The 52881-nt window shown below is 43.2% G+C and overlaps 2 protein-coding genes across 5 annotated transcripts in view; one reads left to right on the plus strand and one right to left on the minus strand.

Moving 5' to 3' along the window:
- LOC146668998 (uncharacterized) overlaps nucleotides 1-605 on the minus strand; it is a 4818-nt gene extending 4213 nt beyond the window's left edge. The window contains exon 1 of the mRNA XM_085405412.1: nucleotides 369-605. The gene's annotated coding sequence lies outside the window, so the exon portion shown is untranslated. The remainder of the gene's footprint in view (nucleotides 1-368) is intronic.
- Nucleotides 606-8194: 7589 nt separating this feature from the next.
- LOC146668999 (NLR family CARD domain-containing protein 3-like) lies at nucleotides 8195-49770 on the plus strand. Of its 4 annotated transcripts, none has more exons than XM_085405396.1 (10): nucleotides 8195-8251; nucleotides 9752-9905; nucleotides 9978-10091; nucleotides 38783-38861; nucleotides 39018-39240; nucleotides 39403-41209; nucleotides 43011-43184; nucleotides 44088-44261; nucleotides 48074-48120; nucleotides 48269-49770. In XM_085405396.1, the coding sequence occupies exons 2-10, from the start codon at nucleotides 9784-9786 to the stop codon at nucleotides 48850-48852; spliced, it is 3324 nt and encodes a 1107-aa protein (XP_085261522.1). In that variant the 5' UTR covers nucleotides 8195-8251; nucleotides 9752-9783; the 3' UTR covers nucleotides 48853-49770. The 4 variants fall into 4 exon arrangements, with proteins under 4 accessions (XP_085261522.1, XP_085261525.1, XP_085261524.1 ...); XM_085405398.1 differs by lacking the exons at nucleotides 8195-8251; nucleotides 9752-9905; nucleotides 9978-10091 and adding exons at nucleotides 14957-18931; nucleotides 19600-19688; nucleotides 19886-20349; XM_085405399.1 differs by lacking the exon at nucleotides 8195-8251 and having other exon boundaries at nucleotides 9889-9905; nucleotides 30847-38861.
- The last annotated feature ends 3111 nt before the right edge of the window (nucleotides 49771-52881 follow it).

Genomic DNA, 52881 nt, shown 5'->3' on the forward strand with positions numbered 1-52881 from the left:
TGTCTTAGCTGCCAGCTAGGCTACCACAAATTCAAATTTTAACATTACATTTAACATATCCAGAGGATAGCTAACTCCTCCCTCGTTTCATTTAATAAGCATTGAACACTGGAAAGCATTTCTCTTATGACATTAGAACTAACTAGAATTGAGAATTATATTGAGCACGCATTTATTTTCGCTGCAATATTAACTTGTTATAGAGGATAGTTTAGCTACCTAAGCTAACGAATCCCATCTCTTACCGCAGATGAATACACTCCACATTAGGAAAATATTGCATGCTTCTGATAAATAATGTTATAGGCTAGTTAGTTACAATATTTAATAATGATAAAATAACATAGGTCTTGTTGTATAGTTCTTACCTGAACAACCTCCTCGATCTTGACAGCAAACTTCTGGCGGACTCCTCATGCCCATGAGCGCGAAAAACCCGGATGTGGAAATCAACTCCAAATGAGTGTTATAGTATTGACTCTTTGAAATAACTCCGGCTACAGAGCTTTTTCAGCACCGTTAGTGTTACTGTAACTCTCAAACCAACACTTTTCAACTCGAAATTTTTAACACCAGTAATTTTAACTCACATCAACACTTCGGATTTTGCTGTGCAGTCAGTGTCTGTGTCTGCCCTGGTCCCACGTCTCTGTTCCCTTTGTAGTGCCTGAATGTGAGTCTGTGTCTTTGTTCAGTCTGTGTTATGTGTTTCCTGTTTTACTTTGAAGGTCTCTGTCTTTTCTCAGTGTGTTCAGTTTACACTTCTTTGGTCTCGTCAGTTCTGATTTGTCCCAGCTGTGTTTCCCTCCTGTTACTCATTCCTTGATTGCTCCCTCTGTGTATTTAAGCCCTGTGTTTCTCTGTGTCCGTGTCGCGATCTACCGTTTATTTTGCTGTGTGTTTTTCCCATCCACCGGTGTTAGTTTATTTTGAGTTTTTTCCAGTTATGTCATGTTTGCGTTCAGCATTAAAGCTGTTTTGGTTTAAGTTTGTCTTTGGAGTCTGCATCTTGGGTCCTATCCCTGTCCGCACACAGCCGGCACCTAACACAGATCTCAAAATGGTGGAGCATTGATCAAACTCTTATAGCCTCTGGTGCCTCCACCTTATCATAAAAGCCTAAACATTCACATGCTTTCTCTCACACAGCGCCTAAGCTACGACCTTGGCTCCCTGTTTATCTGCTCCTGCTGAGATGGGGCAGAAAACTCCAGCATATTCTGTTCTCTTCTAATCAGACAAATAAGGCGATGACTTTCTGCAAACAGTATTTCTTATAACTCAGCAGTATAATGCATCATAAAACAATATCATTCATTCACCATAAATCAGCAGTCTAATGTAATGCAAACCAGTTTAACAAATGCAATAGTTATCAGCTTCTTCTAATTCAGGAGAATAATGCAAACTAAAACTACATAATAATTCACAATCTTTAATTAGGGGTCTAACATGGCAGAAAATAATATTATAATCCCACAACTGCTTAAAACAACACACATCTCTCTCTCTGTTTTGTGAACTCTCCTTTCTTAAAAACAGAAAGTGAGACTGTAGTTGTTCTTGGGTGAGAAACACAAAACCGTTTCCTTATTATTATTTTTCATCTACAATTTAAATTTTGTGTCTCTCTCTCTCTCTCTTCTTTATTTGTCCACTGCGATAGCTTGTGAGCTGCAGAATCACCGCTTTCACAGTTGGAGACAATTACTTTTACACAGCGCCAATGGTATGTGCCATGGTGATCCATAAGTATGATCACAAGTTTATTTAGTTATTTTTCAACCCAACACAACAAACAAGCAAAAACATGATGCTGATACTATGAACACTCTACACACATGAGTCAAGATGCAGGAAAACTGCTGCGCATCTGAGGTGTGAGGAAGAAACTGAACTCTCAGATAGCTGTATGCTCGAGTTATCATAGCTCTGTTTCCCTCCCTCTGATGCATTCTCAGCCAGCTCCTGCTCTGATAATGTGTAGCTTGCTCATCAGTTCAGAAGAAACCGCAACGCAACCTCACACAGTGGTTCCGTGCTTTGCCGCACACAGTGGAAAAGACTTGCACAATGGTCAAGATTTTCATATTCAATTCAGCTTCTCCATCATGTAATTTTCAACTGTTTCATACAGGGTTCAGCATATTAGTTGTTTTTATAGGTGTGCTCTATATGTCAACAATGGCTCATAATAGGATGACAGGTTTTCAAACAGGTCAAGTACCCCTATGCACTTCATTATTTTAAATATTTTCATTGTATTCTTCATCTCATATGTCATTGCACTGAATTTGAGCAACCCTAAACTTAATGCAGATTACTTTTAACAATTATCCACCTCAGTGAAATCTATGGTCTGGAGCACAGGCTGTTGTTGATCAGGTCAATCTAAAGAATAGTCTAAACATTTTGTTTCCTAATGAAATCAGCAATGGCGGGTGAAAGCCATTCACCAGAGCATATCTGAACTGCTGCTGATGTGGGCTGGCCTTCTCTGCATGCTCTCCAAGGCTGCTGTGTTTTCTGAAAACTTCTAACATCTGACATTTGAATCTGAAGTGTATCACATCACAGGGAAAAAAAGCACCGAAAATAAAGCAGTGTGCTGCTTTTCGGTCTGGTTACTACCGTTTATGTCAGAACCGGTGCCATTACCGGTACCCATCCCTACTCTTCACCCACAAACACTGGGTGGTGCAGTCGTCTTGCAGCTGTGAGCTGCCCTGTATGATGTGATCATTAAGTTTGTCCTCTGTGGTTCTCCCTGCAGGTTTTCCAGATGATCGTTAATGGTCACAGGAGGGAGGAGAAGAGGATGAAGGAGGTGGGCTGTCAGTGGGAGAGTCCTGAGGAGGACAGGAAGGAGGTGGGCTGTCAGAGCAAGGGAGTGCAGGTGGATGTGCTGAATCAGCAGTTCAGCTGGAGACACTCAGGTGAGACTCAGGGGGATGCGTGATCTATGACTGTTATACGTGAAACACAGAGCTTCAAACTCAGGTCCAGTGTGACATGGAATAGAATAGAATAGAATATCTCTTTATCTTTATTGTCACTGTCACAAGAACAATGAAACACAGTTAGCATCTCTCCATTGTGTGTAATACACAAGTATCTATGCAATAACACAGACATTTACTGACTGAGTGACCTCAGTCCTGCTTACAGTAAACACATCCACACACTGCCTGAGGCTCTTGTGGTTGGAGCTCACATCTGAGCTCAGCATTAATCTGTCCTCCCCTCTCTCTCTCAGGTCTTCCGGGTCCTGATCCGTTAAAGCCCGCTGCTGACTGCACGGCAGAGGAGATGCTGATGGCCTTTCGCTCTCAGTTTATCAACATAGTGTCCGAACCTGTCCTGAGGAGGCTGCTGGATGAACTCCTGGAGCGCCGCGTCATCATTGATGATGAAATGGATTTAGGCGGAGCGGATGGAAGGGTGAATAACGCCTGACGGGTGATCGACGTAGTGCGGAGAAAAGGATCCCAGGCTAGGCTCTGATCGCCGCTCTCTGCGAGGTGGATCTTTCACAGGAGCTGCAGCTTATGTGATGCACTGCCAGATGTTCTCCATCAGACTCACAGGTCAGCACTCACAGGAAAGCAAATTATGACTCACCCAGAAGAAGCTTACACCTTTCAATATTCAATTGTCCAATCCACTTACAGAGTGGAAACATGAGCGCTGGCTCATCTATTTGGTTTTGCGTTTTCACATCAAAGGTTTTCACAGAGACGATTTTCGATTTTATTTTATTGCTTTATACAAACAAAGATGTTCCAAACAGCAGAACATGGCAGAGTTTCAGCAGGTTTCAGGACTGAAGTGCTCCAGAAATTAGGTCTTGAGTCAAACCTGAACAGTGAGCTCTGTGAAAAAGTCCAACAGAAACCAACAGATTAATGGAAATTTTGGTTGCTTTCATGTTGTTGAAGTAAAACGTGTCAGAGAGCAGAGGATCGGACTGTTTTGTGTGTTTCTTTCTGTAACTCTGATCAACGTGAAAATAAAAGATGAGTTCAGTGTTGGGTAAGTTACTTTAAAATAGTAACTTAGTTACATTACTAGTTACTTCTCTCAAAAGTAACTCAGTTACTTCAAGTTACTCGTTACTTTCAAAGTAACTAGTTACTAGGGAAAGTAACTTTGGTTTTACTCAGAATTCTCTTGTTAATGTGTTGCTTCCATAACTTTGCCAGTCTTCTAGCTTGCTTACTTGCCACAGTGCACTGTGCCACCTACCAATAGAAAGGAAAAGATAATGTGCATATTTCCACGAGAGAAATCCCACACCTGGACCGTCATTGACTGCTGCCATGATTCTAGCCTACGTCACAGCGTCATGTGCGCCTTTTACATCCAACACAAAAACTGCAGTCGTGGTGCTTTCGATTGTACTCAGAACTCGGAAATTCTGCCTTCTGAATAGGAAGATGTAGGTAACACCAGACTGCAGGTGAGCTGCATACAGGGCTGGACTGGGACAGAAAATCGTCCCGGGCATTTTGACTAGAGACCGGCCCACCATTATAGGAAAAATCATAAAGCCTTTGAATGAAAACAAACGCTGTTGTGACAGTGATGTACACTGTTTTGATGGTATATATGCATTAATCTATCAATCGTTTGTTGTAAGATTCAGATAATTATTTTTTAAAAGCTAGACATTTTAAATGAGAATAAGAAAGAAAAGTATTTCTTTGTGCCCCCCTCTCCCTGTTAATGCCCTACATGCCCCCTGGCAACACTTTGCTAGACCCACCCCAGCACAGTTACCAGCTGTCAGCTACCTAAAAAAGGATCCTGGTGTTATTTGTCTCTCAGAAACAGTTCATAACTTCCCTTCAACTCATTCATGTCACCTAAAAGGTAAACCTGTTTCTCCATCACCTGTTCAGCTCTGATGATTCAGTAAGGACATCTCCTGGTTTCATCTTCATGTTTCCCTCTCACCACATATCCAAACCGACATCATGACCAGCAGCTTTTTTGCAGCTGTGGCTCCAGCAAACATCAGCTGATACTAGAAATTAATATTAAATTCTAACAACAGCTGATCAAGCTTAAACGTGCTGCTGTTGTTTAGCGCGACATCCGCTGGTTTCCTCTTTCGGCGCAAAGTGGGCGATAAACAAACAAGAGAGCCGATCAGCTGATCATTGATCAGTTTTCATGATTGAAGTAGAAACGGGAGAGGGAGGGGGGAGAATGAGAGAAGAAGAGGCAGCTGTGCAGCAAAGACACAGAATAACTCCAGCTTTGTGCCTTTTTCATTGTAGCTGAATTACGGGACAAACTGTTCCTTTTCACCTCAATAACAAACGCGTAATATTTTCTCTGAATACCAGACGGGACGGTTGGCAACTCTAATAACTTATGAACAAAATAAAGTTCAACATCATTAACTTCATAGCACCCACCCAGCTGTATAGAAACTCCGTCATGCTAGCTAGCACGCAGTACGGAAAAAGTCAGCACAACGAAAATAAACTCCACCTAAACTTGGTTCATATCTGACCCAGAGAGACTGCAGGTCATAACTTCTTACCTGAAGTTCAGTTCACACTTGGACCGGCGGCCGCCTCGGGTCTCTTTTCCTTCTGCGTCCCTTTTCCTTCATCGAGAACGTGTTGCTTTCTCTCATCCACCTGCTGGCCTCCACCACTTGCTAATGTTACTGAATCTGTGGAAGCTCCGCGATAGCCACCACACGAAGTAACGAGTAACGACCCTATCTAAATCCCAGTAACGAGTAACGCGTTCCTGATTTTGGCATAATAACTAGTTACCGTGCTCGTTACCACAATAATAACGTAGTTACTGTAACGCGTTACTTAATAACGCGTTAGTCCCAACACTGGATGAGTTTCCTGTCACTCTGTCTGGTTCAGTCTGGATTTGTAAAATAACCTTGAAAATATTTAGTAACTGATAATCATAAATATCAATCATTGTAGGTTTTCACAAATATTCAGAGATGTTGTGGTGAGTCAAGAAGCTAATAACCATCCACACCTGGACCCTAGTTTACTGTAACCTGCAGTGAGTGGGGGTGGTGGTGACGGGGAGTGATGGTGAGCAGGAGCTCTGACTTCATGATTTGAACAGGACTCTGTGATGGATTTGTTACAGGTAGGAAGCTCTAATCTGTCCATCTTCATCTTCTATGTCAGAGAATAAAGAGAAGCCAAAGATTCAGTTACGGATATCCTGACAGTAGCCCCAGTGAGAGGTTCAAATAAACTAAACCTCCTGAAGGAGGACCGTCAGGGTTGTTCAGATCTTCAGTTTGGGCCAATCCCATGGGCTGAGATCCAGCTACCGGGCACTTGACTTCTCTACCCTGGCTCCAGAGTGGGACCTCTGTAATGATTTATTTCCTTTTTAGGAATCGTCTGAATTGCTCTTTGTTTGGCCACCCTGGACCCATCTGCCTCGGGAGACCAGGAGCAGGGGATGACTTATGGTCAAGATTGACATCTCAATGCTAAATAAATGTTTAATCAAAGTTGGGTGCTAATCCAGCTGTGTGTGTTTGTGATGACAGTAAATAAATGTCAGACTTACAGCTCCTGTTTTACTGCATTAAAGAGATAAGATGAGTTCAGCATTTTGACATGGATGGAAGTGAAAGCAGGAAATGACAAATGTAGCAGCAGCGTTTAACACGTCTGAGCTGGAAACACAAACTCTGGTATGAACATCATTCTTAGAACAGCTTCCAGCTTCTTTTGCTCGGCTACAGTTTGGATGGATTTGCATTTAAAGACGCAAAGAGACTAAAATGATTAGGGTCAGGAGGTCAAAGGTCAGAGCTCCCGTGGATCTGAGGGCGGCCTCACGCTGGAGAAGGATGAAGGAGTCTGACCTGAGCCAGTGTTTGACATGAACACATCAGCACTGCTGTCAGTGAGCCTAACGACAGCCGTTAGCATCACTTCAGTGTTTTTTTTTTTTGTCCCGTTTGGATCTATAGCCATCAGAATTGTTGTCTTGAGGCCAAGAAAGATGCCAAGCGGATTTATTTTACCAAGTGGATCATCATGGCCTTGCCATATTGGTCCATTTGATTGACCTTTATTTATAATTATGAATTTATTTTATTTTCAGTTGCAAACGGGACAGACATAACTGTGGGATAGGACAGGGGGAAAGAATGAAAGAAAGAGAGGGAGAGAAAGAAAGAAAACCAAAGGGGAGAAGAGACGGTGAGAAGGGGGGGAAGAGAGAAAAAAACAAACAAACAAAAAAAACAAAACTCCTGGGTCACCTGTATGGAGAAAAAAAAACAGAGAAGACAGCAAACAACAAAGAGCAACATAATAAGAGAAAAAAAAAAAAAGCACCATCACAATAAACTAGCTAGCAGTAGATATCAATAGTTACTAAATAATAAACGATATTGTGCAGCACGCAAGATAGACAGCGCACAGTGTGCTTTGAGGCAGCAGCCAAGAAAGCTGTAGTCCGCGTCTGTGAATACCCGTGTGTACACCTGTGTGCATACCTGTGTGGATCAGCATGCTTGCATTCCAAAGGTTTCTCCATGTAATGATCTGCTAGGGAGTGTGGGGAGCCACGCCCTGTCCTCTATGGTATGAAGCAGGTATGGAGGAGATCAAAACTCCAGACATCCAGAGGCCCCCAGAACACAAGAGACCAAGGAAGACCCACAGAGGGGCAGCCGCGCCACTGTCCCAGTAAGAGCTGAGGAGAGTCCCAGATGAGGGCTCATTCAGCAGCCGCGGAGCAGAAGCCAGGGGGAGTTGCAGTGACGCGCCCGTGAGCTCCGCCGGCAGCCAGCTGTGCCTGAGTGACCGAGCCCCAGGCCGAGAGGCCGAGGGCACCCCACCTCCAAAGTGGCCCGAGCGAGCCCCAATAAGCGGCCGCCAAGGAGTGAGCCGGTGTGTACCCGGACGCCCACCCCCAGATACAAAGAACCACCAACGCACCGACACCTGAGGGAGTCCGCCACCGGCAGGGGAAGTGGTGGTGGGTGGAGATAGGCCTCCAAACCTTGGAGGGCCCGAGATCACTTCAGTGTTTCACAGAAACATGACACGAGTGATCTGAGCCAGTCTGTGCAGTCAGACAGCATATTTCTGGAGTAAACACATGAAGGTGTGGCCCTCTCACACTCTTCAGGTGGAGTCCCGCCTCCTTCCAGGAAGCAGCTCACCTGTGTGTCCGTGTTTAGTGGCTAGGTGTGGAGTGGAGCTTGTTGTTGGTGTGTGTGTTTGCAGAAACTAAGTTTTCTTTGTTTCCTCTTTTAACAGTTTGTCTTTAGGAACTTTACTGTTTAACTTATATTTGCTTTTTTCACACAACAAACTGTTGTGTTCTTATTTCCTAGAACAAAGCTGTCATCTTTCCACTAAATTTATACAGAGAAGTTTGCTGCTGTTTCTTATCCTTCCTTTCAAAATAAAATCACAGTCATGCTAGTTTAAAGTGTTTGATTGTAGTCAGGTGCTTAAGTTCATATTTCCTTTATGGACTATTGAAATCACTTTTGTTGCTGTTTGATTCTCATCAAAAGATGTTGCTAATGTATAGTGTTTGGATATCAGGTATTAGGTACTCATGGTTTCAGTGCTTTTTTTGACTGTCTGACTGCTTTACATGCTGCTAACTATATGAAGTAAATATAGATGAGTGGTTTTAGAGCTGCAGGAATCTGGAGGTAAACTTAATTACTGACAGTAAATGAATTCCAGTTAATCAAACCACTGATAATTAATCCAAATATTCACTGACAGTGTCTGATGGTTTTGTTTGTTTGTTTGTTTCATAAACTAAATATTCTCACAGTGCTCATTATGCATTCAGGAACTTCTGACTGATATGTGATGGAAATACGATTTTGAATATTTTTTACACACAAACTCAGCAGGAATAATTAGAGTGGAGCTTTTAACCCTACTGATCCTCTTTGAATCATGGATCAGCTGAAATGTTTGAAAATGTTGTTCAAACATTTTGAACTGACTGAATATTAATCGACTGAAGCTTCGTGTGTGCATCATTGCTCGATCTAGAGCAGTGTTTCCCAACCGCTGTGCTGCAGCACACAGGTGTGCCGTGAGAAATTATTAGGTGCGCCATGGAAGATTAACTGGTTATACCTGATTAGTACTCTAAGCGACCGGCTTAGGTAATGGGCAGAACGGTTACATCCTCTTACACTAAAGAGCAGTGCCTTCTCTAATTTAAGTGGTTGCCAACTGCCAGTAAAATAGAAGAAGACAAATAAGAAATTACATAATAATCATGCTATGTGATGACGCAGTGCGTAATAGCAATATTGGATATTTGAAAAGAAAAAGTAGTCAGTCTGTCCTGGGTCCTGGAGAAAATTCTGACCCAGATGAAGGCCCTAGCATGAGTAGAGATCAGAACAAAGTAAAACAAAGGTATACTAGGGAAAAACCGAACCAATTCCGCTATACCTGGTTTGTGGGGGAAAATGATCAACATGCTTTTTGTGACATTTTTGTTTGGTGGTGTGCCATGTGATTTTTCTAATGTGAAATGTGTGCTATGGCTCCAAAAGGTTGGGAAACACTGGTCTAGTGGACTGATAGCAGAGCAGCTGATGGCAGCTTCCTCTGCCTCACACTGCTGTCTGACTGCATCCAGCTGACACTGAGATGAAGCAGGAAAGAAGCAGCTGATATTTGGACAGCACACATGATGAAAGGAGGATTTCAGTTGATGTGCACATGAATGATTTGTGTTTCCTCTGCAGGTAGAAAGTGTGTGTGAGCTGAATTGAGCAGCATGGATCAGTGTGAGGACAGTGACAAACAACTGAGTCATGGATTCAGTGGTGTGTCCTCTAAGAGCAACGTGCTGATGGGTGTCATTTGTAGATTTGGACAAAAACAGTCCTTAAAAAACAAGTAAGATTACACGAATATAAAATTGTATTTAAGCACGTCTTGATGCTTTAATTAAAGAGCTTGAATTAACAGGATCCTTCAAAGAGTTGAACATGAGCCTGAACCCACCTGTGTGTCCTTAAAGAGTGACCAGTCCCACGAACACTACGTTCATTTTAAAGTCCGGCAGGCACCAGCTGCAGAGAGGTGAGTTAGTGCTATATTCAGTAATAGCTAATTTAACTGCTTGATGTTGTGGGATGTAAAAACAGCAATAAAAAACTTTGTTTGGTACAAAAGCTCATTACATCACAAAAATTAATATTAAATACATAAAATTCTTGTAAACACACACACCTTTAATCTGAACATTTTCACATGTATGTAAGCAACTGAGTTATTAATGTATAAATTAATGTATAATGTATAAATAGATAAATAGTAGACTAAAATTTAATAATTTAAGACTATAGTTAAAATACATTTAAAAATAATTGTTAGTAGAAAAAAAACTTTGATTCAGCTGTGGTTTTGAGGATCTTAAGAACTGATGGTCTGACTAATTGTTTAACAACCCACAATTAAAACAAGAGCTGTTGACCAAAGGGCTGTACAGGCTGTAAAACTATTAAAAATTGCTTAACAAAAAAAGGTTTAAAAACATCTCCCTTCAAAACTGACTAATAGCTAGTATAAGGTTGATAATATGAGTTATATGTGGTATTAAATTCGGTTCTTTGGATTCTTTACGGCCAAAAAAGACACGGCTCAAAGTGGTCTTTTTACTTTAAAAATGATCTTTATGTGTTCGTGTGTTCAGGTCTCCATGTCCCGGGATATGTAAAATTAAAGATCATCATCTCAGGTCTAAAGCACAAAAAGGAAGCCTAGTTATTTATATACTTCTTCTCCACGTCACACCACACTTTAAGTTTCAATCGAACACTCTGCTTAGTTTCACTTTCTGCCTGCAAAATCATGTAATTTCCTGTCAGTACTAAGAGTTGGGCCTCTCTTATATAAAGCAATATAATCAGTATATAAGCATTTAAGATTATAAATTTAAACCTCAACAGTGGTCTCTGTTGTAGGTGCCAATTGGTAACTGTGCTGCAGTCAGCTAAGCATTGAGGCAATGACAACTTAAAAAGACTATTGCATTAGTGAAGACAAAATTCAGGCATGAATAGCTCTCTCAAAGGCTGAAACAGAGGAATGTTCTCACTTCTGCAAGTAGCCAGACAAGAAAGAACCTAGTTTTAATGTCATTGACGCTAAAATGTCATTGACATTAATGCTGGAAAATGGAAAATTTAACAATAACCTGCAACACACCCAGTGAGCTTGATTCGAAGTGGTTTAATAAAAACATTGCAATGTGGAGACAAGCATCCGAGCAACACTAGGATCATAATAATAATAATAATAATAATAATAATAATAATAATAATAATAATAATAATAATAATAATAATAAGTGGCGGAGGGCTTTTGCTTTGGTGGCCTCAGAATATCATCTCTGATTTTTGCAGATGATGTGGTTCTGTTGGCTCCATCGGGTGAGGGCCTCCAGCTCGCACTGGAACGGTTTGCAGCCGAGTGTGAAGCAGCGGGAATGAGGATCAGCACCTCCAAATCTGAGGCCATGGTTCTCAGCCGGAAAAGGGTGGAGTGCCCACTCCGGGTCGGGGATGAGTTCCTGCCCCAAGTGGAGGAGTTCAAGTATCTCGGGGTCTTGTTCGCGAGTGATGGGAGAAGGGAGCCGGAGATCGACAGACGGATTGGGGCTGCAGCTGCAGTAATGCGGACGCTGCACCGGTCCGTCGTGGTGAAGAGGGAGCTGAGTGTAAAAGCGAAGCTCTCAATTTACCGGTCGATCTACATCCCTACCCTCACCTATGGCCACGAGCTGTGGGTAGTGACCGAAAGAACGAGATCGCGGATACAAGCGGCAGAAATGAGCTTCCTCTGAAGGGTGGCTGGCCTCTCCCTTAGAGATAGGGTGAGAAGTTCGGCCATCCGGGAGGGGCTCAGCTGAGGTGGTTCGGGCATCTGACAAGGATGCCCCCTGGGCGCCTCCTGGGTGAGGTGTTCCAGGCATGTCCCACCGGGAGGAGGCCCCGGGGCAGACCCAGGACACGCTGGAGAGATTATATCTCTCAGCTGGCCTGGGAACGCCTTGGTATTCCCCCGGATAAGCTGGAGGAGGTGGCTGGGGAGAGGGAGGTCTGGGCCTCTTTGCTTAGGTTGCTGCCCCCGCGTCCCGGCCTCGGATAAAGCGGATGAAGATGGATAATACTAATAATAATAATAATAATAATAATAATGGATTGCATTTATATAGCGCTTTTCTAGGCAGGCTTTTCTATACCTCCTCCCTCACAGAGAGAATTATGACCTTGCTTTCTGCTAAGCCGTCATCCCCGTAAGAGCAAGACATCTGAATGTCATCACCTTTACAACAGGGCCCCTACCTAAAAAATATACATCCCTCTATAAGAAGGGTTAGTCTTACTATCTCTTTAGTGTCTCCCATTACAATGGCCTGACTGTGATAACATAACACATGCATGCAAACTGGTGACAGGAATGCTCTTACTATACTAAAGTGAGACAGGGATATTACTATAACTAATGTGATATGATTTAATATGTGATTATTACAACAGAAAATAAGTCTTCTTCCATAATGCAAAAAAAGAAAATTTACACTACTGTAAAAAATGAGTTCCTCACAGAGGCTTTCGCTATCTACATGATAGAATTAGCCAACACTTACTAGCACAACTAAATTAGCTCATTATATTGCAACAGAATAATTTCCCTACAAAGATGGAAAAGAACAGTTCAATGTCAACTTTAAACAAGCATTCTTGGTAAGACCATTACTCCATCTAGAACACTATGAGCATGTCTCCATAGTATTCGTCCCAACTTGTAAACCACTCAGGGGCGTATCTAGAAGGGTTGGCATGGGGTGGCAAGTGCCACCCTAAAATAAGCCTTTGCCACCCCAAGTGCCACCCTAGTTTTGCATATGACAGTGTTGTTTATTAAAATAAGATAGCATTAACACTTTTAGCGTAGTTACAGTTAACAGTAAATATAAATGCTAAACTGAATATACTGCATAGTGTTACCCCCCTCCACCATTAACAAATGGTTCATCCCATAGCATGGACTGGCTTTTTTCTTGTTTTCAGTAGCAAGCGATGCTTATGATTGTGTCAGAGCACTTAGAATAGAATAGAATAGAACAATCCTTTAATTGTCCCATAAGGGGAAGTTTCGTTCTAACAGCAGTCATAAAGGCACATATACAAACAAACAGTACACAGGACACAGAACAGAAACATACACAATTTTTCTTACATATTTACATTAAGTACAATGGTTACTATATACAGAGAGTACTGTACAGTTATTAAATTAAATAAAAATTACTAAGAGGCAAACCAGGTTGTAGTGCGAATCGGTTGATTAAATTATTGCAGTTACAGCGCAGATGTAAACATCTATGTTTGTTGGGAGCAGTTCTGATTGTACAGTCTGACAGCTGCAGGGAGGAAGGACCTGTGGAAACACTCCTTCATGCATCGAGGATGCAGCAGTCTGTCACTGAAGCAGCTCTGCAGTTCCGCAACATTTACAAGCATGGGGTGGGAGACTCTGTCCACCAGAGATGTTATTTTGGCCACAGTCCTTCTGTCTCCCACCACCTGCACTGGGTCCAGGGTGCATCCCAGAACAGAGCTGGCCTTTCTGATGAGTTTGTCCAACCTCTTCCTCTCAGCTGCTGATAAACTGCTGCTCCAACATACCACACTGTAAAAAATGACAGATGCCACCACAGAGTCATAGGTCTTAAAAGTGCTCCCTGTTCTCCAAATGACCTCAGCCACCTCAGCAGGTAGAGTCTGTTCTGACCCTTCCTGTAAAGAGCATCAGTGTTGTGGCTCTAGTCCAGTTTATTTATTCAGGTGAAAACCCAAGTACCTGGGGAGAGTGGAGGACAGGGAGATGTGATTAAAGTCCCCAGAGATCAGGAAAAGGGCCTGAGGGTGCTGTGTTTGGAGTCTGCTGGTTACAGTGTGCAGGACCTCACAGGCTGCTGCAGCGCTAGCAGAGGGCGGGACATACACAGCTATCATAATCATGTGTGTAAACTCTCGCGGTAGATAGTACGGTCTCATGCTAACCGCTAGCAGCTCAATGTCCTAACAGCATAGCGTCTCTTTGATAGATAAATGCCCAGAGTTACACCATCTATCGTTCACAAACACAGCCAGACCCCCTCCTCTCTTCTTACCACTCTCCGTTGTTCTGTCGGCCTGGATCAGATGAAAACCATCCATGTTTACGTGTGAGTCCGGAGTTAGCGCAGTTAGCCACGACTCTGTGAAGCACATCAGGCTGCACTCCCTGTAGCTAGGGTTGCCAACCGTCCCTTAAAATACGGAATCGTCCCGTATTTCGAAACAAAAGCACACGTCCCGTATTGAGCTAATAAGGGACGCACTTTGTCCCGTAATACAGTGAGAATCAAAAGTAGTCTATAAATGTTTATGGAATTAACGCTTTGTTTGAAAACATAATTCCCAGCCCCTCTCCTGCTTTGTGACCAATGAGCTGACAGCACACTTATGACAATTCGAGTATGACAATTCAGATTACCGCTCATCTCATCTCGAGGAAAGGTCGCTTGCGGAGAAAATACCGGAAGACAACAGATGACCACAACAAGAAGCATGGCCAACAGGGGAACAAACGCCGACACTGCGGTGCAAGTCTCGGACGACAGTACACCTAAAGCTGGGCAAACACTGTGCGATTTTTTTCAGTCACGTTATTCAGCTCCTGCTCAAACTGCACGATTGACTCGCAGGGGTTAGAAGTTCGTATGTCACGATGTACTCTCACACTATACCGCCCGATGCTCTGATGCGACCTGAGTGCTCACACTGTGCCTCCATAACATGAAGGTTATAACAGAAAATCTGTCGCTCGCTCTCTCTGTCTTTCACTCACACACACACACCACCACCATCAACTTTGCTAAATTGCTAATGAAAAACATTGATCAGGCAGCTGTGATTGAGCAGCAGTGTAAATCCAACTATTTTCACGGTTGTTGTGGTCGTGATAATTTTGTGATGCCACATCGAAAAGGCTCGGATGAGCTTTCCAAAGTTCTACAAGTTGTGCCTCCATCGCTTGTGTCCAGATCAACGTCTTTTTCACCAACGTTTACGTTTGCGCGTGAGCAGTGTGAGCGCCTGTGGTGAGACCCTCACGAGCGATTGATGATCGGGAGCTGGTCGTGAGGTGTTAATCACTTCTCGTTACCCCACGTATACTACACGACGCACGATGAAGGCCAAAATCGGTCCGATCACTCAAAAATCGGCTCAAAATGGGCCAAAAATCGCACAGTGTGAGCCCAGCATTAGAGCAGCAATGTTTGTTCCCCTCAGAGAAAGGGAAGAATGGGAAAAGGAAAACACCTGGCTGGAAAAAGTTAATATGGGCATGTGCAGTGAATATCAGCGCTATGTGGCCAGAAGTGTGATAATATAATTTATTTTGTGTAATAAACAACTGCAAGGATAGATGATTACAACAAATAGATGACTAATACATAAAAGTAATACATAGATGAATAATGATGATGAGTTAAGATGCGTAATCATGGGAACAAGCGGGTTTACAAACAGGAGCAGCTGATTAGCATTAGAAACGCTGAAATAATACCTCAACTGAAGCCAATTGTACTAATGCACTAAATGTGCACTGTTACAAGAATGTTTTTCTTTCTATTGTTTTCTATTATTTTAAGTTAAGCAGGACAGAGTGCTTTTAAAGAAAGATTTACTTATATTTTCAAAAGTTAAGCATGACAGGCTTCTGTTTAAGAAAGAGACCTGTTTTACTGTGTTAATGTTGTCATTTTGAGCTAAAAATAAATGGCTAAATGATCATTTGTTTCACATGTGTTCATATCACAAAGAATAGAATATGCATCTACTTAAATTAACTTCAAGTCAAATGGTTAAAAAAATAATTTCACACACAAAAAAAGAGCTAGAAAATTCACCACACTGGGAAGGGTGAAGACAACTGGGTCGCCCGGCCCTGGCCACGAGGTGTCCCTTATTTATTTTTCAGGGAGTTGGCAACCCTACCTGTAGCTCCTCTGATGTCGGGTAAGAGCCGCCAGTTCGTCTACTTTATTGGGGAGAGATCTCACATTCCCCATAATAACAGATGGAATCGCTGGCCGGTATCTCCTAACTTTACTGCGACGCCCGATCCTGGCCCGAGTACCGCGTCTCTTCCTCATCACCTCGCGGGGGATGTTAGCTTGCTCGGCTGTAGGCAGGGCAGCGAATGCTCCGACGGCTAACGCTGAACCCTGCTGTAAACAATGGGAGGTCGGACCTCCACGCGCTCTCCGGACAAAGACGCCGTAAAAAATGTAATAAAGAACACCATTGTCCATAGAATTCTGAGCTCCATTGTGGGGGACAGCAGTCTGCAATAGAAAAACAAAAACAATAAACACAAAAACAATAAAGAAACATATATTAAAGAGAAAAAAGGACTTGGTCAGGTTGGAGCTGCTGATACTGGCTGCCAGCTCAGAGCGGCGCTGGAAGTTGCCCATTTTGAACAACACCATGGGAATTTCAGATTTCACACAGGTTGTTGGTTGTTACGTATGGGCTCAAATTGTGGTCATAAATATTTTGTACTTGTAAATCAGTTTTGTATGTGTAAAAAGAATTTGTGTGTGTGTAAAAAAGATTTGTGTGAAAGTCTGCACTCAAGTTTCAAGTTACAAGTATGAATTTTGACCCTATTTTTCTTCCTTTCATCTGATTGGCCAATGTCATGTCAATCTCAAATTTAACTATCCAATCAGAGAACAGATGGATTTGGCTGTTGGAGGGGATGGAGCTTATTATGGAGCTTCAGGTCCTTGAAGGGAATAAATGCCCTTTTACATGCCAGCCCAGCATTTTCCTTCATCACCACGAAGGGAAATAGTCTGTGGGTGTCTCAGTTTGGTGATTTTTGTGTCACAGGTTTACGTGCTTAACACAGGGACCTCCCGAACCTTTTCAATAGCGCTGCGAAACTCCGGGGGGGGGGGGGGGGGCAGTGTTGTAGAAATGACAGTCTTCACTAGTGGGGATACCTACAAAGCTTTCTTTGTTATGAATTAGCATCCGTGTTTTTATTGAACATTTGAAGAACTAGCAAAAAAAAACCCAGAAACTCTTGTAGAGGACATAAAGTCAGAGATAGAAACGACAAGGAGCAGGTGCATATAGTACAGGTAGAACTGCTGCAAAAACCCACAGAGCTCAGCAGCCAGCGCAACAAATTCTGAATCCTTAACTTTTAGTTAGCAGTTAGCATTAGCAGCACATGCTGGATCCAGTGTGAAAGGACCTTTATGCTGGACACTGTGACTAACAGCAATGGTCCCGGGTCAGCACTGACTTCGTGTTAGACTAATCCTAAAGTAATAATGGTATTTCTAACCACTGATATACCACAACTTTATCCTTTCAACAGCTTCTATTGGATATTTATATAGATATCCTCCAGCTTCAAACTGTATTACCCTTCAAGGACCTGCAGTTCAAAAAAACACCCCTCTGACAGCCAAACCCATCTCTTCTCTGATTGGATAGTTAAATTTGTGATTGACATGACATTGGCCAATCAGATGAAAGGAAGAAAAATAGGGTCAAAATTCTTACTTGTAACTTGAATCCTGAGTGCAGACTTTCTCACGTATTTTTTGGCTAAGTCCACACACAAATCTTTTTTACACATACAAAACTTTTTTACACACACACAAATTCTTTTTACACATACAAATCCTGATTTACAAGTACAAAACTGATTTACAAGTACAAAATATTTATGACCACAATTTGAGCCCATAATTACGCTCTGGAAATGGAATGAAGGTGAGTGTTATTAACCCTCCATGGTCCACGGACACGCTGCACCTCCAAACCACATGACTGATTTAAGCTGACACAGCAACAAGCTGCAGCCACGCTGAGTCTTTCAGCCCGTGTTGAAAGTTCGGACTACAAAGTATACACCGGTTTTTAAATTTTAATCACAGGCCAGTAAATCCAGAGTTATGATAAAAAATATATATGCCATGCTTTTTTCTAAATACTGTCATCATGGTTTTGTGTGTGTGTGTGTGTGTGTGTTTTAAAGCCTTATCTAAAGACAGTGCAAAAACAGTAAAAAAAAAGATTAAGGGAGATCTTTTTTCCCATCAGTGGAAACTTTCTGCGTCACGTAGGAGAAAGAAAAGTTTTGGGAGTGACGGTAATGCCAGCGAGACAGAGCGAGCTAATGTGTGTGAGAGAGACAGAGAGTTTTTAGAAGTGGAAGATTTCTGACGTTTAACGTGGAGTGTATAGTTAGTCTGTTGTGTAGTCGTTTTGTTTTGTGTGTCAGTGAGGGCACTAACGTATGGAATCAGAACAATGCCACCTTGAAATGAAACCAAAAAAAATATTGAAACCGAAAAAAAATATTGTAGCTGAAATAAATGTACTGAAAAATCTTGTATTGAAAGTGAAAAAAAAAATTGATAGTGAAAAACAATTAATTGAAACTGTAATTTTTTTTATTTTTGCTTACAATTTTTTTTTTCAGTTTCAATCCATTTTTTTTCCGTTTCAATCCACTTTTCCGTTTCAATCCATTTTTCGGTTTCAAACCATTTTTCAGTTTCACTCTGCTGGCACTGTTTTGGTGTCCGGGGGCGCGCTGGGGAGGCGGGGATTCCAACCTGCATGTATTTGCATATATTATAATGTTGACCAATGACTGGAGAAAACACTGACGACACGGCTGCGGTCACGGACAAACTTGCATGTGTCTGTTCGGGAATGGCAGATGCTGAGAGGTCCAGCATTTACATTACCGACAAAGTGAGAGCCTGAGGTGTTCTTCAGTAAATTGGACTACCGGACAGGAGGACCTGAGGCACCACCGCATTATTTTTGGTAAGTTAAATGTGTTTGTAAGCTAATCCGTAATTTAGGTCCTTAGCTAGCTACCTAGCTACCTAGCTAGCTAAGGAAACTTGTTTTGTATAGTTTGTTTAGCTAACCCGTGCAGGTGAATGAATTTACCCTGACTAAAGAAATCAAGAGAAACGCACGGGGCTGCTCAGTGACTAACCACGGTTACTGTACTTTTATTATGAGTATTATACTGTAAGAGCAACAGGCTGGACTCTGCTTCTGCTCCTGTGCAGAGCTGATTATTAAATATGTGCAAACAGCAGCAAGTTTTCTGTCGCTTTCCACATGTGGAACGACATTAATGCCAATTTTTAAAAACCTGGCACTTCAGGTACCCCTCATTGGTCAATAGCTACGGATTAAATAGCAAAGCCCGATACTTATGTACTGAAACCAACTACTTCCGCTTGTCAGCTTAAGTTAAAATGTTACATTTTTCTTCTGATTATTGTTTTTAGCATTTTTTTTACTGAGTTTGTTACAAATATTCAGGTTAAAAAACTGTCCAAATTATTTTTAATGAATTATGTTCACAAAGTCACATGTGCAGTACTCTGTACAGCTTGCATCTTTAGGACAAATAATTTGAAACATTAATGTTTCTTGTTCAATACTGAGCTGATAACACCTCTGTATGTTGTGACCAGGATGCAGCAGCAGACTGAACCTCGACTGAAACCTGCTCCATCATCTCATCTTTGCAGATGTCCATTTATAAAGCATCAACAACTCAAAGGTAAACATGATATTAGAAAATGTGTTAGTAAGGCCTTTAAAACAAATAAAAAATAAACAGCTGTCGGCAGAGCTGTAGGACTGAACAACTTCAGATCCCGAGTGTGTGAGGACGGAGAAGGATCAGCTCTATTTCAGATTTGAGAGATAAACTTTATATTTCAGTTTGTGATGATTCTGTTCTGTTTGTGATTACAGGAGCCATCCTCAGATTCAGACCTCAGCACCACCCAATGACAGCAGACAGATCATCCTATATCTTCAATCTTTGTAGTAACTCTTTGTAGTTTTCTTCAGTAATTAACTGAAGAAAACAGTAGAAAGGTTAAAATACCACATGTGCTGTCAGTGAAAGCTGCAGCTGTTTTATTGATAAATTTAAATACAAAAAGTCAAAAGCATTAATCACCCCTTTTACTGTGTCACTATACATCAGCATTAACAGGACCTCCGTTTGGTGTTTCAGAAAACTGCTGATCTCAGACCTGCACAACTTCTGTTTTAAACACTGAATATACTCAGCTACATGAAGAGTTTCAGTCTTCCTGGTGTTTCTGAAATGATGCCTCTCACTGTGGGTCAACAGAACATCTGGCACAGGACAGCTGTAATGAAAGAAATTGAAGAAGTTTTGAAAACAAAATCTTGGAAATGCCCTATATGTGAGAAGCAGATTTTGTATTTACTTTTCTTTTTGCCAATCAAGTTAACTAAAAGTATAATTTTCACCATACAATTGCTAACCTTGTCATCTCCTACACTGTCTGGTTTGGGCTCTGGGCTTGTCCTTCCGAGCTTTCATGAGACTGCTTTTGGTGCACTGTGGTATGAGGTGCTAACCTTTTGACAGTGTTGGGAAGGTTAATTAAAAGGTTATGAGTAACAGTAGGTGGACATTAGGTAAGGCTGCACTTTTTGCAGCGATCTCGTATAGAAAACTATTCCACGGGTATATAAAACAGGTCAGCGGCTCCGAACCGTAGTAAAGGGACCTCTGGCTAATACGTTGGGTTCCGTGTCGGGCTCGTAGCTGAAAACTAGCTTTACTTTAATTTAATTTATTTATTTAGGGCAGTGCATGTTAATGAACAGAAATGTAAAAAAAGATTTACGTATATATAGTTACGTATAACTGCATCATCCGCATACATTTGAGCAAATATATTTGGACTTCAGGTAAGTTATTGATAAAAAGAGAGAGCAATAAGGGCCCAAGAACAGATCCTTGAGGAACCCCTGTATCACAGTCTAAATATGGAGATTTAACCCCATCCAGCACCACACACTGTTTCCTGTGTGAGAGATATGAGGCAAACCACTGAAGAGCCTGACTGGAGATATTAAACTGAGTCAATCTGGACAACAATATCTGATGGTTTACAGAGTCGAAAACCTTCTTCAGATCTAAAAATACAGCTCCAACACAGGGACTCTTGTCCAGCAGGCTTTTCGAGTTCTCCACTAACAGACACAGGGCAGTATCTGTGGAGTGATGTGCCCGAAAGCCAAACCGCAATGGATGTAATGAGGGTTGGGTGTTTTCTAGGTGAGCAGTGAGGAGTTTCACCACCTACTTCTCAGCTATTTTAGATATGACCGGGAGTATGCTTATGGGGCGACAATTAGCCATGTCAGTCTTCACACCTGCTTTGAAAATTGGTGTAACTGCAGCAATTTTCCAATCTGTTGGAACAATGGAGTGTTGGAAAGACATATTCAAAACATGAGTTGTTGGACGTACAAGCAAATCCATATATTCCTTTAGGAAATTTGTGTTAATAATATATACATCATGTGCTTTTTTTTTTTTTTTTTGCCTGTCCCATTTGGTTCTTTAGCCATCAGAATTGTTGTCTGAAGACCAACAAGGATACCCAATGGATTTACTTTGCCAAATGGATCATCGTGGCATTGCCGTATTGGTCCATTTGATCGATCTTTGTTTTTATTATTTATTATATTTTATTTTCAGATGTTACAGACGGGACAGACATGAGTGAGGGATAGGAAAGGGAGAGAGAAAGAGGAAGGAAAGGAAAAACAGAAGGGGAGAGGGACAGTGAGAAAGGGGGGGGGAGAAAAAAATCAAAAATCTCCTGGATCACCTGTTGAGAGAAGAATAGAAAACAAGCAAAAAAACAAAAAAACACAAAGCAACATACTAAACACAACACCATCGCATTAATCTAGCTAAGTGTAAACAGCAGTAAATACTAAATATTCAATGTTGTTGTGCAGCACGCAGGACAGACAGCGCACAATGTGCTTTGAAGTAGCAGCCAAGAAAGGTGTAATTTAAGTCTACGAACAGTGAACACCCGTGTGCACACCTGTGTGGATCAGCGCGCTTGTATTCAAATGGTTTCCACATGTAATGGTCTGCAAGAGGATGTAGCGAGCCATAGCCCCGTCCCCCAGGGCATGAAGCAGGCATGGAGGAGATCCAGGCCCCCAGACAACCAGAGGCCCCAGAGTGCGAGAGCCCAAGGAGGACCACCGGAGGGGCATCCGTGCCACCTTCATGGGAAGGGCTGAGGATCCCCAGACGAGGCGTCACCCAGTAGCCACCGAGCAGAAGCTAGAGGGGCTGCACCGGCGTGCCCGCCGGCTCTGCCGGCAGCCAGCTGTGCCAGAGTGAACCGAGCCGCAGGCCCAGGGGCCGGAGGCCCGAGGGCCCCCCGCACCCCGGAGGAGGCCTGACCGAGCAACAGGCGCCAGGCCCCGCCACATACCTGAGTGCCCAGCCCTGGACACCAAGAACCACCAATGCACCGACCCCTGAGGGCATCAATCACCGGCAGGGAGTGTGGTGAGGGGAGATAGGCCTTGGAGGGCCTGGGAGTTCCCAGAGAGGTGGAGTCTAAGACCCGACCTGACATATAGACACAGACAAACAGGCACACACAGACACAAACATGCATTCCCACCCTCATGCACACATATACAAACATTCAGCACTCACCCAACGTAAGGATTGACATAAATGGACATGTACACACAATCACACTCCCAAAAACATACTCTATACCACAGGTCCAGGTACCCTCGCCCCCAGAGGGGAAACAGAACCCAGACCCTAGAGATGTTACCCTTCCCCCTGGGGTGGAGGCAAGCAGACCGTCCCAGGCTCCGCAGCAGCAGGGAGGCCAATCGGACAGCCAAAATCTCCTCCCAGCCCCCCCGCCCCAATGGCTAGCAGAGAACGGGGGTGTGTGAAGACCCCATACCTCCCTCCTCCCGCTCATGTGTAGTGTTGCTGCGTGTTGTTCTAAAGTGCATTTAAAACAAGGGAGAGCATGGTGCTGCTGCCAGAGAGCAGCAGGTGTTAGCACGGCCCCTCCCGAGAACCCTCAATGTCTACATGGATTTATTGCTTTTTATTGTTTTAAACCTGTAATTAGTTTAGCAACTTCAGTGTCTGAAATATGAGTGATGGTGAACAAATTTTGACCAACATCATTCACATTATCAGAGCATACGACTGAGTCAAAGCTCTGACTGATCTCCTTAACCGATGAGATAAAGAAAGTGTTTAAGTTATTGGCAATAGATAGATGCTCTCTAACAATAGAGTTATTTACATAAAGTTCAATTGTAATTTTACTTTTGTTTGAATGACGGCCAAGTAATTTATTTAAGTTTTGCCAGACATTTTTACCATTACCTTTGGCTCTTTCAATTATATTTATAAAAATTTTTGCTTTGGCCTGTCTCAAACTTCTTGTTACTTTGTTCCGCATTGAAGTAAATCTCTGTCTATCCAGAGTTAGACCTGTTTTCAGGAACTGCTTTAGTAATTGATCTCTTGTTTTCATTAGATTCTTGCACTCTTTGTTTCACCAGGGTAAATTAGATGTTGTCTTTATTTTTTGTCGACCTCTAATGGAGTATGTTGATATAACATTCTTGACAATGTCAGTGAAGTGACTGCTGCAGAATTGTGGATCATCACTACACAATAAAGGCTCCCAGTTAACTGATGCTAATGCTTCTGCTACATTTTGTCGCTGACTTCTTGGTATAAATTCATAAAAGGATCTCTTATTAGATGAACTATGAAAGTCATTCTTAACCCGTGATTTCATAATTTTTCTAGAAAATAATATAAAATTGTGGTCTGAAATACCAGTGATAAAATTATAAGATTTAATAATTCGCTCGGGCTTATTACTGAAAACCAGATCTATTTTAGTTTCAGAGTGTCTCGTTATTCTTGTGGGTTGTTCATGTGTGGAGTAAAGTTCAACGTCTCCATTATGTCCTTGAGTGTTTTTCTGTCCTTTTCACAGTCCCAGTTGACATTAAGATCTCCCATTACAATTATTTCATTAGACTTATTATTTATAGTATGATATTTAAGTAATATCTGTAGTTGCTCATAAAAAATATTCTTTGCGGAAGGAGGGCGATATAAACAGATCAACGTAAATGACATTTCTGGAGAAAGAGTGATTTTAACAGAAATATGTTCTATTTCGACATCTATTGGTGAAATAAGTAAAGAGCAATCCAGGTGTTTTTTACATACAGAAGTATTCCTCCTCCTCTTGTTTCAATTCTATCCCTTCTGAATACTGTGTACTCTGGAAAGACAACCGCAAACTCAGGAGAAGCACTTGTGAGCCAAGATTCAATTCACAAAATGGAAATATTGGAATTGCTTAGAATATGTTCCAGTTGCTCATGCTTTGGTAACATACTGCGAATGTTAATGTGTCCACATAGAAGCCCCTTTGGTTTATTTTTAGTGTCCCAGATTACTTTAGTCTGATTATATGTCTTGCAGATCTTTGTTCCTCTGTAACTTTCAAAGGCAGGATTTCTTGTCCTTTTGTTGACAATGCTATGAGCATTTAATGATGAGAAACCCTTTACCGGAGACTGTAGTTTGGGTACAGCAGGTGGGGGCCCAGGAAGCCGAGATGGGGGCCCAGGCAGCCGCGTTGGGGGCTAAGGCAGCCGAGGTGGCGACCCAGGCAGCCGAGGTGGAGGCCCGAGCAGCTAAGGTGGAAGCCCAGGCAGCTGAGGTGGAGGCCCGAGCAGCTAAGGTGGAAGCCCAGGCAGCTGAGGTGGAAGCCCAGGCAGCTGAGGTGGAGGCCCAGGCAGCTTAGGTGGAGGCCTGAGCAGCTGAGGTGTAGGCCCAGGCAGCCAAGATTGAAACCCAGGCAGCTGAGGTGGAAACCCAGGCAGATGAGGTGGAGGCCCAGGCGGCTGAGGTGGAGGCCCAGGCAGCTGAGGTGGAGGCCTAAGCAGCTGAGGTGGAGGCCCAGGCAGCCGAGATTGAAACCCAGGCAGCTGAGGTGGAAAGCCAGGCAGCTGAGGTGGAGGCCCAGGCAGCTGAGGTGGAAACCCAGGCAGCTGAGGTGGAGGCCCAGGTAGCTGAGGTGGAAATCCAGGCAGCTGAGGCAGAAACCCAGGCAACTGAGGCGGAGGCCCTAGCAGCTGAAGTGGTAACCCAAACAGCAGAAGTGGAGGCCCGGACAACAGGGGCGTAAACGCTATTAGCTGCAGATGTAGCCTTACTAACTGGGACGGTGTTTGGAGCACAGTTAGTTGAGGTGGAAAGCAATGCAGTGACAGCTGTGCCCATAGGCTAACTAGGCTAATTAGTTGTAGCCAGACCAAATCACTGATGTTTGAATTAGGTCCAGGATTTAGTTCTATATCACCAGACTTTGTTGTCTGGGTCAACTTTGCTAGTGAGAGACAGAGAGAGGCGTTGAAAGGCTGCTCCAACGGAACTTATTGTTTCGGAGGAAAACACGAACACAGGCAAGGCAAGGCAAGTTTATTTGTATAGCACAATTCAACAACAAGGTGATTCAAAGTGCTTTACAGAGACATTAGAAACAAAAACAAATAAAAAGCATGATTTAAAATTGATTAAAACAAGCAAACAAACTAACTAATTAACAAACAAACAAACAAACAAAACAGTATATAAAATCAAAACAGATAAAATCAGAACAGTAGATAAAATCAGTAGTTAAATGTAAGTTTTGAAATTTAAGCTTAAAAGTGTGGATTTGGTGCTTTATTCAAATGCAGCTGAGAACAGGTGAGTCTTCAACCTGGATTTAAATAAACTGAGTGTTTCAGCTGATCTGAGGCTTTCTGGGAGTTTGTTCCAGATATAAGGAGCATAAAAGCTGAATGCAGCTTCTCCGTGTCTGGTTCTGACTCTGGGAACTGATAAAAGACCGGATCCAGATGACCTGAGGGATCTGGATGGTTCATACTGGGTCAGGAGGTCATTGATGTATTTTGGTCCTAAACCATTCAGAGCTTTATAGGCCAGCATCAGAACTTTAAAGTCTATCCTCTGACGGACAGGCAGCCAGTGTAAGGACCTCAGAGCTGGACTGATGTGGTCCACTTTTTTGGTCTTAGTGAGGACTCGAGCAGCAGAGTTCTGAATGAGCTGTAGTTGTCTGACTGATTTTTTAGGTAGACCTGCAAAGATGCTGTTACAGTAATCAAGCCTACTAAAGATGAATGCATGGACTAGTTTTTCCAGGTCCTATTGAGACATCAGATCTTTTATCCTTGATATATTCTTGAGGTGATAGTAAGCTGATTTTGTTATTGTCTTAATGTGTTTTTCTAAGTTTAGGTCTGCATCCATCACTACACCCAAATTTCTCGCCTGGTTTGTGGTTTTTAGGTGTATAAATTGAAGTTCTCTGGTGACCTGTAATCGTTTTTCTTTGGCGCCAAAGACTATTACTTCAGTTTTGTTTTTGTTTAGCTGGAGAAAATTGTGGCACAACCAGTCATTAATTTCCTCAATGCATTTACCAAGAGCCTGTACAGGGCCTTGGTCTCCTGGTGACATTGTGATATATATTTGTGTGTCATCTGCACAGCTGTGATAGTTTATTTTGTTGTTCTTTATAATCTGTGCCAGTGGGAGCATGTAAATGTTAAACAGAGGGGGTCCCAAGATGGAACCTTGGGGAACTCCACATGTGATACTTGTCTGCTCAGATGTGAAGTTACCTGTTGATACAAAGTATTTCCTGTTTTCTAAGTATGTTATGAACCAGTTTAGTACAGTTCCTGAAAGACCTGCCCAGTTCTCCAGTCGTTTGAGTAATATGTTGTGGTCAACTGTATCAAATGCTGCACTGAGATCCAGTAAAACTAGGACTGACATTTTTCCACTGTCTGTATTCAGACATATGTCATTAAACACTTTGGTCAGAGCGGTTTCAGTGCTGTGGTTCTGTCTAAAACCTGACTGGAAGGCATCATAGCAGTTATTCTGTTTTAAGAAGTAATTGAGCTGTTGAGAAACTGCTTTTTCAATGATCTTACTTAAAAATGGGAGATTTGAGATCGGCCTGTAGTTTTTCATTTGTGTCTTGTCAAGATTGTCCTTTTTCAGTATAGGTTTGATTACAGCAGTTTTTAGTGGTTCTGGAAACACACCTGATAATAAAGAAAAGTTGACGATCTGTAACAGGTCTGACTCTAAAGTCTTTGAGACCTTTTTGAAAAAACTTGTTGGCAGGACATCTAAACAGCAAGAGGAGGAGTTCGGTTGACCTAAGATGTCCTCCAGGTCTTTGCTGTTAATAGGTTGAAACTGTTTCATGGTGTTTAAACAGGTTTTTGGTGGACACAGTACATATCCTGGATCTGCTGTTGATGTACCAATTGCTTGTCTAATTTTTTGGATTTTTTCAGTGAAGAATTTGGCAAAGTCATTGCAGGCCATGGTCGAATGAAGTTCAGCTGCCACTGACACAGGAGGGTTTGTTAGCCTGTCAACTGTAGAAAATAAGACCCGAGCATTATGGCTGTGTTTAGTGATGATGTCAGAGAAGTAGGACCGTCTTGCACTCCTCAGTTGTAAATTATAATTGTGAAGTTTCTCTTTATAGATGTCATAATGAACCTGGAGGTTTGTTTTTCTCCATCTGCGCTCAGCTTTCCTACACTCTCTTTTTTCATTTTTCACTAGTGTGGAGTTTCTCCATGGAGACTTCTTCCTTCCAGAGATAACCTTCACCTTAATGGGAGCAATAGTGTCCATTACATTTAACATGTTAGCTTTGAAGCTATTGACGAGCTCATTGACTGACCCTCTGGACAGGTCAGGTGTTAATGGGAAGACCTGGTAAAAAAATTGCACTACTGTGTTCAGTTATACACCGTTTTGTGATCACTGCTGTTGATATATTTGTGTGGGCTGAGATTTTACTTTCAAAGAAAACACAGTAATGATCAGACACGCCCACATCAGACACAGTAACCTTTGAAATGCTCAGGCCCTTGGAGATCAGTAGGTCAAGAGTGTGTCCTCTATTATGTGTGGCCTCTGTTACATGCTGAGTCAGCCCAAAGTTGCCCAGAGTGTTACTCAGGTCTTTAGTCCCTTTGTCCTGAGGGTTGTCCACATGGATGTTAAAATCCCCAACAATAATTACACAGTCAAAATCAACACAGATCACAGACAGCAGTTCACTGAGGTCATTAAAAAAGTCTGTGCAGTATTTGGGAGGCGTAAACATTAAGAAACACAACTTTGGATGGGGCCTTCAGCTGTAAAGCCACATATTCAAAAGACTGAAAACTTCCAGGAGATAGCTGCTTACATTGAAATGATTCATTAAATAAGACAGCAACCCCTCCTCCTCTCCTGCTCACCCTGGCCTCACTGATAAATCTGTAGTTAGGAGGGGTCGTCTCGATGAGAACAGCTCCACTGTTACTTTGGTCCAACCAAGTTTCAGTTAAAAACATAAAATCAAGGCTGTGCTCAGTGATTAAATCATTAATTAAAAATGTTTTCCCAGCTAGAGATCTAACATTTAATAAAGCCAACTTAAGTGTTTTAGAGGTATTACTTGTCCCCTTGTGTTTGGGAGCAGTCTGTGGCACACAAGGTATGTTTACTATGTTTAAGGATCTTTTAGAGTGCACCTCTCTGTGTTTTGACCAGGCCACATGTCTCCTTCTGTCACCTAAAAGTACAGAAATTTTAAAACCTTCTAGTAAACAGGGTCCCAGCTTCTCCTGGGAAAAGTCACCACTGCCATAATCCTCGCAGCCCGGACCCTCCACACATCACACATCAGACTGCGGAGACAGAGCATGAAGGTGGTAAGGAGGAACTAAGGGGGGCGAGGCTGGGCAATGTGACTTCGATTGCTCTGTTGAGGGTGGGGCTCGATGGCGAACCTTTGGCCGCTCTGGTGGGGGGTTTATGGGGGACAATCTGGGGTAGATCTGAGCCCAGCATTGACCCGCTCCATCATCTCCTCAGTGAATTTCAGGTGTGGGGAGGAGGGAGAAAGGGAGGGGGAGGAGGGTGATGGGGGTGATGGCCTGTCAGGGGTTTGGGGGACTGGGGAAGATCGTGGTCCCTGGTCCTGGTCCTGGTCGTTGGTGTTGTTGAGAGAGTTGGAGGCAAATAGGGACCCCTCTTCTTGCCTCAGATGTCTCTCCTTTCTGAGGCTCTTCCCGGGTGGGGGCAGATGGAGCTCCTCCTCAAGGTTTCTGCTGGGCTTTGTCTGTTCTTGGACTACTGTTTGTTCCTCTTTATGAGATAACTCCTCGTTTATCTCAGCCTTGGCACCAAGCACAGATGGATGACGTATGGAATAAAACAAGTTGGAGGTGAACAGTTTCACCCCTGACTTGTTAAAATTAAATCCATTTGCTTTAAACAGATGCCTGCGTTCCCAAAAAATATTAAAGTTGTTGATAAAATGCACTGAGTGGTCAGTACATGCTGATATGAGCCATTTATTCAGTGTAAACAACCTGCTGAATCTCTCGTCTCCTCCTCTGACCGGCGGTACAGGTCCACTGATGAATACAGCTGCATTCAGAGAGTTTACAGTATTTAATAATCCAGTAAAGTCCCGTTTCAGAACCTCCGACTGTTGTTTGGACACATCGTTTGACCCTGTATGCAGAACAATGTTTGTCACGGTTAGATGTTCATCTGCAATTTGAAGAATTCTCTCCTTCAGGTTGTTGACCATATCCTTAGGAAAGCAGAGGACTTTAGTGTTCTTACCGCACATCCTTTGTACATCCTTTACGGCAGAGTCACCCACAATCAGAGTTTCAGGCCTAGCTTTTAGCTTTTCCTGTGGCCTTTTACTTTTCAAAAGATTTTCGGACTTTACTTCGCTGCTTTTAGATGGATGGTTGTCCGATATAGATCCAGGGTCCTTTGATAGTGGAGCAAATCTGTTCTGCAGTTTCACATTCAGTTGTTTTGGAGGTTTGTTGTTAACCTTCCTATTCACGGTTGTCCAGTCCTGTTTCCTCTCGTATACAGGGGTAGAAGAGCTTCTCTGTCTCGTAGGAAGTGAAGGCCAGTCGGTTTCAGAGATTTCAGCTCGCTGTGCCCTGCCTGTGATACGTCCTCCCCCTTCCAGAAGACATGATTTATGTCTTGGTTTTGCACCAAGACAGTCCAAGGGGGGATTATCGCTTGAGGATTTATAATAGTGCACAAAGTCTACTTTCTTGGTCATGTTATCTGTGCTCCTTAGCTGTGTACTAGCTTGCTCGTCGCCATTGTTTTGAATCAAAGGCAAGGTTGTTTCATTTCCACACAGTCCATTTACCTCTACGTTTACTTCTAAGCGATGAATTTTTGTCTCCAGTACTGCAATCTTCTGCAGGAGGCTGTGGTAGTCATCTGTGGAGAGGGAAGGCATCTTGTTGCTAGTTAGCCTAGCGGTTAGCACCTTTTCAGGCTATTGAGGCTGCTCGGTGCCCAGACGCTGTAATCAGGCTTCAGCTGTGTCTAGGCCACAGACACACGGAGCGCTGAGGATAAGGTAACTATAAAAATGTTGCTGTTTCTGTTAAGAACACTTTAATCCTAATGATCTATAAGTGTCCAGAAACTATCGCAGGTAAGCTCATATGGAAAAAAGGGAAAAAATCAGCATAAAAATCAATAAAAATCAATAAAAGAAGCAAAGCATTTAAAGAGCAAAGAGATGAAGCGTCAACACTCACAAAGGGGGAGGAGTTGAGTCGTACAGTCGAGTCTTAACAGTTTACTTACAGCTGGACTCGTCAGGCACTCTTTTTGGCTGCAGTGGTTATTATTATATTTACATGCTTCCAGCTCCCGTTTCTGCTTCGTGACAGCTCGTACATTTTCTTTTTCTCCTTCCCTCTGTCAGGCGTTGTGTGGAGGCGAGGAAGAAGGAACCCAAACGCAGGACTCGCAGGTAGGTGAAGATTTATTATGAGGAGTGGATGAACAGAACAAAGGGAGAAAATGGCTGGCTGGCTGGACGACTGACTGAAGGACTGACTCAAAGACTGAATGGCCGGCTGGCTGAACGCAGGTGGAAACGACAACAGAACATCAATGACACAACAGAGAACTGGTGAAACCGAGGAACTTAAATACACAGGTTGAATGATGACAATGATTGGAAACAGGTGAGTACAGGGCTGAACATAATCTGACTAATGACATGGGAGACAAGCTGACACGGGGAAAAACAGGAAGAGAGAACATTAATGTGGTGAACTAAACTGAACATGAACAAACTGAAATCACTGGGTCAACGACTCAGGAACCCTGACAGGACCCCCCCCCTTCAAAGGCCGGCACTCGACGGCCAAAAGAAAAAAAGACACGGAGGCCGGACCAGGCGTGGACGAAGACACGGAGGCTGGACCAGGCGGCGCGGAAGCCTCTGGCTGGAGACAGGCAGGGCCAGTAGGCGCGGAAGCCTCTGGCTGGAGACAGGCAGGGCCAATAGGCGCAGAAGCCTCTGGCTGGAGACAGTTAGGGCCAATAGGCGCAGAAGCCTCTGGCTGGAGACAGTTAGGGCCAGTAGGCGCGGAAACCTCTGGCTGGAGACAGGCAGGGCCAGTAGGCGCAGAAGCCTCTGGCTGGAGACAGGCAGGGCCAGCGGGCGCGGAAACCCCTGGCTGAGGAGTGGCCGGGCCAGCGGGTGCGGAAACCCCTGGCTGAGGAGCAGGAGAGCTCACAGCTGGCTCTGGGTGCTGTGGCTGCAGGTCCGGGAACTGAACGGGATGGTGGACAGGTGACTGGGAAACAGGAGGCGACTGGACTACAGGGCACTGGGCGGCAGACTGGACAGGCTGGAGGACGGGCGACTGGGGGACAGGAGCAGACTGGACTGACTGGACAGGAGCAGACTGAGCTACAGGTGACTGGACAGGAGCGGACTGAGCTACTGGTAACTGGACAGGAGCGGACTGAGCTACAGGTGAGTGAACTGACGGGGCTGGAAGCTGAGCAGCAGATGAGGGAACTGACTGAATTGAAAGCTGAACAGCAGGTGAGGGAACTGACTGGAGTGGAGATGCTAAGGGATGAACAGAGGTAGGCGAGGCTGACGACGGAGCCGAGGTTGGTGTGGCTCATGGCTGAGCTACAGACTGAGCTAGTGACGGAGATAAAATTACAGCTTGGGCTAGTAAGGCTGGTGCCTGGGCAGGGGACAGTTCAGCTAATCTAACTAGGGATAGTGCGAGGGCGTGAAAGGCTGGGTCAGGAGGTGGATGAAGTGGTGAAGTAGCAGCTGAACCGGTTAGCTCTGCCTCGCCTCTAGGGGGGTCAGGCTGGGTTCTGGCTGCCCACAGCCTGGGCGCTGGGACAGGCACGGGAGGTGGCTGGACACCAGTCACCCCCACCCGAGAAACAGGAGCGGGTGTGGAGGTAGACTGGGTCGCAGCTGCCCTCCTCCTGGGAGCTGGCACTGGAGTGGGTGTAGGCTGACTGATAGGAGTGGAAATAACGACTGGGTGAGTGAATCTGCTAAGTTTTTCAGGGATTATGCTGGTCCTTCTGCCACCACTATTTACAGTCTTTGGGGGAGCAGAGCAGAACAAATCTTCCCAGTCCACAGAATCCTCCAGGAGGGAAACATCCCATGAATGAGAGATGGGTTTATTATTGGGTTTAAGTGGCGGGTCAAATGAGGGTGGAAAACAGTCACTGGAACTCACCACCGGGTATTGCTGGAAATAGTCCATTTTATGGCGGCGTGTGCGCCGCTTTCCCTGGGAGGAGGAAGCGGGCGGGGTGCACGTCCGAGCCTCTGGCACGGGAGCCTCTGTTGAGCCGAGGTGAGTACAGGGCTGAACATAATCTGACTAATGACATGGGAGACAAGCTGACACGGGGAAAAAACAGGAAGAGAGAACATTAATGTGGTGAACTAAACTGAACATGAACAAACTGAAATCACCGGGTCAACGACCCAGGAACCCTGACACCCTCGCTCACAGACACACAACGGTTATGGCAGTCCATTCTCCCTGCAGCATTGACTACACTGCCCATGAGGCTACATTGTTTAGGGCGATGCCTGTAACACTCTGCTATTGCCTTCATATTAAATCATTTTTGTATAATAATTTTTAGAGCCTCTTATTGCGTGTTTTTTTTTTGGGTTTCCACCGGCGTGGAATAACCAAAAATAGAGAGACAATAGCCTAACATATGAAACAGGAAAATACCGCCATGTAATCCATTTATTTCAACAAACTAACTGTATTTTCAATATCACCTATTGAACAGTAACTGTAATGGATACATTTAGTCATATTTTGTATTTTAAATACGTAACGCCGGTTCATGTATTACGTTACTCACCAACACTGCCTGTTGATGAGATCTTGTGCCGCTCCTAAAACACCGGTCTCCAACTCCTAAAGAGACACGGTATCCCTAAATTTAGCAAATATTAGCTTCAGGCTGTAACATTGGGTTGTGTTGCGTGGTTGAGAGGAGGTGGCAAAACACCTAGCAGGCTAGTCGGAAGAGCACACACCCACGCTGGTATCGGTAATCCACGGTGGTTCTTTAATACGCCTTCTTCAACAACCATATAAAAGCCCGGCTGTACGGCTGCGGCTCAACAACATAACGCCCAGCGTTCATACAACCCAAGCATTGCAAACAAAAACAAAAAAAGGTCTGGAGAAGAAAACATAAATCCGTCCCTCGTTAAGCACGAGCGTGCAGACACGTGTCCTCATAATCCCAGAGAGAGAGAGAGCAGTAACACAAACTGATGACACCATCAACCCTCGACTTGGGTGTCTTAAAGGGACACCACACCATAGTGGCTGTTACATATTCCCCCCGGGTTAAACAAAGGCTGTCCCCAGCCGAACACAGCAAAGGTACAGGCCAGACTTAACCAGCTTCCATACATGGTCAGCAGGATAAGATGTTTTTTTTTTGGGTTTTTTTTGCCTGTCCCGTTTGGCTCTTTTGCCATCAGAATTATTGTCTAAAGGCGAAGAAAGATGCCCAACGGATTTACTTTACCAAATTGACCATCCCAGCCTTGCCATAATGGTCCATTTGATTTACCTTTTATTGTTTATTTTATTTTCACTTGCTGAATACGGGACAGACCTGACTGGGGGAAAGAAGGGGAGAAAGAAAGAGGGAAAGAGAAACAGCTGAGAAGAGGGACGGGGGAGAAGGGCAAAAGACAAAAACCAACAGAACGGGCAGAGAAAAAAAATGCATATATCGATCACCTGGATCACCTGCTGAGAAAGAAAAAAGAAAGCAAGCAGAAGAGAACAAGAGTAATAGAATAAACAACATCACAATGATATATGGGAATATGACAGTAAATACTAAATGTTAAACATTATTGTGCAGCACATAAGATCAACAGAACACAGTGTGCTTTGAGGTAGGAGCCAAAAAGGGTGTAGTTTGTGGGTGTGATCACCCGTGTGTACACCTGTGAGCATGGACGCGCTTGTTTTTTGTTTTTTTAAAAGGTTCCTTCATGTAATAATCTGCTAGAGGGTGTGGGGGGGCCACAGCCCCGTCCTCCAGGGCGTGAAGCAGGTGTGGAGGAGATCAAAACTCCAGACATCCAGAGGCCCCCAGAACACAAGAGACCAAGGAAGACCAACAGAGGGGCAGCTGCGCCACTGTCCCGGAAAGAGCTGAGGAGAGTCCCAGATGAGGGCTCACTCAGCAGCCGCGGAGCAGAAGCCAGGGGGAGTTGCAGTGACGCGCCCGTGAGCTCCGCCGGCAGCCAGCTGCGCCTGAGTGACCGAGCCCCAGGCCGAGAGGCCGGGGGCACCCCACCTCCGAAGTGGCCCGAGCGAGCCCCAGGCTCCAGGCCCCGATAAGCGGCCGCCAAGGAGTGAGCCGGTGTGTACCTGGACGCCCATCCCCGGACACAAAGAACCACCAACGCACCGATGTCTGAGGGGGTCCGCCACTGGCAGGGGAAGTGGTGGTAGGGGGAGATAGGCCTCCAAACCTTGGAGGGCCTGAGATGTCCCCAGAGAGGTGGCGTCTGACACCCAACCTGACATATAGACACAGACATACAGGCACACACAGATACAAACATCCATTCCCACCCTCATGCTCTCATATGCACTTACTCCACACTCAACCAACGTGGAGACAGACATAAAGAGACGTTGTACACACGATCACACTCCCCAAGCGTACTCTACAAACCGGGTCTAGGTGCCCCCGCCCCTGGAGGGGGGAACTGCACCCAGACCCAGGTGGTGTTTCCCTTTTCCCTGCGGTGGGGGGAGGCAGACCGCCCCGACTCCGCAGCAGCAGGAAGGCTCCACACTCCAGACCGCAGCCGGACGGCCAACTCCTCCTCCTAGTCCTAGCCCCCCTGCTCCAGCAGGTCGCAGAGAACGGGGGTGAGAGAAGACTCCGAACCTCCCTCCACCCGCTCATTGTAATGTTGATGCATGTGTGTTCTAAGGTGCATTTAAAACCCAGGAGGGCTTGGAGCTACCTGCCAGAGAGCAGCAGGTAAGCGCATGGTCCCTCCTGCTAGCCCTCAATGTCTACGTGTATTTAAAATTGAGAGGTGGGCAACGATGCCAGGGGTGGGGTGTACACCCTGATGGTACTTTGGACTCCGTGTATCGTGCCCACCCCCAAGATCCTATATGTATGTGTAATGAGAGTGTGAGTAATGTGAATGTCTAAGTTGGTTGGACTTGGGTGTCTTAAAGGGACACCACACCATAGTGGCTGTTACAAGGCTAGCTTGCTACAACGAATAGGCTAATACCAGCATTTTAATTCCGTCACCTTTTGTTTGGACTCCAGAGACACTGTACAGTGAGGCACCTCAGTGTCAGATCATTCACCGGTTGCTCTCGCTAGTAACCTTTGTGTTTTTGAGCCCTCTGATTCTTGTAATGCTCACAGTATTTTCTTTGATTTAGCTGATATGAATGTGTCACCTGTAGAGATAGCTGAACCTAGGACTGTTGTTCCACACCAGACTCATCTACATTACCATTTGTTCCCGCAGTAAATACCACAGTGAATGTATTATTTAACATAAGTCTGCACTTTCAACTAAAATGTTGAAATGAAATGGAGACTCTGGGTCGCTGCATCTTGTTGCTGTGTTATGTTAGTTATGTTAGCTGTGTTGGTGAAATTGGTGATTTGGAAGCGCCGGCACGTGAATGGTAAATGGACTGATACATATATAGCGCTTTTCTAATCTCCCGGAGTACAATACAATAAGCCTCATTCACCCCAATCACACCCACTCATACAAGCACTGCTAAACACAAGTCCAAACTAACCAACACTGACACGCATTCACACTCCGATGAACATGGGGTTAGTATCTGGCCCAAGGATATTTGGCATGCAGGATAGAACCACCAACCTTCCAATCAGTAGCTATGGCTATGGCTCAGTGAGGTCGATAGCTGTCGACGGATATCCATAGCTGTCCGTCAACCTTAACAAGTGGGACTGAAGGGTGTGTTCCAATTGTAGTGGTATCATACTCCTCAGCCTCCCTGGGAAAGTCTATGCCAGGGTGCTGGTTCATCTGTTACTCAAACCTTGGATACAGGGGGAACAATGCCATTTTCATCGTGGTCGTGGAACACTGGACCTTTACCCTCTTGAGGATACTAGAGGGTGCATTGAAGTTTGCGCAAAAAGTAAACATGTATTTTGTGGACTTTGAGGAAAGCATTTGACCGTGTCCCTCGGAGTGTCATGTGGGATGTTCTTGGGGAGGATGGGGTGTCTGGCCCATTGCTAAGGGCCATTTGATCCTTATAGAACCGTTTCAAGAGCTTCTTCTTCATATCGAGCAATAAGTCAGACTCATTTCTGGTGGGTGATGGATGCCCTTTGTTACATCAGCTCTTTAGAGGAGATGGCAAAAATCAGACCTTTATGGTCAAATAGCTATTAAGAAACCATGACTAAGGAAAAGCAACAGGAAAAAGAAATTTGTTTGGGCCAAGAAATACAAGGAACGGTATTTCTTGGCTCTATGGTCTGATGAGTCCAAATATTAGATCCTTGGTTCCATCCTCCGCGTCTTTGTGAGACACAGAAAGGTGAACGCATGGTCTCTACATGCATGGCTCCCACCAGCTATTTGACCAAGAATGAGAGTGATGGAGTACTCTGCCAGATGGCATGGCCTCCACAGTCACCTCACCTTAACCCAGTCGAGAAGGTTTCAATCAATCAAGCAATTTATTTATAAGCACATTTAAAAGCAACACAGATTGACCAAAGTCCTGTACATAGTTAAAAAGTAAGAAGTAGACCAAACACACACAAAGACCAAAACAAAAAGCTAGAGAGTAAAAATTTGTTTTCAAACGGTTTTTAAAAATGTCAAGTGTTGAAGAGATCCTCATTTCAAGTGGCAGACTGTTCCAAAGATTGGGTGCAGCAATCGCAAAGGCCTGATCTCCTCTGTTTTTTAGCCTGCTTCTAGGGACCACTAGAAGCAACTTATCAGCTGACCTGAGAGCTCTATTAGGAGTATTTTTAGTGAACAGATCAGAGAGGTATGCCGGAGTGTATCCATTTAGAGATTTAAAAACAAGCAATAAAATCGTAAAATCAATTCTACAATGTACTGGAAGCCAGTGTTAATGAGCCAAGACTGGGGATATATCGTCATGTTTACGAGTGCCTGTCAAGAATAGCTGCAGCATTCTGAACTAGCTGAAGACGAGACAGCAGAGCCTGGCTGATACCAAAATAAAGACTATTGCAGTAGTCAAGCCTGGATGAAGGAAATGCACGCATCACTTTCTCGAAGTCAGCAAATGACAAAATGTTCTTAGTTTTTGCTTGTGCCCTGAGCTGGAAGAAGCTGGCTTTTACAACAGAATTAATTTGTTTCTCAAATGAAAAGCTACTATCAAAGAGCACTGCCAGATTCTTTGCAAAGCGATTTCTGGACTTTTCCAGAGGAAACAAGGTCAACCTTCAGAGACAAGTGAGGGTCAGAAGGTCCAGATAGTACAATCTCAGTTTTTTGGTCATTTACATTCCAAAAATCTAATAAAAACCACAATCTTTTTAAGAGAAAAGTAAATTTGAGAATCATTGGCATAACAGTGAAATGAGATTCCATGTTTTCTAAAAATAGAGCCTAATGGGAGCATGTAAAGGGAAAAGAATACTGGGCCCAGGATAGATCCTTGAGGGACCCCACATGTAAGGGCACCCCCCTTACATGTGGGGATGAAGGTTTGGATGAGATGGACCGAGTGAAGGCAAAAAGGGCCAACAGGTGCTCAGCCTTTCTGAGAACACCTCCAAGACTGCTGGAAAACCATTTAAACTGACTACATCATGAAGCTCATTCAGAGAATGCCAAGTGCAAAGCAGTAATCAAAGCAAAGGGTGGCTATTGTAAAAAATCTCAAATATGGTTTGAGTTATTTGAGCACACTGTTTTGTTTACTACATAATTTTCATTCATGTTTTGATTCCTTCAGTGAGAATCTACAATGTAAATAGTCATGAAAATAAAGACAAACAATTAAATGAAAAGGTGTGTCTAACCATTTGATTGGAATTGTATTTTAAAGGTTTAAACACTCACACTGACTCACATGACAGTACAACTTCAGTTTTCTGAAGTTCAAATGCCTTGAGGAAACTGAAAGCATTTTATTTAAAGCAAAATACAAACCTAAGCTGTTGATTTTTCAATGGAATCAAAATAACTCATAAATATTTAAAAGTACAAGGAGTTATCTAAAGTATTGTCTTTGTTGAAATGTCACTTACTGGGAATTTACAGTGTTCTTGAAATTAGTCTTCCTGCTCAACAGAATTTACCAGGAAAGCTCAGAGGTTCCCAGTACTCAGTCCATTAAACAGCATCAAGCAGACATGGACTCCATATTTAAGGTTTTTATATGTACATCTATTTTAAATCTATTCTGTTAACAATTATCTCCATGCTGCTCTTTGTAGAATAGTGGGTTGTCAGTGTTTCCAACATAGATCTGATGTTTGGCTCCATGATTTCAGTCTGATTGGGTCATTCATAATATTCTGTTCCAGCTGCTGGAGGAGAACATCATCACTTTTGTAAAGAACGAGTTGAAAATGATCCAGAAGGTTGTGTGCCCAGATTACCACCAATGTTTGGAGAAGCAGAGAGAGATGGGGGGTGAAGAAGAAGAAGAACAGACGAGGAAGAACAGCAGAGAGGCACTTCTGAAGATCACACTGGACTTCCTAAGGGTGATGAAGCAGGATGAGCTTGCTGAGCGTCTGCAAAGCAGTAAGATAATTTATTTGACAATTTAATCTGTTGTGTAAGTGGAACATTTATTAATGCCTCAACATGGACCAAACATGCTCTCATTCGATCCTTGGGGTATTTAAATTATGTGCATTTTGAAACACATGAACTTATATTCTACTTTTTTTTCTTTTTTCTTAGAACTTTGTGCTGCAGTTTATCAGCGTCACGTCAAGTCCAAGCTAAAGAGGAAGTTTCAGTGTGTGTTTGAGGGCATCACTAAAGCAGGAAACCCAACCCTTCTGAATCAGATCTACACAGAGCTCTACATCACAGAGGGAGGGACTGCAGAGGTCAATGATGAACATGAGGTCAGACAGATTGAAACAGCATCCAGGAAACCAGACAGACCAGAAACAACCATCAGACAAGAAGACATCTTTAGAGCCTCACCTGGAAGAGATAAACCAATCAGAACAGTGCTGACAAAGGGAGTGGCTGGCATTGGGAAAACAGTCTTAACACAGAAGTTTGTGCTTGACTGGGCTGAAGACAAAGCCAACCAGGACATCCAGTTCATATTTCCATTCACTTTCAGAGAACTGAATTTGCTTAAAGAGGAAAAGTTCAGCTTGGTGGAACTTGTTCATCACTTCTTTATTGAAACTAAAAAAGCAGGACTCCGCAGCTTTGAGGACTTCCGGGTTGTGTTCATCTTTGATGGTCTGGATGAGTGTCGACTTCCTCTGGACTTCCACAAAACTACAATCCTAACTGACCCTAGAAAGTCCACCTCAGTGGATGTGCTGCTGATAAACCTCATCAGGGGGAACCTGCTTCCCTCTGCTCGCCTCTGGATAACCACACGACCTGCAGCAGCTAATCAGATCCCTCTTGACTGTGTTGGCATGGTGACAGAGGTAAGAGGGTTCACTGACCCACAGAAGGAGGAGTACTTCAGGAAGAGATTCAGAGATGAGGAGCAGGCCAGCAGGATCATCTCCCACATCAAGACATCACGAAGCCTCCACATCATGTGTCACATCCCAGTCTTCTGCTGGATCACTGCTACAGTTCTTGAGGATGTGTTGAAAACTGTGGAGAGAGGAGAGCTGCCCATGACCTTGACTGAGATGTACATCCACTTCCTGGTGGGTCAGGCCAAAGTGAAGAAGGTCAAGTATGATGGAGGAGCTGAGACAGATCCACACTGGAGTCCAGAGAGCAGGAAGATGATGGAGTCTCTGGGAAAACTGGCTTTTGATCAGCTGCAGAAAGGAAACCTGATCTTCTATGAATCAGACCTGACAGAGTGTGGCATCGATATCAGAGCAGCCTCAGTGTACTCAGGAGTGTTCACACAGATCTTTAAAGAGGAGAGAGGACTGTACCAGGACAAGGTGTTCTGCTTCATCCATCTGAGTGTTCAGGAGTTTCTGGCTGCTCTTCATGTCCATCGGACCTTCATCAACTCTGGAGTCAATCTGCTCGAAGAAATTCAAACTGTAACCCAGAAGTCTAAATCATTTGAAAAGAACTTAAACAACTTAAAACATCTCCACCAGAGTGCTGTGAACAAGGCCTTACAGAGTCCAAATGGACAACTGTACTTGTTCCTACGCTTCCTCCTGGGTCTTTCAATGCAGACAAATCAAACTCTCCTACAAGATCTACTGGCACAGATAGGAAGTAGCTCACATAAAAACAAGAAAACAATCCAGTACATCAAGAAGAAGCTCAGTGAGAATCTGTCTGCAGAGAAAAGCATCAATCTGCTCCACTGTTTGAATGAACTAAATGATCGTTCTCTAGTGGAGGAGATCCAACAGTCCCTGAGATCAGGAAGTCTCTCCACAGATAAACTGTCTCCTGCTCAGTGGTCAGCTCTGGTCTTCATCTTACTGTCATCAGAAGAAGATCTGGATGTGTTTGACCTGAAGAAATATTCTGCTTCAGAGGAGGCTCTTTTGAAATTTCTAACAGTGGTCAAAGCCTCCAACAAAGCTCTGTAAGGAATTTTGTTTTGGATGTTATCATTATTATTATTATTATTATTATTATTATTATTATTATTATTATTATTATTATTATTATTATTATTATTTTAAATGCAACTTAGTTGATGGTGTTTTCTGTATTTTTGAAAAACAGCAACTAGAGCTTTTTTCTTTTTTTTAATAAGGTACAGTGTCTGTTCAGTTTCTCGACTGGTCTGTCCTTCAAGCTCGGGTCCTCTACCAGAGCCATGGGAGCTTGAGGTTCCTGTGCAGTATCTTAGCTGTGTCTAGGACTGCACTCTTTTTGGCAGAGATCTCTGATGTTGCTCGTGGGATCTTCTGGCGCGACTCGCCTAGCTTGAGAGTCACTACGCGTAGCACTCCAGTTACCACTGGGACCACTGTTACCTTCACTCTCCACATTTTCTTGAGCTTTACTCTGAGCCCTTGGTATTTCTCATGCTTCTTGTGTTCCTTCTTCCTGATGTTGCTGTCATTCGAAACACTACATCTATCACTACGTCCGTCTTCTTCCGTTTATCTACCACAACTATGTCCAGTAGGTTAGCCATCACCATTTTGCCTGTCTGTATCTGGAAGTCCCACAGGATCTTAGCTCGGTCATTCTCCACCACCCTACGGGGCGTCTCCCATTTTGACCTCGGGACTTCCAGGCCTTTACAACGATGCTCTACGCACATATATTCAGCCCTACCCTTGTCTATGTCTCGAAGAAGAAAAAAACACCTTTTAGAGAAACCAAGGAAGCGCAAAAAACACCACAGAATTTCCATATAGTGAAACCCCACTTGGTCTATCATGTTGTAAACCAGTGTTAAGAATTGAGCCATTGCTGTTAACATGTTGAATTTGACTATACAAATTCTATTACTTTCCTCTCTCTCTGATTAAGCTCTCAGAGAGTTAAAAAATTAAGTTTGCCCTTTGTGTTATAATCAACATTACTGTTGATTGCATATCCTCAGGCTCTACAGCTGTTGGTGAAGTAAATCACAGTCACTACATTGCATGTGTCAAGACAGTTTATTTCTTTGCTCAGTCATTTTAAAGTACTTTAAGTTTGTGGTTGAGAAACATTACTGTCCTCAGTGAAGCATTCCTCTCTCATCTAAATTCTGATGTCAACACCACGAACCTCAAGTAACACTTCACAAATAAGAACAGAAGTCTGATCCTCCTTTACTATCTTCTTTTCTCAAAGTCAAGTTCAATTTTCGATTTCCAAATAGAAAACCAGAAATGATGTTATTCAGTAATGCACTTAAGCATGTTTCCTGAAAGTGGTCCATCATAAGAAAGGGGGTGATAAAGTAGCCTTAGAGAAGGAAGAAAAGGAAGAAGGAAGAGATAAAACATTTTTCTGTTAGGTTAAGAAAATAATAATAATAATGATGGGGTGCATGAAGCCCCAGCATAAGGACTGTGAAGTCCCCGAATAAAAGCAACAAACCAAAAAGAGAGTTATAATGAAGTATTATTTGTCCCCTTTTATTTGCTGCATTGTTTTTAATCTATGATTACTGTTGCCTAGCAACAGAATTACTAAATTGGCCACCAGTAGTGTATGCCTGCATCACTTGATACTGAACTACTATCATTAAATCTACCAGCTCCTCACTGTTTTTCATTTATGTAGATGCATATTATTGTTGTTGAGTAAATTTAATTTTTTGTGTTTGCCACAGAGTTAACTATAAAAGTTTTCACAACACTTCCAGTCGTTTTGTCTTGTCTTATCCAGACAATATTAAAGTTCCTTTTATGTGACTACATATATCAATGTTTCTTCAGGATGAACTGGTGTAATCTTTCAGAGAGGAGCTGTGAAGCTCTGTCCTCAGTTCTCAGCTCCCAATTCTGTCATCTACGAGAGCTTGATCTGAGTAACAACAACCTGCAGGATCCAGGAGTGAAAGTTCTCTCTGCTGGAGTGAGCAGTCTGAACTGTATATTGGAAACACTAAGGTCAGTTTCAGTCTTTTAAAATTATAACAATGTAAAATCAGTTCGTTGTTCTTTTGAGTCTGAAACGGCTTACTAATGTAAGACTTCAGATATGATGCAAAAATGGCATTATTTAACGCTAAAGATGACATAATCTATCATTTTAATGTTTTCATGTTAGTCTCACATGTCAAGTTTCATTTTGTCTGTCGCTTAATTTCTAATCATTTGGTTGAGTCCTGTGATTTTAAATTAAAGTGCAAGAGTTCTAAATCAACTGGATGTTGACCCAGCCCCTTTCAGAAACAGAAACAGGCAATGGCAAAGGCAAGATCTTTGCAATGAGTCCTCCCATTCTCACAAACTGTTGCTCATAAGAGAATGTGTCAATGTTAACATTGACACAATCTCTAACATTCTGGCTCTAACATTCTGGCTTAACACCACAATCTGTTTAATCATCATACAGAAACTGTGAAATAAACTTCCTTTACATATCAGGACCCCTTCAACACTGGATACTGTTAAATTAAGGTGAATGCATGTACAGAATGAATGTCACTGTATCTGAAAAGGCTGGAATATTTAAAAAAGAAAAAACGAAAAAAAAACCCCACTTTAACACTTTAAGGCCGGTCGGAGCGGGTACGCTACGTTTTGCGCAACTATTTTTAAAGCCCGGTAAAATTGCAACCGCATAAGCTAGCGCAATTTATTTATTTATTTTTTGCATATGAAACTTGAGTAGTTGTACTCACATCTTATTCATTTAGCTTGTCCCAGGTCACAGTTTCCTTCCACATATGGCTTTGCAAGATTTGCATTTGCAGGAAAAAAAACCCCCATTATATTCCTGTAGGACTTGGTTCTATGGTAGGTCTTAAAGGGTTAAATAACTTTTCTTGTTGTTTTGTGTGTCTGCAGTTTGTCAGGCTGTCTGATCACAGAGGAAGGCTGTAATTATCTGGCCTCAGCTCTGAACTCCAACCCCTCACATCTGCGAGAGCTGGACCTGAGCTACAATCATCCAGGAGACTCAGGAATGAAGTTGCTGTCGGCTGGACTAAAGAATCCAGGCTGGAGACTGGACACTCTAAGGTATGGCAAGAATGTTCAATAGAGGAGGAACAGCTGGAAATGTTCTTTTTTATTTCAAACTGACGTTACCTTTGGACAATTTTTTTATTCTTTATGTGTATCTTCAAATGTTTTTGGCATTTTGCAATTTTTTTTTATGTATTGCACACAATGTGGGTGCCAAATACTATTATTGTTTCCTGCCTAACAATACAATGACAATAAAATAACAATCCTTAGTCTTGAATGATAGTAAAATAACTTTAACAGACAAAGAACCCTACAGAAATATATATTTCCAGTATGGGTCCCTAGGCTAAACTGAAGCACTACTGGCCCGGACGTCACCCAAAAAATTAGAAGGTCTGCATCAGGTGTTGAGCAACCAGGACACACTAATGAGCTTCTGGAAGTAAAAGGCACAAGTGGGCAAGAGATGAGAACAGGGCGCTGTTGGAATTCTTCTACCGAGTAACCCCAGCCAAATAGGATCTGGGACCTATGGAATTGTCCATACCCAGGAATCCAGACTGATGGCGAAACAACTAGTACCTCAGTGCTCCAACATTTGGAAGAAGGAACTGCTCTTACGTCTAGAAATTGATGAAGAAATGCTATGGCAAGGGGCAGGTCAGGAGGGAGATACTATCATTACCCATGCAGAAGGAGTGTTGAGTAGCTGACCTAAATGACAGGATCATGGTGAAGTTTGAAACCTGGACCCTCTGTAGCCAGTTAAAAAGTTTAAGTGAAGTACCCTCTGAAGATGCACTAGTTCAGGGGTGTCAAACTCCAGTCCTCAAGGGCCAGCATCCTGCTTGTTTTTGAGATATCCCTGCCCTACCTGCTGCTGATTACCTGAATCAGGTGTGCTTTGCCAATAAGAAGCAACAAAGGCAGGTTAATTTGAAAACAAGCAGGACAGCGGCCCTCGAGGCCTGGAGTTTGACACCTGTGTACTAGATAATGTGAAAGCAGCATTCTGGACAATTTGAATAGCAACCATCACTGAGACTAATGAGCTGATCTACACCTTAGAGTTGTTCCTGTGCTGGCAAGATTGGTGCCTTTGTGCTATCTTTCAGACCAGATTTGTCTGACCACTGGAAGCATTTCTGGATGTCATCCACTTCCTCTCTCTGCTAGTGGTACATACCGTGCGGAGGCCTGCCCTTCCATGATGGTTCTTCTCCATGCTCCTTTTTGTTCTTAGGTTTCTGCTGCCTGAGGTATTCATTGAGCACACATTGGGTTTTGGCAGTGGTTCTGATGCTCACCAGTCCTTAGCCTTCTTCCTTCTGTGAAACCTTCCATTTATGGTAAAGAGCGTCCTTGTCTTGATGTCAGTGACTTCTAGTGATGGGTAGATGAGGCCTCGTGAAGCGTTTCAGCACATTCTCCAAACTGTATCGATACTGTGTCGACACAGTGTTGCTGTTTTGCTCCATACTGACCCTGCTGCACCTTAAATATCATTGCAGGCAACTTACTTGAGACACACAACAGACACTGATTCAATGACCTAGTCATACTTGTATACACTGTAAGGTATTGTACTTTCCATGGAATCACTTTATATATCTTTTACATTGCAAATATTGTAGTGATCTTTAAAATATTTTGTGAATGACATTAAGTGAAAATTAAAATGAAAGTATTGTGACCCTAATACCCTAACCCTAATATTACCCATTTAAATGTAATTGACTCAGAGTTTATTATAAATTTCTATTCAGAAAAATGAGTTTATCCAATTCTTTTTCATTCAGTCTATTGCGTGTTTTTTGACACCATTTCCCCAGCTTTGGAAAACACAAGCTCACAGGGCACATATGAAGCTGGGGTACACAAAAACTGTAAAGCCAGGTCGAAAAGGTCCAGATAAGATGTCTTCCTATTCCCCCAGTACGTTAAAGGATCCTCTGATTTTGGAATGTTTCTCTTCAACAATCTCCACAATACTAAGGGGCTGGCAGTCCTTTATAATAAAATTCAGGACTGCCTGGTCCAGAGCAATCTTCCTAGATGCTTGATTGAAAAATAATAAAACACATATTAATAAAAAAAAAATATATTATAATGCTGCTCAGTGTCTATATAGGCCGACGTGTTCATTCTCGGTGTGTTTGTCTCCTCATTTTCATGTTTGGCTCTGTAATGCCTAAGCATTGAGGAGGTGCTTTTGTTAAGAAAGCTCCGCAGAACAGATGCAACATTTAACCTGCATAAAATAAAATAAATAATTTACACTGCAAGTCACTTTACTGTTTTTCCTATTCTGATAGATTACATTGAAACAAAGACAGAAAAACAGTTACCTTATTTGCAGTTACAAGATCGAAATGATCCCACACAGCAGAAACATTTCTTTTTTCTTTTGGGCTCCATTTTGTTGTAGAGACATATGTATTTTTTTTTTTCTTCGCGAGAGCAATTTTGTTTTTTGGTGGCGACTCATTCCGTTGGCAGATGTGGAGGCGGTACCTTTTAAACACAGTTTGACGTGTTGGCAATGAGCGATAATCCAGCTGTGTCGTTCACATGACTTTTTCTTAAAGTGACACACGCACCAATACAGGTTTCGCTCTCATACATGCGCCGGTGCGTCAGTGTTGCTGGACCCATCACTAGTGGCTTCTATCTTGTCCTTTGGCCACCTTATTATCCTAGCAGGGTACCTGATCACTGGCAGAGGGACAGGTGTTGATGACCGAGATCTTGTTTTTCCCAGTCAGCTGACTCTTGCCTGACTTTGTGCTGGTATTTCCTAACAGCTTAGTTGTGGTTCCCATTTGCCTGTGAGATTCCTAAGTACTTGTATCTGTCCTCAGTATCTGCAATGTTGCCTTCTGGTAGTACAATAACATTAAATAGGACCACCTTCCCTCTCTTTGTTACATCCAACTAAACTTCTTCAGTCTGAATGACAATCCAATGTCTTTGCTGAACATCCTAGTGGTGTGGGTCAGTGAATTGAGCTCTCGTTCACTCTTGGCTGACCACTTGATTTCAGCCACGTAGAGAATGCACCTAATGATTGCTACATTCCTGTTTCAGTAGCTAGTGTTGTTAATAGTCTCATTGAGGGGTTTCAGGCCCAGGAAGAACAACAGTGGTGGAAAGACATTTCCTTGATAGATCACACAGATGACAGTGACTTGTGCTTGGCTTGAAGTTGGTCTCCAGTGTTGATTGACAGATTCCCATTGAGTTCCTGATGAAGACTCTTAGTGTCCAGTTCATCTTGTATAGTTCAAGGCTTCCAGGTTTCCAATACTTTCAGGAGCCAGGTGTGGGCAGCGAGTAAATAGTCAATCCAGGTGGTGCGCAGGTTATACTCTCAGGCGACTGCTCTGTCTACCAGAAATTGATGTCTCACTCTTCTGGTGTTACTGACAATTCCTTTCTGTGCCCTGTTAAAATATTGAGTCTATTATGTATCTGCTTCTGATCTTAGCCAGGATGTTGCCTGAGAGGAGCTTCTGTGTGGGACTGAGGCAGGTTATTGTCCAATGTGAGTCATTGGAAATCCAGACTGTCCAGCCTTTCTGCCATTCAGCCATTCTGGGTGTCTCTCATAGAAAAAGAAGAGGAATAGAAAGGTTATGAAGCTTAGAGTGTGAATTAGTCATATCTCATTCATTATAGTGGTGTACTGGCAGTGCCAGGATCAGCCCAAACCATCAGCAATTTGATCCACACATGAATTGAAGTGTACTTGTGAAAATATTGGACTGTTCCTTTATCAGTGTCTAACAGTATGTGTATGAGAGCCATGTAATGTCCATGTGTGCATGCTGACTGTGCTGCTCTGACCCCCCTCCTCCTTTCAGGGTGGAGCCTGCTGGAGTCCGATGGTTGAGACCAGGTCTAAGGAAGTGTAAGTGTGTTTTTAATGGGATTCATGAAAACAAAGCAGCACACATTCAACCATCTTCATCATGTCAGGAGTCATCATCAAAGTGTCAATCAATGAACAGATGATGGATCAATAACTGCAGCTGGATTGTGTTTGTTCTCTCCATCAGATTCCTGTCAACTCACAATCGACACAAACACAGTGCACACAAACCTCCAACTGTCTGACAACAACAGGAAGGTGACAAATGTGGATCAGGTTCAGTCATATCCTGATCATCCAGACAGATTTGATTATTGCCCTCAGTTACTGTGTAGAAATGGTCTGACTGGTCGCTGTTACTGGGAGGTCGAGTGGAGTGGAGACGTTTTTATATCAGTGAGTTACAGAAGAATCAGAAGGAAAGGAGACAGTTATGACTGTGTGTTTGGATGGAATGAGGAGTCCTGGAATTTGAGCTGCTCTGATGATGGTCCTTGCTCTGTCAGGCACAAAAACAGTGAAACACCCATCATCTCCTCCTCCTCCTCCTCTGTCTCTAACAGAGTAGCAGTGTATGTGGACTGTCCTGCTGGCACTCTGTCCTTCTACAGAGTCTCCTCTGACACTCTGATCCACCTCCACACCTTCAACACCACATTCACTGAACCTCTTTATCCTGGGTTTACAGTCTTGTTTCCCGGTTCCTCAGTGTTTGTCTTCTGTGGAGAGTCTAAAGAGTCTGCTCCTGTTAGAGAAAGCTTTGACTGTTGAACAGATAGTTCAGTCTGTACATGTCTCCTTCACTCAGAAACTGCCATGGTCCTGGGTGGCCCAGTGTTTTGTATTTGTGTTTTTGTATTTTGAGTGTCCAATTTGATTTTAAATTGAACACTCAAATTAGGGCTACTGTAAAGTCCAGTTTTTATCATTTAAGGCTATTTTATCCAGGCCGCATTTTGAAACAGTAATCCATGCTTTTATTTCATCTCGTTTCGATTACTGTAATGCTCTGTATTTTGGAGTTAGTCGGTGTCTTCTCTCTCGTCTGCAGCTGGTCCAAAATGCTGCTGCACGACTTTTAACCAGAACTCGTAAAAGAGAGCACATAGCTACCATCCTCGCTTCACTCCATTGGCTGCCTGTATATCTTGGAGTTCATTTTAAAATTGGCATGTTTGTTTTTAAATTTTTAAATGGTGTTGCCCCAACTTACCTCTCTGAGCTTCTGCATCCTTACTCACCCCCAAGGTCTGTCAGGTCAGCTGACAAGCTGCTCCTGGAGGTACCCAGGTCCAAGAGAAAGCTCAGAGGGGACAGGACCTTCTCTATTGCTGCTCCTAATCAGTGTAACAATCTGCCCCAGCACAATAGAAAGACCCCTTAATTGTCCACTTTACACTTTGGCTTATGACACAGTCTGACCCTGATTTTGATGTTTTAATCTAATGTGATGATTTTATTGTTTTAAATGTAATTCCAATTATCATTTTATACTATTTTATTATTGTTTTTGATATTTGTGCTAATTTTATTATTTTAAATATCATTTAAATTATCACCTTATTTTTTTCAATACTTTTTTCTTTATTTTATATTATTTTCTTTTTTTTTTTACTTGTTCAATATATCATTTCTGGCATGTCAAGTGTAAAGCACTTTGTGTTCAGCTATATATATATATGTATATATATATATATATATATATATATATATATATATATATATATATATATATATATATATATATATATATATAAATTCCCCACTCGCCCCTGTGGGCGGTCAATCCTTCAAGCTCGGGTCCTCTACCAGAGGCCATGGGAGCTTGAGGGTCCTGCGCAGTATCTTAGCTGTTCCTAGGACTGCGCTCTTCTGGACAGAGATCTCTGCTGTTGTTCCCGGGATCTGCTGGAGCCACTCGCCTAGCTTGGGAGTCACTGCACCTAACATCAACATAACAGCAACCAAGAAAAGGGCAGAGCAAAAAAAGACAGGTAGTGGTCCAGCACCCCCTCGTCAACAAGTTGGTTAAGTGAATAATACCCTCACGGGAAAATCGATATCTCTCTATGAGCACACTGTCGCGCTGAGCTAAAGGATCCTGTCTATCCCGCAATATACGCTGAATTCTGAGGACTCTCCTTATCAATCTTGCACCTTCCTCAATGGGTGGCTCGCGTAAACGGACAGGACATGGCTGCGACAGACTTCCCAAATCCACCTTCGCTTTTATAGCCGTGGTCTCTCATCTTGATTACACGAAGTAATTTGCAATTACTACTCTGAAATATGAATTACATCTGTAATAATCACATACATGTAATAGAATGTTAATAGTACATTTCCCTTTTTTAGGAAATGACCTGTATGTATCTGTGTGACATCAATAAAAGGATCAAGTGCTGCATTAACTTTAGTTACATTGATGTTATTTATTTATGGTGCAACAGTGGTGGAATATCGCTGTTGCTTTCGTATGAATGACGCGGACATACCTGCGTGGCCGCGATCTAATCCTGTTTACATAAAGAAAACCTGCTCCCGAGCAGGGTTAGGGTTAGCCACACTAATGTTCCTGGGCAGACATGTGGTGCAGCATGGCTGATGGCACTGTACCTGCAGCTGTCATGGACAAGAACCACTCAATACCTCACCCAAGCCAAGCCTGTGCTGATGTTGTGATCTGAGACCGAGACACTAACCCAGGATCATGATATGATGTTGTGAGAGTTTCACTAAGAATTAGCTCTGATTACAAGATTTCAATCTATCGTAACTCTAATTTGTATTTACTTCAGTTTGTTCATCTTGGAGCTGTGTGCAGCTGAGGACAGTCTTATTATTACCAGGTGAGGATATGTAACAGCCACAGTCTGTAGAGATGATGTCACCATGGAGTGGTGATGTCACTGGAGCTGCCAATATGTGCTCCAGCCAAAGCTACACCAGAGGGTTGTGCTGTGTAACAGGTTGGTGCAGGTGGTGTTATCTACATTTGAACATTAGGCAACAGTCTCATGAAGACACTTTCTATTGTTCACTAAAGACCAACAATAACAGAGACAAAGGGAGAGCAGCAGAACTAGTGCTAACAATTAGCACTGCTAGCCTGCCCACTAACACCAGCTAATGTTCTAAAAACGATGATCAATGATTTTGCTGTAACGGCTCCAGCTGTCTGTGTCAGGGACACGTTGGAGATGAAGTGAGTGATCCAGTGACAAAGGTTTGGAAACCTGCAGTCAGCTGAGACTAAAGGAGTCACCTGACCGAGAGACGAAATGTTTCACTGAGAACGTCCAGATGAACAGAATCAACCTTTGGGATAATCTGTTCCACACATCCATGTTTCACTTACTGCATTATATTTCCTCATTGCTGTGCACACAGGCCTGTGGCTTATAACCAACTCCAAGTTCAGACTCAGAGGCTGCTGAAGCTGTTTTCTGGAACAGAGACGTGTTGGATATAAAACCAACTCTTCTTTATGTGTCAGCACTGAGGAAAGGAGCAGCTTCGTTTCTAAGTGTATGAAGGACTGTAGCAGTGTGTGTGTGAGGTTTATTTCACAGACAGAACCATGTCAAAAACACAACTTCAGGTAAAAACAATACAAAATCAAAGAGTCTGATCAGAAGGATTAAACAGAGGAGTGTGGGACTGTTTTTAACAGACAGCAGGTTAAGCCAGGCTGGAGGAGTAAACTGAGCCTCGGTGTGAGCAGCAGTGTGTTTGACAGGAAGCTGAGATAAACAGTCTGGAGCCCATTTAGTGCTTCATATGAAAGTGTGAGGATTTGAAAGCAAATCTAAAATCAAGCAGGAGTCAGTGTGAGAATGATTTGTGCTTTTCCTCAGTCAGATGCTGGGAGTTTCAGTTCATCCATGTTCAGCGTGCTGTGCTTTGTGTAACAGGAGAATATGACAGTATAAATCAAGTCTTCATGTCACTGAAAGCCTCCACAGTCTGCTATGGAGGTGCATCAGTTTGGATTTACAAGAAGAACATTTCTTAAACCTGCCACAAGATGGCGCTCCAACAGAAGGGATGTCCACAGTGTAACACAGACACACACATACTGTGTGAATGTGTGAGTGAATGGGCTTTCAACACAAGGCTTCTGCTGCTACCTTTAATTACATAATTAGCTAACAAGAACAAACTGTTAATTACCACCAAAGAACGGCTCCAGATTTTAGCTGCTGACCATTTTGTGAAACGTTGATTACATCAGCTTATTGTTGATTTTTCAACCTTAATATCAGCTGCTTTAAAGGAGCCTGGTTCTCTGGCAGTAACAGTTTTCTTCACTAGATGCAGTGCAGGCACAGTCTGTGTTTCTAAACTACACACTAATGTTCATTGTTGTGCAGCTAAATCCTCCCTCTGGATGGGAAGAATCCCTGTCAGGCTTCAAACACCTGGCTTGGTGTTCTGGAGCTAATGTGTCACCTGTGAGGACTCTGAGATGAACACACAGCAGACACTTCAGTTCTCCGTCTGTGTGTCCTCAGTTTCCCAGCATGCCTTGGCTGTGGTGGTGGAGGTGAATGAGGGGGAACATGCTGCTCTGTCAGCACTCAGGTTTCATACCTGGTGATCTCAGAGGACAAAGCGGCGTTACAGCAGCGCACGTTGATGAGACCTGATGCTCTGAACAGTTCAGACTTCAGCCTCACTCTGAGAAAACAAACGACTGACTGTCAGCAGCAACTACACCTGCTCCATCAGTGACGGAGAGAAGAACTGAGACTGAGAGACATACAGCTGCAGGTCAAAGGTCAGAAACGCCCGCTCTTT

This window comes from Rhamphochromis longiceps, linkage group LG5, assembly GCF_057381845.1.
Source record: "Rhamphochromis longiceps isolate RC_006_pf linkage group LG5, R_longiceps_female_GT1.1, whole genome shotgun sequence".
Taxonomy (NCBI): domain Eukaryota; kingdom Metazoa; phylum Chordata; class Actinopteri; order Cichliformes; family Cichlidae; genus Rhamphochromis; species Rhamphochromis longiceps.

Excerpts from the sequence above, each read along its gene's own strand:
- LOC146668999 (XM_085405396.1), top strand. The coding sequence starts at position 9,784 with ATGGATCAGTGTGAGGACAGTGACAAACAACTGAGTCATGGATTCAGT. Across the intron at positions 44,262-48,073 it reads TGGAGACTGGACACTCTAAG|GGTGGAGCCTGCTGGAGTCC; the intron begins GTATGGCAAGAA and ends TCCTCCTTTCAG. Across the intron at positions 48,121-48,268 it reads GAGACCAGGTCTAAGGAAGT|ATTCCTGTCAACTCACAATC; the intron begins GTAAGTGTGTTT and ends TCTCTCCATCAG.